This window comes from Zalophus californianus, chromosome 2 (assembly GCF_009762305.2).
Source record: "Zalophus californianus isolate mZalCal1 chromosome 2, mZalCal1.pri.v2, whole genome shotgun sequence".
Classification (NCBI taxonomy): Eukaryota; Metazoa; Chordata; class Mammalia; order Carnivora; family Otariidae; genus Zalophus; species Zalophus californianus.
The window spans coordinates 160,969,975-161,042,063 of NC_045596.1; the positions used below are offsets into that span (position 1 = coordinate 160,969,975).

Sequence of the window (72,089 nt, forward strand, 5' to 3'; positions counted from 1 at the left end):
GCTATCTTTTATTTGTTTGTGTTATTTTCAATTTCTTCCATCAGTGTCTTATAGTTTTTACAGTATAGGTCTTTGACCTCTGTGATTAAGTTTATTCCTGGGGACAATTGTAAGTGGAATTGTTTTCTTAATTTCCTTGTCTGCTACTTCATTATTAGTGTATAGAAATGCAACAGATTTCTGTATCTTAATTCTGTGTCCTTTAAGTATAATGAATTCATTTATTACTTCTAGTAGATTTTTAATAAAAGGATTCTATATTTAATGGATACTGGTATACATATAATATGTAACTAGTGGATTTTAAGTATATGGAACTACTTGTACAAAATAATAGTAAAAAGAACTAAACACAGATATAGACCAATTGCAATAGCATAAAACACTTTTTTACACTGATAAAAATGAGGAGACTTTGTGCAGTGATATAAATAATTGATATTGCAGTGTTTTTAGGGGTTTCATTTTTTTTTCTTTTTAAGTAGACATTAACTATCCAAATTCACATACACTCACAGACAGTGTAACCTGAGGAAAGGGGTGGGATACTGTATTAAGGTTAAGAGGCTCTGGAGCCAGACAGATTTAATTTAAGTCCTGATTTTATTAGTTCGTTGACCTTGAACAAATTTTTATTTGTTTATTTATTCTTTCTAAGTCTCATTTGCAAACTGAGAAACATAATACTACCTTCTTCATAAACTTGTAAGCCTTAAAAGAGATTAATTTGGCAAATATCTAAAGCTAAATATGTTCAGCTAGTGTTATTATTATATACTTTGATTGATTGATCAAACATTTACATATTAATTGCTATGTGTCAGGTTCTTTTCTGTAGTTGTTATAAATGGCATGTCTCCCTAACTAGTTCACAGTAAGCAGACATTATATGTTGTAATTTTCTTGTTTTATATCTATAGTACCTAGCAAGGCAACTTACACATAATATTTAATACATACTATTAGATGAATCAAAATGTGTTGCTCCTTTCCTAAAGATGAGCAGCTCTTCACCAATCTTATACTTACATATGGAGGGTTTTTTGTTTTTTTGGTTTTTGGGGGTTTTTTTTGTTTTTTTTTTTTTTGCCCCAAGGAGTACTCATCCTGTATGCTGGTTATTGTCCTTTTATTATTTGTTGAAATCCTGTCCTTACTTTACCCCCAAGGAATGCAAGACCAGCTGGCGCCAGCAGTAGGGAATGTGATCAGAACATAAGACTCAGAGTCAGCATCTCCAGTCTCATTGTGGACTGTGTCTTAATGCACAGTATGACTTTGCGCTAATTCGCAATTCCTTCTGTCTCTGAGCATCCATATGTCAGGAAGATTTTATGTGATAGTTCTCAAGGATTTAAAAGAAGGCTTCTAGAAATCAACATCTCAGAAAGAAATGAAAAAGCTTATTCTTTTATTACAAATGATTATTGGGGAAGAAAATCAGAGAAGGGAAGTGAAAGAAAAGCTCATGTCAGTGATCTAATTTTCCCCATACACAATGTATCTCTCTTCACTTGCTGGAAAATTTTGATCAAGGAAAGCATTATGAAGACAAACCACAGCAGATTAAATAAACGGAGCTATACATTTCCATGTAACAAGGCAGAAACTAGTATGAAATCATCGATATAAAATTTTTGGCAACAGATGGGAAAGGAAGCTAATCAAGTCCTGCGTATGGGTATGGGTGCATGTGTGTGTGTATGTGTGTGTACTTTCTCTTTGTTGTTGTGTTGGTTATCTTGTATTTCTGATCAACAGATGGAAAGTGAGCTTTATAGGCTGAAAACTGTATTGACCTCCTGAAAACAGATCTTTGGTTTTATTCTATATTATTTTCATTGTCACTAGGGTTACTCATGTGTTGTGGAAAGAGAGGGAAAAATAGAGGGCCCCCTATAATCAAAGCAATGGCTACTGAGGAAATGGTAAAAATGTTAAAACATGTAAGTCCAAGAAAAAAACAATGGTTGGAAGTTCCTTTACCAAATGCTAGCTGTATCATGCCAGTAGAATGAAGTGGGAAAAAGTCTGAAACTCCAGGTGTCCTTTGTCAAAGCCTTTCTTCCCCCTCCAGATCTAAATAGACTTTTCTCATCCTAAATATTCCAAACAAAAGGAAATCAGTTGGATAAATGCTGATGTGTCTATTTGATGGAATATTATTCAAACATTAAGACAGACAGAAAGAAATATCTTTCACAATACAGTATTAAGTTGAAATTCTATATGAAATAGCATACACAGTATAATCTCTATTATCTATATGTGTACACGTACCCTCAGAGAGAATATTAGAAAGGAATACATGTTATCAGTGGTGGTCTCTGAGTTATGGGAGGTTTAGTATTCTATGTCATTTTTTTTTTGCTTGAGCCTCCATTACACTTTTTAATCAGCAATAAAATTGAGAATGTCAAGATGCTTCTGTTTAAAATAGTACAGTTTTCATTTTAATAGGTAGAGGGTTTTACTAGTGGTAAAATAGGTATATAATCAGGTAAATGAAAAGTTCCATATTACAGATACCTACAAGGAATCTGGGTCAAAGAAAGTAGCGACAGATGACACAGAGTCCACATTTGATGAGAACTCATTGTTTTAACTCTAAGACTGGTTTATGATTATTTGACTTGGAATAGACCTTAAGAATCAACTAGACTTAACTTGACAATTTACAGGTGAGGAAACTGAAGCTCAGGGAAATAAAGTGATTTTCTCAAATTCCAGAAGCAAGATAGTAGCAGTGCTAAGAAGACAATCTAACCTTCCTAGACCTTAGACCATGCTTTTTTTTGGTCCACAGCTGCCCAGTTCTTGCTCTGTCACCTATGTATACATTTCTTTAAGTCTGGGAGATTCCCTCTGATGCAGGGTAATTATAGATGGTCTATTCTATCCCTATTTAGAGGTCCTTTGGAAGACTAAATTAATTCTCCAAGAGGTGGGGGATTCTGATTCTCTGAAATGAGAATCTAAGATGCAGGCACTGACCTGGTGTCTGCCTGAAGCTCCTACTTTGGTTGCACAGATGACCTGGGGACAAGCTAGACTTAGAACATCTGGGATTCTCAGGAAAAAATCTAGGGATTTATTCTGATTTGGATCATCTCTATTTTTCCACTAGTTGTCATGGCAACATGCCTGTACAATCTCAATGTCTGAATCTGACCATAGCTAGGGAAGGCCTTATGTCTTGGCTTACTTACAATGTACTCATTAAAGAAGTACAGTTAAAGCTTGAATGACATTTTCTATCAACAAGTACATATTGAATGAGTACTGATAATGAATTCAACATGGTGCTAGGCACTAGAAAGCCTCAGAAGAACTAGAGTACATGTTTCTGCTCCTCAGTTGTAAGCAGATAGGACTACATTGGACTGAGCTTTGTGCTTTCAGGCACACAGTTTCTTTGGGCCTGTGTCACATCTTTAAAGTAAAGGTGACATATCTGTAAAATGTTATTTCTAAGAAGCTAAAGGTTAAATTATTGTAACAAGATTAACACACTTGATTTGACAAAAAGAACATGCAAAACAGCATGAAATGACATGTTGATTGTCTAACTAGTAAGGGAAAAGTCAGCTAAGATTTTCTTAGGTTGGTATCCATGGAAAGGCAGATCTTTTCAGTTAGACGGAATCTGGAGAGAATTTGGATGAGAGGAACATTAATTGGGTATCTGATGGGAGTGGAGCAAGGCATGTAAGTTCTCATGGTAAACAAGAAGTAACAGCTCTGAAGCAGTTCATGGTGGATGCTCCATTTAGAAGAGGAATTTATTTTAAGGAACTTAAATTAAGGAACTTAATTCCACTCCAAAATAGAGTTCAGTTGGAGCAGAGTCAATGTTTTACTGTTTTTCTGATAAATAAGTTCATAGAATCTAATATTATATGTCTACTATGTGCCAGACACTCTTACAGGTACTCATTGTTAATCTACTCATTGTAGTAGATTAATCTACTCCACATGAACTATAGAAGTTAGCAAACTGAGGCACAAAGAAATCAGGTAGTTTATCCAAATTTTCATAGCTAGTGAATAGAGGAACCAGGACCCAAACCCTGCTAATTCAGGGGCTTCTTTTCTGTTTCCTCATGTTTATAGAAATATATTCATAGAAAACATGGCCCTTGTTTTTAAGAGACAATACCAGTGGCCTCTCATAGCCTACTGAAGTCATGGATATTTCTATACATTCTCTGATCCAGTGCAGTGGTTCATGAGATGGTAAATTTTCCATCCCTGGTCTATGAATTAAGGTTAGTAAGGAGCCATGGCTGAGGCTAAGATCCCAAGGGCCAGTGCTGAATTTCAAAACTCTCAACTCTGCTTGTGGAATTCTGCTCACAGAGTCAAAGTGGGTGGGAGTGGGAGCTGAATTCCATATGGAAGGTGGAATTTCCTATTCCCATTCTTAAGCAGTGAGGGTCTGGAAATTACAAATCTCCTTCAAGGCAACTAATACTTCACCAGTCTTATGTGATGCTCAAAAAGGAAAGAAAGTTCATCATCATTGTCATCATCATTACCAACAACAATAACAAAAACAACAACAACTAGTTATCAAGTACTTCTACTGGGCAAGATGCCAGGTACTATGTGGAGTACAAAGCTGAGGAAGATAAAACCCTGCCCTTAAGTAGTGTACAGTCTAGAAGCAGATAACTGCAATTCAAAGAAAAATGCCACAAGTGTAATAAAGTATCATATCTCTGCTTCTGGCTTTTGGCCAGTCTTGTTCTCAACCAACTCCTGCATAGCTCCAAGGTGGGCACGAAAGAAAGGAGATGGAAGCACTGACTGGTAAATGTAGCTGGGGCTGCATTTCCTAAGGATGGCAGGCTTGAATCACACTAGGCACCCTGATTATCAGGGAAAGACAGCAGGCAGAAACTTGATAGCAAGGGAGGATTTTTGAAATGACATACTGAGAAGCAATAAGAAACTAGAAAGAAGGGAGGGCCTTTATCAAGTTAGGTTAAAAGCAGGTAGAAAGTACAAGATAGGCGTGTGGATAAGAATCGTAGGTCTATACTGAGGAAACAAAGGAAATGACTGAGATGGCGGGTAAGAAGCAACAGCTAGAAAAGCCCCCTAATTCTACTGTCATGGGAGAGTTGCAGGCTCCCCCTGGTAGGCCTGGCTAAAGGAAATCCAGACTGAATTTGAAGGGACCTCTCTCTGGTATCTGGTATCACAGGGCCAAATTTTTTATCTTCTTTTGTTTTAAACATTCCTGGGTCTACTATCTCCTTAGGCAGGGCTATATCCTCAAGAGCACTGGGGATCAAGAGATGTTGGTCGGAAATGGCAGAGTGCTGAATTTCCCTAATCTCCAGTCTACTTATTCATTTATTATCCAGTTTGTCTCCAGGGTCTCTACAATACAATTATTCTATGAAATTCCAGCTTATTTTGAGTTTGGTTTTAAACCACCTCATTTCCCTTGATCTGAAATGAGCTCTTTCCTCACTTTACCAGGCATAGCAATTCCATGCTTTTTGGACACAAATTCACCCCTATGGGGTCTACAATGCCATATAAATTGTAGCCATAAAGTAACATCTTCCTGGCCTTCTTTTCAGAAGCCTGTGACAGGAACCAAACCCCTCTACTCTGAGGCTGGAATGCTGACATATACACCTGATATAAGAGGAAGTCTGAACTGATTGTTCAATATTTCAACAGCAAGAAAAACAGGAAACAATGAGAAACAAAAGCACCATCTAGGTCTGAGCTAAGGGACCATCTGCTCTGGCAGGCCATGTCAGTCACAAGCAAAGGTAAGTGTAATTAGGTTATGCATGTTATTTGGTCTGGAGAAAAATCTGTCTGATGATGCTGTATGCCAACCACTTTAACTGGAGTGATAACAGAACCACTATCAAAGAGCCTCAAACTTCCATTTCAGTCCCAAATTGCTCTCAATAAGCTGCTCTGGCTAGAAATCACTAGTTTATATCAAGGACTCAGAGTTCACTAGTCCAAAAACATATAGACTGAGCTATTACTTTTTACTGGTGACTCTTTATTTTTACATTTTCCACTATAATTTAGATAATAAATAATCTTCCATAATTTGGCATTTAGCATAACCACTAATATAATTTAAGTGTATGTATCCTATTTATATGGAGTTTTCATAGGCATATAATTACAATATACATAAAGTCTTAAACATTTTTCAGTTGTAGTCAAATATACATAAAATTTATTATCTTAAAATTTTTTAGGTATACAGTTCAGTAGTATTAAATATATTCACATTGTTGTGCAACAAACCGATCTCCAGTTTTTCATTTTGCGAAACTGAAACTCTGTTAGTTTAGTCTGTTAGTTAAGCAATTCCTCATTTCCTTCTCTCCCCCCAGACCCTGGAAACCACCATTCTACTTTCTGTTTCTATGAATTTCGCTACTCTAGATACCTCCTATAAGTAGAATCACACAGTATTTGTATTTTTGTGACTGGCTTATTTTACTTAGCATAATGTCCTCAAGATTCATCTTCAAGATTAGCATGTGTCAGAATTGCCTTCTTTTTTTTTTTTAAGATTATTTATTTGTGGGGGGCAGGCAGAGGGAGAGGGAGAAAAAGTCTCAAGCAGACTCTGCCCTGGAAAGTCTCAAGCAGACTCATCACGAAGGGCAGAACCTGACATGGGGCTCAATCTCCTCACCAACTGGAGATCTTGATCTGAGATGAAACCAAGACTCAACCAACTGCACCATCCAGGTGCCCCAGAATTGCCTTCCTTTTAAAGGAAGCACTCTATGGATATACCCCACTTTCAATACCCCACTGTATGGATATACCACATTTTCTTTATCCATTCGTACATCAATAAATATTTGGGCGACCTCTACCTTTTGGCAATTGTGCATAATTCTGCCATGAATATACATAAAGTGTTTTGTCCTACCTTTCATTCCCATTATAATAACTATGTGTATGCCTAGATAAATTTTTTCCAGATTGATATGTAGTCTTCATAATAATCTTTTCTTCTCTGTTTTAACAACAACATGATAGTTCTTAAGCCCATGTACTTACACTTTTTTTATAGTTGGATATTTGATGTTTGATATTTTCAATTTTTCCCTAAATGCTATTATAAAAATCTTGTACTTATCATATTCCCCACATATTTTAGCTTATTGTCTTAGAATAGATTCCTAAGAAGTGAAATTACTAGGTCAAAAGGTATGAACATTTTATGACTTAAAAGACAAAAGATAGAAACCCAAATTGCTTTCTAAAAGAATTGTAGGGCACCTGGGTGGCTCAGTCAGTTAAGTGTCTGCCTTCAGCTCAGGTTATGATCGAGGGTCCTGGGATCAAGCCCTGCATCAGGCTCCCTACTCAGTGGGAAGCCTGCTTCTCCCTTTCCCACTCCCCCTTCTGTGTCTCTCTCTGTCACATAAATAAATAAAATCTTTAAAAAAATAAAAAAATTAAAATAAAAGAATTGTATGTTTGCATAGCCACTAATAGTGTATTAATAGTGCAGAAATTTGCTTGCATTCTATACATATCAGCTTCATTTTTTTACATTAAGAAATTAAACAAGAGGATGAAAAAACTGATAAATGAATTCAGTAAAGTTGAGGATACAAAATCAATGTACAGAAATCCATTGCATTTCTATATGCTAATAATGAAGCAGCAGAAAGAGAAATTAAGAAAACAATTCCATTTACAATTGCACCAAAAATAATAATATGTCTAGAAATAAACTTACAAAAATGTGAAAGACCTTTATTTTGAAAACTATAAAACACTGATGAAAGAAATTGAAGACAACACAAAAAAATGGAAAGCCATTCCAGCTCATGGATTCGAAAAACAAATATTGTTGAAATGTCTATACTACACAAAGCAATCTACACATTTAATGCAATCCCTATCAAAATACCAACAGCATTTTTCACAGTAGTAGAACAAACAATCTTAAAATTTGTATGAAACCACAAAAGATCCCAAATAGCCAAAGTAACCTTGAAACAGAAAAGCAAAACTGGAAGTATCACAATTCCAGACTTCAAGTTACTACAAAGCTGTAGTAATCAAAACAATATGGTACTGGCACAAAAGTAGACACATAGATCAAAAGATCAGAGAGCCCAGAAATAAGCCCACAATTATATTGTCAATTAATCTCTGACAAAGGAGGCAAGAATATGTAATGGGAAAAAGACAGTCTCTTCAACAAGTGGTGATGGGAAAACTGGACAGCTACATGTAAAAGAAAGAAACTGGACCACTGTCTTATGCCATACACAAAAATAAACTCAAAATGTGTTAAGGATGTAAATGTGAGACCTGAAACCATCCTAGAAGAGAGCCCAGACAGTAAATTCTCTGACATTGTTCATAGCAACATCTTGCTAGATATGTCTCTTGAGGCAAGGGAAACAAAAGCAAAAATACACTATTGGGATTACATCAAAATAAAAAGCTTCTGCACAGTAAAAGAAAACAACCAACAAGACTAAGAGACAACATACTGAATGAGAGAAGATATTTGCAATTGACATATCCAATAGAGGACTAATATTCAAACTATAGAAAGAACTTACACAAAAACCAAATAATTCAATTAAAAAATGGACAGAAGACATGAACAGACATTTTTCCAAAGAAGACATTAGGTATGGCCAACAGACATATAAAAAGATGCTCAACATCACTGATTATCAGGGAAATGCAAATCAAAACCACAAAGATATCACCTTACACCTGTCAGAATGGCTAAAATCAAAAACTCAAGAAACAAGTATTGGTGTGGATGTAGAGAAAAATGAACTCTTGTGCACTGTTGGAGGGAATGCAAACTGGTGCAGCCTCTGTGGAAAACAGTATGGAGTTTCCTCAAAAAGTTAAAAATAGAACTACCCTACTATTCAGTAATTGCACTACTGGGTATTTACCCAAAGAATATGAAAACACTAATTTAAAAGGATACATACATCCCTATGTTTATTGCAGCATTATTTACAATAGCCAAACCATGGAAGCAGCCCAAGTGTCCACTGACAGATGAACAGATAAAGAAAATGTGGCATATATATACAATAGAATTGAATATTATTCAGTCATGAAAAACAAAATCTTGCCATTTGCAACAATATGGATGGATCTAAAGAGTATAATGCTAAGACAAATATGCCGGTTGGAGAAAGACAAATGCCATATGATTTTACTCATATGTGGAATTTAAAAAGCAAAACAAATGAACAAAGGGAAAGAAAGAGACAAAGAAATAGACTCTTAACTACAGAGAACAAACAGATGGCTACCAAAGGGGAGATGGGTAAGGAAATGGGTGAAATTGATGAAGGGGATTAAGAATATACTTACCTTTTTTTTTTTACACTTATTTATTTGAGAGAGTGAGCAAGTGAGAGAGAGAAAGAGAGAGAATACTAGCAGGGGAAAAGGCAGAGGGAAAGGGAGAAGCAGACTCCCCGCTGAGCAAGGAGCCTGATGCCGGCCTTGATCCCAGGACCCTGGGATCATGACCTGAGCTGAAGGCAGACGCTTAATGGACTGAGCCACCCAGGTGCCCAAGAGTATACTTACCTTGATGAACACTGAGTAATATATGAAACTGTTGAATCACTGTACTGTACACCTGAAACTAATATAACACTGTATGTTATCTACACTGGAATTAAAATTTAAAAAATCAAACAGGAGGAAGATAAAAACTCATTCCTATTTAACAGACAACACTTTGGTTATTAACAGTGATGAGCATTTGTGAGAACACCTCAGGCTTGGCTAGCCTGTGAGTACTAACATGGTCACAGTCAACCTATGTGAGTATAATTATATATATGTATTAGAAACATACCTTACATAGTGGGTGCTCAATAAATGATAGCTATTATTACTGTTGCCATTATTTCTATTAATGCATAAAGTATAATTATTTTTAGCCTGTACCTGCTCTCTCAGGCCCTCAGCTCCCATAAACCATGGCTTTCCAGTTATGTGAGGCATCCCCAGTTTGGTGGTATCTCAGAACAGTTTTTTCTTCACTGTGGAGGTGCTCCACCCAAGCCCTCTGCTGCTGGTGTTCGCTCTTAATCATAGCTTTGCTTTGCTGGTAGCTTTCCTAAGCCCTCAGGGTTCCAGAACTGCACTTAGGATGGATAACGCAGTGGCAGAAGTGTCACCTGGGCTTCACGTAGGACACCATGTTATGCCTAGAGTCTTGTAAATGTCTTTATTAATATGACTCCTCCATCTTTTGGCCACAACCCCCTCTCTTCATAAAGGCTCAGGCCACAGGGACAGTATGCGATGCTCCCTACAATAGGCAGAACAATGGCCCCAGAGATGTCCACATTCAAATCCCAGAACCTGTGAATATGTTACCTTACATGGTAAAGAGCCTTTGCGGATGTGATTAAGTTCAGGATTTTGAGATGGAGGAGATTATTTTGGATCATCCAGATGGGCTTAATGCGATTACATGAATCCTTATAAGTAAAGGGAGTAGATAGGAAGCTAGGAATTAGGGAGATAGAGAGAGAGAGAGTGTGTGTGTTAAATGAATTAGTGCTTTGCTGCCAACTTGAAGGTGGAAGGGAGCTGCATCAAGCCAAGAAACAGAGGCTGCTTCTAGAAGCTAAAAAAGGCAAGGAAACAGATTATTTCCTAGAACCTCTAGAAGAATTGCAGTTCTGCAAACACCTTGATTTTTCGCTCAATACAACCTATTTTGGAGTTCTGACCTCCAAATCTCTAAGATAATAAATTTGTGTTGTTTTAAGCCATTAAATTTGTGGTAATTGTTACAGCAGCAACAGGGAACTCATATGCTCCCTTAGTGTCCTTGCCTCTTCCCCTTATTTCTCTTCCCAGGTTTCCTTTAAAACTCTTTCCTTCTTTTCTGACTTTAAATCGAAAGTCCCCAAGTTATTTAAAACAGTTAGGAGGGACCATAAATTGGAAACCTCTGCTGCTGCTCTTGTTCTTTTATGAATTGTTTATGTTCTTTGCCCCACTGATGACTCTTAATGTCAGAAAAATACGGATTTCTGGTCGTACTCCAAGACCCCACATTGAGCCACACTCTCTCCTGTAGCCATTAATTCAGTCATCCATACAAGAAGTATTTATAGGAGGCCACTATCTGCCAGGCAATCAGCTAGCATTGAGATGCAAAGATGGCAGCACAATCTATGCCTTAGAGAGGAAATAGAGGTTGGATTTTTATGAGTTGAGAACGACATGCATAGATTTTTTTTGCTTTATGTTTTGGTCTGGTGGATGTTCTAAGATTTGTTTCTTTCCAGAAAGCAATTGGGGTACACGGAGTCTCTTTCACTAAGTAACAAGGGACAGGAACTGTACTCTGGCTTCATTCTATCTGCCAATTTATATTCAGATCTAGGCAAGAGTTAATGAATTCGGTGATAGATAAGCCCAGATGAAAAACAGCACAGCCCAGTCTATCTTTGCTTAGGATAATTTCCCCCTCTCTTTATCCTCTCCAGTCCTGCTTTCCTGCCTCTGACGCAGGGAACTAAGGCTCTGAATGAAACCTTTTGGAAGTTCCAATTAAATCTTTGTGGACAAAGGGCACACATGACATCCTCAGATAACAGGTGGCAATAAATCCATCAGAACATCCACTCAGAGAACAGAGTCCCTTCTCAACTGCTAACAGCTGCCGATACCTCACTGAGCACCTCACATAAGATGGGCTCTAAGGTAAGATGTTTCTTTCCCTGGACACAATTTAATTCTTCCTTATAATTTGTCTCTCAACAGAGAGTTTTGACTCTAAGGTAAAGTTTATTACTGACTGGTTGGCAAATTCTTGGTTTGGTTTTGTTTGGTTTGGCTGTGTTTTTTTGATCTGTCTTTACAGTACTTATTCCATTTTACATCTTCAGTTTTCTATCCGCCTCCTTTTTTTTAGTCTCTCCTTTTTTCCTTATGTATCTTAGGTAAATTTGTATTTAGAAACACCTTATTTACATAGAGAAATGAAAGATCTTAAATGATTGCATGCATTTTCTGCTTAAAACTTATCTGGGAATTTGGTTCAGTGGGGACCTCTTGGTCACTTAAAACTGTAGCATGGATGATGTTCTTCTCCCAGCTCTAGTCTTAGAATAGAACAGAGTAGCTCAGTGCTTGGGATACTCCCAACATTTAAAACTCACTATTGAACTCCAGTGATAATCATTTAAAATTATTTACTTCTTGTAAAGTATGTTAATTATGAAAGTAGTTAATTAAAAAATATTTAGAAATTACAGAAAAGTAAAAAAATAATTTAAATCAGTGATTATAATAGCTGACACTGGAGTGTGTATCTTTCTGATCTTTTAAAATATACACATGATTTTTTATATAATTGAGGTCAAGCTGCAAATACAGTTTAATATCCTTTTTAACTTAACATTATATTGGGTATTTCTAAGTTATTGAAATTATTTGAAAAAATGATTTTTAAGAGCTGTTTATATTCCACCATTAAAATGTTTGATTTTTTTCACTAATATAAATAATTCAGCTATTAATAATTTTAAATATAAATCTTTGGCCACACTTCTGATCTTTTCCTTAAGATATGTTCTTAGAAGTAGAGTTACTGAATAAAAGGCTACATAAATTTTAGAGCCTGATGCATTTCATGACAGCAATATGTATTAAAACGTGTATGATTGGTATTGTTGATATCACAACAGAAGCCATACACACACAAAAAAAAATTCTTCCCTGAAATTGCTATTACCTGAAGTTTAACAAAATACTGTGACTTAATGCTGACTAATGACATGAAACCCTAAGTAGAGAACTAATTATGACAGTATTTTATTTATACACAGTAACACACCTTACTGGGCAGGGATTTATAGCTCAAACAACATAGAAGTGCTTCAAGTACCACAGAATATGGGAAGATGGTGGACTATAATCCTGCAAGTTAAAAAGCTTGGCGTTTCATTCCAGTTTGATACTAATTGTGTGAAACAGATCTCCTAGCCTCCTGAGTCTTCATACTTGTCATCTGTGAACTGACAGTGTTGGTCTAGGTCAGTGTTTCTATGTGGGCAGCACAAGTAACACTTGTAGCACATGACATATTGGGGGGTTGTACAGACCATAGGCTATAATTTTGGATTGGTGCATACACATGAACCATAATTTGTTTTGTATGGCACATTTATTTTTTTTAAAAACAATAGTATTTTGGTTTTTAAAAAAAGTGGATTTAGAGGAAAAGATTGAACAAGTAATAATACAAGTAGGCCTCAGATATTGACATAAACCATTGAAGTGATAGGCATTTGAGACACAGAGCTAAGTGAACAGAGCTAGAATCTACTTAATGTGCTAGGTAGAATTCCAGATATAAAAAGCTGGTAAGCAATGCTTTCTTAGAAGGCAATCTGAGAACCAGGTAGAATTATTGAGATGTATAGGAAGTGAGCAGAGACACAGGCAAGGAAATGGTTCAAATACCATACTAGTATTTGCAACTACTTGCACATTTCATTTTAATAGTAAGTTTCACTTGTCTGGGCAGGATTTCTCCCCTCTTCTATAAAGGCTGCAGAAGACCTATAGCTATAACAGGACCTTTCATAAGAAACTGGAGAAGACACTCCCAGCCCAGCAATCACCATGCCCAAGGTGTTTTTGGATACTCCTCAGCAGTTGCTCAAGGAGGGGAGAGAGTCACGGAAGCTGGTACTGGTGGTGGTGTTTGTTGCTCTGCTTCTGGACAACATGCTGCTTACTGTAGTGGGTATGTTTGGGTGTCTTTAGGCTGGGGGTTATTTGCTTTGGGCCCCAGCAGGTAGCATACACCCTGCTAAAGTTCAACAGTGAGTGGACTTGAGAATTTTTCTTTTTATGTTTAGAAAACAAAAAATAAAAAATGAGGTTCAGAAGTGTTATGTAACTTGCCTTAGGTGCCAAGTCGGGGTTCAAGCTGTGTCCAACTGACCCCAGAGCTGGAGCTTCTTGCATTATACTTCCCTGCCCCTACCATTTTTATGCTCTGCCATCCCTATATGAGAGCCGAAACAATAAGACAGAGCCTACATTCTTCAACCTCAGCTGTGAAAATAAGCATCTGGTAACTTGAAATTTTCCCCACTCTCTGCATGCATGTCCAAGAAAAATTGTGAAAACTCCGTGGGCATTGATTTTGTGATTACAACTAAATGTTAGCAAGTAAGTGATTGGCCAATACAGAATTCAGGAGTAATGAGGACCAATTGTATGTGGGTTGGAATTTAGGTACTTAATCTAATAGGATAATTTGGGCAGGTACAGTCTTTTAGTAGGCTTCAAATCATGTCATTTAGACACCTTCCTCAACATGAATATAAAGCTCATAGTAATGCCCCTGAACCAGTTAGTGTTAAAAAGTGTGCTTAGCTCTCATCACTTATCCTTCTTGATTTTCAGTGCCCATTATACCCAACTTTCTATATGCCACAGAGTTCAAAGAAATCAATGCTCCTCTATACCTTGGCCTCACCACAATTTCTCAGCATGTCCTTACTTCTCCTGCCTTTTCCACCATCTTCACCCTCTTTGATAACAACACCATGGCTATCGAAGAAAGTGCACCCAGTGGCACAGCATGGACAGATGACAATGCTGGCACCATCCCCCCTCCAGTCACTGGAGCCATCCCAGCACAACAAAACAACTGCTTGCAAGGCACAGAGTTTCTGGAGGAAGAGAACTTGCGGGTTGGGCTTCTGTTTGCTTCAAAGGCTTTGATGCAACTTCTGGTCAACCCTTTTGTGGGACCTCTCACCAACAGGTATCTCAATGGGTACAGTTCTCTACATAGTACTCACTGGCTCAGGAGTAAGAGGATGATAGGCTGAGGTATCATAAAGGTAGTTAGAAGGAAAAAAGTAGGAAAACTCACTTGTCAGTCTCCAGGCAATCAACTGTTTGGAAAGTTGGTTACCCAAAGGATAATATGATATTGATGAAATGCCATAGGCTTCAAATTTTCTTAGTGATGTAATGACTGCTAAGCACCAAAAAAAGAACCAGTGATCAGAAGTATACTGGGGATGTTATATCAGTGCCTTGGAACATAGCTCCAAGGCAGAACTACTGCAATCTAGAGCACTGGCTTGTTAGCAGTGTTTAGGATTATCCTGATGTTTCAAAGGGATATACACTCTGACTAGGCCATCCTTTCTGGAAAAGAGGATTTTGGCCCTGGTCTACAGGTACATTTGCATGTTTGTTCATTTACTTGTACACATCAATATGTCATATCCTATCTGTACCCTTGCATTCAGAGACATGCTTTTCTATGTACTCAAATAACTGCATTTCTGTTACCAGTTACATGAAAAAATATAGTCCAATTATATAGATGCCTACTGGGACTGTATCTTTTATCTTTGTAATTCTCTTTTAGAATTGGATATCACATCCCCATGTTTGCTGGCTTTGTTATCCTGTTTCTGTCCACAGTTAGTAAGTAATTTGCTTCCTCTTTTATTTTTTTCACTGATTACCTTTGATTTTATCACATGCACTACAATGCAGAGAGTAGGGTCAAGTTAGCTAATTAGGCATCTGACAAAATGGCCTATGACACTGATTGAAATCCTCTGCAGTTTTGGATATGGGCCTTAGAGCAGTAGTGGCAAATCAGTCTAATTGGAATTTGTATATTCTGCTATAGAAGAACAGATGCTTTACTTCCTTCAGCTGGTGAAAATTGTTAACAGTTGTTTTGATAGATATGCTGTTGTGTGTGTGTATCAGTAGTCCCTTGAATGAGGTTAGTCCAAATATCCCATCTTTGGGAAGAGGTTGTATTATTTTGATACACAAAGGTAAAGAGCCACCAGCAAAGAATCTAAATTGAACAATAGTAACTAGATAATACCAAAAAGTCTACTGCCTTCAAGTGATGTCATAGGTCATTAAAGGTTATAGCTTAGAGAAATAAATTTGCTAAAAAAAAACAAGAAAGAGAAAGTCTATCCAGTATCAGATAAATGTTCTAATAAAATAGAGATGGAATAAGAACAGTAAGTAAACACATTATGTCTGGAAATTGATCCTGAGAATTAAAATAAGAAGGAATGATGGCGGGTCGGGTGGGGTGGGAGGTTAATTGAAGGAGAAGGCAGCTTCTGGAGCCTCTGCTGACTCTGCTCCCAATAACATATCTCCTTCCTCCTGTTTTTCTTACCAACTTTTTATTGCTTTTCTGCTTTTTCTATTGCTCCTCCTCAAGTTTTCTTCCCTATCAGCATATAGCTTGACTCTTATCAACCAATGCTTAACAGGAATTTGTTGCAGTCAAGGCTGGAAGGTTGCAAAGAGCAGAAGCTTGATGTGTAAAGTTCTGAGAACTGGAGCTTACTTGTGAAAATTCTAGCTAAATCAAAGAAAATGAGGAAATTCAAGTTAGAAATGTTTATTGAACTTCTAAAACCTCAGCCTATGCCAAATAATAAATTAAAAACTAATAGGATTCTTCGTTTCATCAAATGAGACTCATAATTTTCTCTAAAAAACTTTATGGAGCGCACATATTATGTCTTGATGGCAAAAGTCACTGGGGGAAGATAAAGAATGAAATGACATGGTTCCAGCCTAGGAGTTTATGATACATGCCTGGGAAGATGTAACAAACACCCTGAAAAATAGGATAATGCTAGAGTATCGCAAACTCTTTAGCATAAGGGCCTTGCTTGATTCTCTGCAATTAAATAATAATTATTGTTTCCATGCCATAATCAGTGTTGCTATACTGAATTGACCTAATTCTAGCAAATGTTTGGTCTTTAGGAAATCTTATGGGGCACCTTTTTAGGGTTTTTTAAATACTAAAAAGAGGTTGCTGATGCCCCTTACCACCATTAAGGGCCCCTAGCTGAGACCCATGCTTAATGTAATTAGGAGTGAAATGGTAACCCATGTTAGGGGGTAAAGTGAGAAAGAAATTGTTTTGGTTTTCCTAAATAGGATGACCAACCATCCTTTGTCTGGGATTCAGGGTCCTCCTAGAATGCAAAGTCCTTGGCAAACTGAGACAAGTTGGTCATTCTATTCTCAAAGGATAGGAATAGGGGTGCCTGGGTGGCTCAGTCAGTTAAGCATCTGCCTTCAGCTCAGGTCATGATCCCAGGGTCCTGGGATTGAGTCCTGTGTTGGGTTCCCTGCTCATCCAGGAGCCTGCTTCTCCCTCTGCTTGCCACTTCCCCTGCTTGTGCTCTCTCTCTGTGTCAAATAAATAAATAAATAAATAAAATCTTTTTTAAAAAACTTAAAAAAAAAGGACATAAGAATAGCTAACCTTGAACAGACTAGAAATCAGAAGGCCTAGGAGAAGGCATAGGAAACTCAGCAAAGAGAGACCAAGCACATGCATGTTTGGAAGACAGTGTGATCACATCAGGAAATAATGGACGAAGATTACAAGACATCAAATGACCAAATATATCTGTAATGAAAGGGCAAAGGGATTCAAATTCTGCTGATTCAGATACTTTGGGAGGAATTCTTTCTTTTAAGGGCATTGTCTTGAAATGGAGGTGAGACATGTCTGGAATTACCAAGCTTACCACCAACACCCTGTAATTTGGTTTTTGATAACATATTCCTGTTTGGTACTCAGTTTTGTGTATGCTAGTCTTAAGTAGATGGACCCTCTTAAAGGGCATGAACTGAATGTTCTCTTTATTTCACATTTCTAGTATAGTTGTATGTTTGATATTACCTAATACACATTCACTGATTTGATTTGGCTAAAATATTTTCCAGCATAAGGTAAGAGGAAATAATATCTGATTGGATCACAAGATACTATTTTCTACCCAATACCTATGGTCCTTCAATTACACATAGCTTTTATTCCCTCACTGTAGATGACCCAGTGGAGACCAACAATGGCAAAAGTTAAATCTGGGTGTTGAATATGAAGGATTGAGAAGTAGGGTCTAAGGGCATTGTACTTTTTGGACAGCCATGATTCCAGTGGACAGGATATTGGGCTTTGGGCCAGAAATGTGAAAATCCAGGCTTCCATCCACTGTGTGGTGAATTGGTTTGTGTTTCTGTGGTTTCTCAGCTTCGTGTCAATTAAAATGCAATCCTGATTAAGGTGTGGGAGATTAGAAAGACAATTCCAAAAATAGGGGGCAATGATGATCCTTTATTAAAATATATACATAGTGGCTCATATCTACAATATCATGGGCACATTTTCTGGTGGTGAGGGAACAAAGACAATTTGTTAATTGGAGCATTCTTGCTATTCTCTATACACAGTGTTTGCTTTTTCTGGTACCTATACCCTACTGTTTGTAGCCCGAACCCTTCAAGGCATTGGATCTTCATTTTCATCTGTTGCAGGTAATGCTGACATCTTACACACACACACACACACACACACGTGCATACACACACATACATCTCTTACCATCTCTTACTACCCTCAGACCCTATAAGATTTATATGAATAGATAGGAAAGTATCCTAGTGAGCAGAAATTATTCAAAAACAAGATAACTGTAGAGTTATTGTCAGTGTTATAAATCCCTAAGCCTGACATAACTTCCTCTGATAATATTTAGATACAGCCAGTTCAGGTCAAAGCAAGCCCAAGGTAAAACCATGAAGTAAGCCAGCCTTTTATTTAATGCCCCCTATGGTCTTTTCTCTGCCCCCTTCTAAATGTGTAGTCTCAGTTCCAACCCTTAAATAGAAAAAAACTAAAGAAGTGTTTTGCTTAAGCCATTATACATTATAAAAAGAATTTTGTTTTTGTTTTAAGCTGCATTCAGAGCCACACAGAAATAGGAAACTGGGATGGTGTTGGATTGTGATTTTAGGTACAGCTAAAATCAGTGTATTGCCTTAGTAATACCTCAGCTGTAGGCATTTTGTCAATAGAGATACCAAAACAGACTGAGTTGCGGTTCTGTAAATAAAGTTTTGTTGTAAAAATGAAAAAAAATTTTATAAGAAAAGTAATACTAATACTACCAGTAACACTATCACTTTGCAAAGTATCACTAAGTACAATATTTAATGTAATCCTGTGAAGTAGCTATTTTATGCCATTTTACACATGAGTAAACGATAGGAGAGCCCAGCCCATGCTGTCTTTCACATGTCTTCTGTACTTTCCTCTTCCTTGGGCACCTCCATTGAATAGAATTGTGTCTGTGTTTATAGATTTTCCTTTGACCTACTCCATATCCATCCATTCATTCAGGGAAATGTGTTAGGAAATGATAAAATGCAATGAAATGCTCTATCAGTGGACAGTGGTATTCTGTATTACCCTTCCCAGAGACCTTCACACTTCCAACAATATTGTGAACAGAAGGAGTGAACAATGTGGGGGTTTGGGGGACCAGTGGGGACAGTATTTGTAAAATACTATGGACTAAGTTTCACAAAACCCCTCAAACTGCAACCGTAGGTAAGATGATCCCTGAAGATATAATAAGGATAGAGAACTAAGAACTAATAGACCAAGGATTCAGTGAGAGAGGCAGACAGAGGGCTCCTGTATGCTAACTCCATATGTCACTCTCCTTTCAGGTCTTGGGATGCTGGCAAGTGTCTACACTGATGACTATGAGAGAGGGCGTGCCATGGGAATCGCCTTGGGGGGCCTGGCTTTGGGAGTGCTGGGTAAGTGGCACCTGGTCCCAAATCTAGGTTCAGAGGGTAAGATACTGCATACTCTTCGAAGATGGCTCCAGGAGGCAAGTGTTCCTAAGGGTCATGGAAGAGAGGATTTTCTTTCCTTTTCTGTCCAATCATGTTTTGAGTCTTTCTGAAATTTTTCCCAGGAAAGGCAAAATCTCTTTCCTGTTAAGAAGCTTAATAGCCCATGAGGTCCTGGAAATGGAAGAAACCTAGTCTATTCCAGTGAGCAAATATCCCCATGTTAGCAGCCACCGCCTCACCTCTGCTTCCACACATGGCCAGTGCTTTCAAAATGAGAGGAGCTCTTTGTCAGATTTTGTGTTAAATATATTGCAGACATAATCTCTTTTAATCCTCACACCACTATGAAGGAGGAATGATTGTCTCCATTATAGAGATGAGGACCAAAAAAGTTAAGTAGCCGTCCAAGATTACATAGCTAGAAAATGCCAGAGCCAGGATATAGACTCAGATTTTCTGGACTCAAACCCCAAACTCTAAAAAATAACACTTTCTTTGAGGTTCATCCCTCATATAGATTGATTGACTATTCCAACAAGTCACATATTTTATGGAACACTTACTATATGCCAAGGACAATGCTAGCACACAGGGGATATAGGTAAGAAGCCTCACACATGGTTCCTTCCCTCTAGGAGCTCACAAGCTACTTGAGGAGAAAACACCAAAGGTCTCTTCCTGGTCCATACCCACCCCCCACAACCACAACCCAGGGAGAAGAGGGAACAAAAATCCTGCTCTTTGTTAATATCCATTTTCCCAAACACCCAAGCTAAAACTTTGGTACATCCTGGTCTCCTTTATCACTTCTCACTTCCAAATGGATAAGCCCATTAATATTCTCTACAGCTACTTCCTCAAGGTCGGTTCCTCATCACACCTCAGTTGGAACCAGCCTACTGCCTGATCTCTTGTGCATTCCCTCCTTCCCTCAAGGTGCCACCAGAAGAAGCTTCCTATGCCCAGAGCTGGTGGTATTTCTCTCCTGCTAAAAAACATGTTTCTCCATTGCCCACAAGACCAACTAGATGCTTTATCTGGATATACAGGGCTTTTGACTATTTGGCCTCAACATTCCCTACCTCTACTCTTCCTCTCCCAAATACTCACATTCTAGTGACTGAACACTGAATACTGATTTTCATCTATTTGTTATCCAACCACACTCTTTTCAAATTTTTTTATTTAAAATCAATTTAATTAACATATAGTGTAGTATTAGTTTCAGAGATAGAATTCAGTGATTCATCAGTTGCATACAGCACCCAGTTCTCATTACTTCAAGTGCCCTCCTTAATGCCCATCACCCAGTTACCCCATCCCCCCACCCACCTCCCCTTCAGCAACCCTCAGTTATTTCCCTATAGTTTAGAGTCTCTTACGGTTTGCCTCCCTCTCTGTTTTCCTCTTATTTTATTTTTCCTTCCCTTCACCTATGTTCATCTGTTTTGTTTCTTAAATTCCACATATGAGTGAAATCATATGGTATTTGTCTTTCTCTGGATGACTTATGTCACCTAGCATAATACCCTCTAGTTCCATCCATGTCATTGGAAATGGCAAGATTTCATTTTTTGATGGCTAATATTCCATTGTGTGTGTGTGTATATATATACACCATTTTCTTTATCCATTCATCTGCTGCTGGACATCTAGGCTCTCTCCATATTTTGGCTATTGTAGACATTTCTGCTGTAAACATTGAGGTGCATGTGCCCCTTCGAATCACTATATTTGTATCCTTGGATATATACCTAGTAGTGCAGTTCCTGGATTGTAGGGTAGCTGTATTTTTAACTTTTTGAGGAACCTCCATACTGCAACCACACTCTCTTTTATGGCACATCAATGCTCTTCACTTATGCTTCTTCCCCACCTATATTACCCACTTGACAAAGCCCTTGTGGCCACCTGCTCATTGCACTGTGTTTGCATAGCACCTTGTAGATTGAACCTTTACTGTTGAACTCTACTCTTCACCATGTTCTAATTATATGGGTCCCCTTGCCCCACCCCCACCACGTGCATTTTCTCTACTAGAAAGTGAGCTCCTGAGATCCAGGACTTCTTCATTCCTGAATCCCCAGAACCTTACATGGAGGCTCATTGGGTAAATGTGGACAAATCACACCAACTAGGAATTGGTCCTTTCTTCTGAAATCCATGCCTGCTTTGCCTTTACAGTGGGAGCTCCTTTTGGAAGTGTGATGTATGTATTTGTTGGGCGGTCTTCACCCTTCCTCATATTGGCCTTCCTGGCACTACTGGATGGAGGTAAGTCACCATAAAAGGTCACCAGACAGAAGATAGCTTAAGTCAGGTTGGGAATGCACTATGCTGTGGTGTTAGTCTTGACATGCTTAAAAGATCAAGGACTGCCCCATTTTAGGAAAGAAGGAAGAAACTCAGGGAGTTAGATCTGTACATGATAAGGTGATATCAATGTGGTTCTTATTGGAGCCTCCAACTAATCAGTGGACAAAATAAACTCTTTCTCTCCCACTTTCTTTCTTAGCACTCCAGCTGTGTATCCTACAGCCTTCCAAAGTCTCTCCTGAAGTAAGTAGACACTAAGCTCCATTGCCAAGGGATATATAGAATGGTTATATGCTAAGACCCCTAGATCATCCCTGTCAAACCATAAGAAGAAAGGTGAAGAGGAGTGGAGTCAAGGAAAGTAAGAACTATACTTGGATTCCCAGATGGTATCATATTTAGGGTAGCATTGGGGATGGTGGGGGAGTCTGGACTGATGTTGGACAAAGATGGAGGAAGGGCCTTGTGAAGAATCAAAGAAACATTACAAAAACTATATATATATAAACTCAGAACCAGGAGACAATGACATTGGGACCTGTATGTTCATAGTTACAATACCTCAGAGCTAGAGAAGACCTTAGAGGTTATTTAGATCATCTCTCCCCCCAAGAGATCTTTATAGACTATCATTCTCTCATGGTTAAATATCAGAGTTGGTATTTGTCTGACTCCAAGCCAAAGATGGCTCTGGGAAATCCATACCAAACCACTAAGAATGAAAGATAAGGAAGTATGGAAAATATGGGAAAGTTTGATCTAAAAACTTTGATTTTATAGCCAAGTCAGACAGAAGTGTGGGTAAGCTGAGAACCCACTATTTGCAATTGGGATCTGAAAGGGGGCAGTCTTGTGGGCCTGAGCCCTTTACCTGTGGGGTGTGTGCTAACTCCAAGTAGTCAGTGTCAGAATTGAATTACATTATAAGACACTGAGTTGGTGTCCATAGAGAACTAAAGAATTGTTTGGTGGGAAAGCTCCCACATTTGGTACCAAAAGTGTTGTGAAAGGAGAATTTATTTTCCTTTAATATCTTTCTGAATAGTTTTGACTTAGATGGTAATGTTCTACATTGAATATGTTCTACATATTCAAAAAATTTAATTTTTATTTTTCTACCTTCCAATATTTTGCAGTTATAAAGAGTGCTACAATTAATAACCTTATGTATATGCATTTTTATAACATTGGAGATAATCTATAGAATAAATTCCTAGAAGTGGAATTGTTAGGTTAAAGGGCTTATTGGACTTCTTTATGTGTATTTTGTGATTTAGATCTGTCTCTGTATTTTGAATTATATATTTAGCTTTAGTATCTCTGAATATTTTTATCCACCCCTGTAAGTGTGCAGAAAGGGTTATTATATCAAAACTATTAAATCTATTACCAGATAGAATGTAGTTAGCATCACAGATTAGGGCACAGTGCTCAGGAATTTTGTTAGAGGGACAAGTTTCAGCTACTGAGTCAGGGAATGCAGTGGAAAAGAAGGAGCCATTTAAGACTGACTTTGAAGAATGGGTAGGAGTTGGACCTGTAGAGAGAAGGAAGGTGGTTTAGGCAAAAATAACCAACCATGAACATAGTTTAGGCAAAAATAACCTGCTGGAATGCATGGGAGGAAGGCAGAGTGATTGAGTTTAATTGGAATAAATTTTTTCTGAGGGGAGGGGGAAATCAGAACTGAACACTTAGGCTTGCATTTTAATCTAGATGTTCAAACACCTTCAGCTAGACTTGCCAGTATGGCTCAAAATGGTCATAATAAAGCCTCCAGAATGCTTGAGGAGCTTTCTGAGTTATCACCTCTGTGCTCACCTTTGGGATTCAGCACTCTGCCTGTGGTTCTCCCAAGGCAAACAATTAGTGCCAGCAAGATCTAGTGGTGAGGCCCAAGACTGAGAGTCCAGACACCCATTGTCCATTGCTGGCCTTGCTGACTATCCACACTCATCTAGTTGAGATGATCATATGAAAGCAGGAATCATGTCTGGAATTTGTTGTCCTACTCTTTGTGACTACCACAGTGTTTGCCTTGTACACAGAAGGTGCACCGCCAGATGACTCTGTGACATTGGGCAAGTCACTTTATCTCCTTTGATTTGGTTATTTGGTCTCTTCAGTAAAGGAACTGACATAGATGATCTCTAAGGTTCTGTCTGCATATTTTCAGATTCTATGACAATAGGAGAGATGTACACTGTACAAATGGAAGTTTTTTGTTGTCCATGTTCTCAGAGTGCCAGGGGGACTCCTCTCCTTACACTTCTCAAAGACCCTTATATCCTGGTGGCTGCAGGTAAGCCTGAAAATGCCTTTCTTTGGGCTGGGAGAGTCTGGGCTTCTGGGTAGCCCTTGGAGACTCACAGAACTGTCTCTCCAGGCTCCCTCTGCTTTTCTAACATGGGAGTGGCCATGCTGGAGCCTACACTGCCCATCTGGATGATGCAGACCATGTGCTCACCTGAGTGGCAGTTAGGTAAGTGATCTTGCTCCCCAACTTGGGCTTGGGCAGAGGTGTATGCCATGGGCCCTTTCCCAGGTAATTGAGATGCACTATCAAGCCCAGGTCTTCAGGGTCACAGAGACACAATGGGCTTCCTTTGTAGAATTATCTTCTCTGTCCACACCTGTAAATCAAAACTGAGTGGGCAGGCAACACCTCCAAGAAGCAGCCCAAGAAGGGCAGGGTGGGAGGAGTTGAGAGGGGCAATGGAGTGACAACATACCTAGCAATGTGGTAGAATGATCAATGATTTTTAGTCAAAAGATCAAGGGTTTCATTTCAGTTCCATTGATTGGCTATATAAACTTGTCCAAATCACATCAATTTTCTGAGCACCAACTTTCTCATCTCTGAAATGGGCATTGGAATACTGTCTAGTTCAAAGGATAATTTGAGAAATAAATGGCATAATATGTGGAAATGCTTTGCACCTATATAATATTAATATGCACCATCATTACCACCCACACTTTTCTCTCTTCAACTCCCCTTCCCCTAGATTTCTCTTTATCTATCCTTTTACCTCTAACAAGGTGCTTATGGAGGTACCATGAAGTTTCCTCTGCTTCATGGAGAGATGTCCTTGTGACTCTGAGTTTAGAGAGGAGGTTCTGGTCCTTCCCAGGAAGCCTGAGGAAAGGGAGCAGAGAAGCCTATGTGCCATTCAGTCCCTGTAGGGAGGAGAGGCGTATGGGGCCAGAGGGGAAGTCGATAAGGACCTGATACAGCTCTGCATACAATGAAAAGCACTAAATCTAATTTTTTAAGGGAACAATTCCAAGCAAGGCTCCAAGCTGCACTCCTAGCCTCAAATTGAATTTTTCTGGGCCGCAAATGCCTCTGACCTGACAATTAATTGAGTTAGTTGGTGCTTCGTGCAGAAAAGCATCCTCTGCCCCAAGGCTATGACAGCTCAGGCTCTTGGTGCAAGTGGGCAAACACAGCTCAGAACAGCTCCTCCCCAGCTCTTCTTCACCACACAGGAGAGAATATTAAAAGCAAACCAGCCTTCAGTAACTAGTGAATTGTTGACTTTGGGTTTAATTATAATCGTCATGACAATTTCTATTAGGCAGCACTGTTTCCTCTAGGTACAGAAAGGCATCAGGAGGCTAGTGAGACCCAGAGAAACTCACTGGGCTGATTCTATGCAGTCCTTTCTGCAGGTGAGGCTGCAGTAGAAAGCCCTCAGGAAATAAAGAACATTAAGAAGGCTTTGTCTACCACCATCCTTTACAAGTTTCCTCAATGCTATCTGCATCTCTAAGTCTAGCTTCAAAAGCTCTCACATCACCTGGTGAGCTTTTAAAACTCAGAGTGCTGGGCCCCACCCAGAAATTCAATAGAATCAAATTTGCATTTTCTTAAGTTTCCTGGTGATGCCGATATGGTGTCAGGGATCACTGAAAAATATTGCACCAAATGCAGACAACCTGTCAAAATTATTTGGAGGAGAGGAGACAGCACGTTTGAGAGTCATTTGTAGTCTGTGACTGGGTCCTCTCTAAGTGACCCATTTTGTGCCCAGTACTCTTCCTTAGGGGAGGAAACAGGCCTACCTGGGTTTGAATCCTGACCACTTACTTGTTTGTGACCTTGGATGAGTTATTTAACCTCTTCAAACACCACTTTTTTTTTCAATTGAAGAAATGGGGATGCTTTCAGGGTTGTTGTCAGGATTAAATACATCTATGTATTCTAAAGGGATTAACACAGGGGCACCTGGGTGGCTCAGTTGGTTGAGCATCCAACCCTTGATTTTGGCTCAGGCCATGATGTCAGGGTCTTGAGATCAAGCCTTGTGTTGGGCTCCGTGTTGGGCTCCGTGCTCAGCTTGAAGTCTGTTTGTCCCTCTCCCTCTTCTCCTCCCCTCCACCTCTCTCTCCCTCTCTCTCAAATAAATAAATAAAATCTTTAAAAATAAGTAAATAAAGGGATTAGCACAGTGGATGGAATACAGGATAGATATACTACTTAAATAAAAAATTACTATTTTCATCATTGTTTTTGTTGAAATTATTTTGACAGTCACAGATATGTGTAATTCCCTGCTCCTTGGAAGATATGCTGTGAAAAATACACGTTTGTCTATAGACATATAGTTTGGAACACCTATTTTGCACAAAATGCTACTGAAATGCAAGCTATACCCAGGTTTTAAAGAACAAGTCACATTGGTTGAGGAAAATCTCATTTAGGAAATTCCACATCATTTAAAACAATAGTAAGATGTTATCTAGGAGGATAGTGAGCTTCCTAGAGGGGCTTTTCACCGGGTAAAAACAGTGGAGTAGTTAGGTAAACAGTGGAGTAGTTATAGTTCTAAACTTTGAAAAGCAATTAAACATAAACAAATGGGTACAGTTTGAAACATATTGCAGCCCTATACAAATAGACAAATACACTAAGATATGCTTCACTTCCACTCCATCAAAGAGAATATTAAAATCAAACAAGCTATCAACCAGTAACTGGTGAATTGTTGACTTTAGGTTTAATTGTAATCATCATGACAGTTTCTATTAGGCAGCACTGTTTCCTGTAGGTACAGAAAGGCATAGAGAGGCTAGTGAGACCTGAAGAAACTCTCACTGCTGATTCTGTGCAGTCCCTTATGCCAGAGTCATCTGAAGGAAAAGGCCTGGGTTCAAGTCCTGACCCTGTTACTCACCAGTTAATGAAAATAATGGTTAAGGCTGATGCTCAGAGGGCACTTATTCTGTGTCAAACACTGTGCAAAATGGCTGGCATACATTATCTCATTTAAGGCTCACAACCAGCCTATCTGGTAGGAATTATTATTATCCCCATATTTCAGAAATTTCTTAATCTAACCCAATTTCCTATCTCCCCCTCTAAAAAGTCCTGGGCCTTGTAGAACATCCTGTCATTGACAAGTGTCCCCATGTCCTCAGCCTCATCTCTAAATACTTCCATCATCTTGCCCTGAGATCTGTTTCCTGAGAACAGTTTCCCAGCTGTCCTGAGAAAATCCACGTTCCCCTAGACTTTGCTCACCTTTGCTGCTTCTGAATCATTTCTTCTTCTCCTTCTCCTTCTTCTTCTTCTTCTTCTTCTTCTTTCTTTTTTTTAAGATTTTATTTATTTATTTGAGAGAGAGAGTGAAAACGTGCAGGTGGAGGGGAAGAGGGAGAGGGAGAAGCAGGCTCCCGGCAGGGACCCTGACTCGGGGCTCGATCCAAGGACGCTGGGATCACGACCTAAGCCAAAGGCAGACACTTAACTGACTAAACCACCCAGGCACCCCAGAATCATTTCTTCTTAATTCTCCTTCAAAGACCCAAACTGCCTTGAAGATTATGTCATTACGTTATACCTCCCCTCTACCTCTCTTCATTGCAATCACCTATTGACCCCTTAGTTACCCCTTCTCATTCATTAAAATTATCAACACCTGGGTCATATTCTTTTCTCCATTATTCCTGTCACCACTTTTGGTGGCTTCAATATCCAGGTGGATAACCCTACCAACATCTTGGCCTCTTCCTTAATCTACTTTCTTGCAATAATCTTTTGCAATGATCTTTTTCTCCTTTTTGCCTTAACCTTTATATAATTTTGACCTTGGCATTAATTCTATCATCTCTGAAATTTAATTCTAAGTTTATCATCTCTAAATTTAATTCCCTGCTCAGGTATTCTAATATCCCCATATCAACAAATTTTGGTCACTTGGAGGTTTTCTATTTGCATCACTTCTCATGTCCTCACTTTTTCATTTATTCAGCCTGAAGTCCATCATGATGTTACTCCTTTGAAAGTATTGTTAATTCCTTTGCCTTGCTCTCCCTCTGGGGTTGTCAGCATTGATTCTGGTTAAGCCAATCTGGTTGCCTACTCCATACCTATGCATGAGCAGCGCTTTGGGGCCGTGGGAAAACACACAGCGAGACTATTGGTCTCACCCTACATTTATGGCTACAAATCTAAAGTAGGTTTTCACATTGCCCAACAATCTTTCTCTAAGTCCCCAGTTATGTTCTCCTTCCCACTTTCTGAAATGACTGTTTTATACTTATCCCTTCAAATCTCTTCCACACCCTCATCCTTTTACCTTCATCATTCTCAGTTCCTAGTCATTGAGAAATTAGAAACAATGAGATGGGAACTCATATGTTCCCATCACTAAGTATACTCTTTTTCCTGCATCTGTACCCACATTCACTGCCTTCTTTTTATAGTTAAAGCATCCCAGCCCCTTCAGAGGCCAACAACTACTACCACCACCACCACCGTTACTTCTCCTTCTCCTCCTCTCCCTCTCCCTCTTCACCCTCCTCCTCCACCACTTCTTCCTCTTGGTGTTGCTGTTCTTCTCCTCCTCCTCCTTCCTCTTTTTCATTCCATCCCCTCTCAACTATTTCATTGGCTACTTCTTATCACCTTTGTTATCTCCTCTTCCCTGATAACTTTTAAAGGTAGGAGTCCATGAACGCTCAGACCTTGGATCTCTATTCTTCTCTATCTGATGTTTCAGAGGTGATCCCAGCCCTTCCTATGGCTTTTTTTCTAAATTTCATTTTATTATGTTATGTTAGTCACCATACAGTACATCATTAGTTTTTGGTGTACTGTTCCATGATTCATTGTTTGCATATAACACCCAGGGCTCCATGCAATACATACCATCCTTAATCGCTACCCCCATTCCCCCACCCCCTCCCCTCTACAACCCTGTTTGTTTTTCAGAGTCCATAGTCTTTTATGGTTCATCCCCCCCTCTGATCCCCCCTTCATTTTTCCCCTCCTGCTATCTTCTTCTTCTATTTTTTTTAATATATAATGTATTATTTGTTTCAGAGGTACAGGTCTGTGATTCATCAGTCTTACACAATTCACAGCGTGCACCATAGCACATACCCACCCCAAAGTCCATCATCAAGCCACACCATCCCTCCCACCCCCCACCACTCCAGCAACCCTCAGTTTGTTTGCTGAGATTAATAATTCCTCCTATCAGTGAGATCATATGATACTTGTCTTTCTCTGATTGACTTATGTTGCTTAGTATAATACCCTCTAGTTCTATCTACGTCATTGCAAATAGCAAGATTTCGTTTTGTTTTGGTTTTGGTTTTTTGATGGCTGCATAATATTCCATTGTATATATATACCACTTCTTCTTTATCCATTCCTCTGTCGATGGACATCTTGGCTCTTTCCATAATTTGGCTATTGACATTGCTGCTATAAACATTGGGGTGCACAAACCCCTTCAGATCACTACATTTGTATCTTTGTGGTAAATACCCAGTAGTACAACTGCTGGGTCATACGGTAGCTCTATTTTCAACTTTTTGAGGAACTTCCATAATGTTTTCCAGAGTGGCTGCACCAGCTTGCACTCCCACCAACAGTGTAGGAGGGTTCCACTTTCTCCACATCCTCGCCAACATCTGTCATTTCCTGCCTTGTTAATTGTAGCCATTCTGACTGGTGTGAGGTTGTATCTCATTAAGGTTTTTTTTTTTTAATTTTTTATTGTTATGTGAATCACCATATATTACATCATTAGTTTTTGATGTAGTGTTCCATGATTTCCTCTTTGTGTATAACACCCAGTACTCCATGCAGAACGTGCCCTCTTTAATACCCATCACCAAGCTAACCCATTCTCCCCCCCCATCCCCTCCAGAACCCTCAGTTTGTTTTTCAGAGTCCATCGTTTCTCATGGTTCATCTCCCCCTCCTATTTCCCCCCCTTCGTTCTTCCCCTCCCTCTATCTTCTTTTATTTTTAACTTATATTGTATTATTTGTTTCAAAGGTACAGATCTGTGATTCAACAATCTTGCACAATTCACAGTGCTCACGATAGCACATATGCTCCCCAATGTCTATCACCCAGCCACCCCATCCCTCCGTCCCCCAACACTCCAGCAACCCTCAGTTTGTTTCCTGAGATTAAGAATTCCTCATATCAGTGAGGTCATATGATACATGTCTTTCTCTGATTGACTTATTTCGCTCAGCATAACACCCTCCAGTTCCATCCATGTCGTTGCAAATGGCAAGATCTCATTCCTTTTGATGGCTGCATAATATTCCATTGTATATATATACCACATCTTCTTTATCCATTCATCTGTCGATGGGCATCTTGGCTCTTTCCACAGTTTGGCTACTGTGGACATTGCTGCTATAAACATTGGGGTGCACGTACCCCTTCGGGTCCCTACATTTGTATCTTTGGGGTAAATACCCAGTAGTATAATTGCTGGATCATAGGGTAGCTCTATTTTCAATTTTTTGAAGAACCTCCATACTGTTTTCCAGAGTGGCAGCACCAGCTTGCATTCCCACCAACAGTGTAGGAGGGTTCCCCTTTCTCCGCATCCCCACCAACATCTGTCCTTTCCTGACTTCTAATTTTAGCCATTCTGACTGGTGTGAGGTGATATCTCATTGAGGTTTTGATTTGGATTTCCCTGTTGCCAAGCAATGTTGAGCACTTTTTCATGTGTCTTTTGGCCGTTTGGATGTCTTCTTTGGAAAAATGTCTGTTCATGTCTTCTGCCAATTTTGATTGGATCATTTGTTCTTTGGGTGTTGAGTTTAAGAAGTTCTTTATAGATTTTGGATACTACCCCTTTATCTGATATGTCATTTGCAAATATCTTCTCCCATTCTGTCGGTTGTCTTTTGGTTTTGTTACTGTTTCTTTTGCTGTGCAAAAGCTTTTTATCTTGATGAGGTCCCAATAGTTCATTTTTGCCCTTGCTTCCCTTGCCTTTGGTGATGTTTCTAGGAAGAAGTTGCTGTGGCTGAGGTCGAAGAGGTTGCTGCCTGTGTTTTCCTTTAGGATGTTGTTGGACTCCTGTCTCACATTTAGGTCTTTCAACCATTTTGAGTCTACTTTTGTGTGTGGTGTAAGGAAATGGTCCAGTTTCATTCTTCTGCATGTGGCTGTCCAATTTTCCCAACACCTTGGGAAATTGGTTGAAGAGACTGGTTGAAGAGAATTCGTTGAAGAGACTGTTTTTTTTTCCATTGGATATTCTTTCCTGCTTTGTCAAAGATGAGTTGACCGTAGAGGTGAGGGTCCATTTCTGGGCTCTCTATTCTGTTCCATTGATCTATGTCTCTGTTTTTGTGCCAGTACCATACTGTCTTGATAATGACAGCATTGGAATAGAGCTGGAAGTCTGGAATTGTGATGCCACCAGCTTTGCTTTTCTTTTTCAACATCCTTCTGGCTATTCGAGGTCTTTTCTGGTTCATACAAATTTTAGGATTATTTGTTCCATTTCTTTGAAAAAAGTGGATGGATGCAATGGGGATTGCATTGAATGTGTAGATTGCTCTAGGTAGCATTGACATCTTCACAATATTTCTTCTTCCAGTCCATGACCATGGAATGTTTTTCCATTTCTTTGTGTCTTCCTCAATTTCTTTCATGTGTATTTTATAGTTATCTGAGTACACATTCTTTCCCTCTTTGGTTAGATCTATTCCTAGGTATCTTATGGTTTTGGGTGCAATTATAAATGGGATCGACTCCTTACTTTCTCTTTCTTCTGTCTTGTTATTGATGTATAGGAATGCCACTGATTTCTGTGCATTGATTTTATATCCTGCCACTTTACTGAATTCCTGTATGAGTTCTAGCAGCTTTGGGGTGGAGTCTTTTGGGTTTTCCACATAAAGTATCATATCATCTGCAAACAGTGAGAGTTTGACTTCTTCTTTGCTGATTTGGATGCCTTTGATTTATTTTTGTTGTCTGATTGCTGTGGCTAGGACTTCTAATACTATGTTGAATAGCAGTGGTGATAGTGGACATCCCTGCCATGTTCCTGACTTAGGGGGAAAGCTCTCAGTTTTTCCCCATTAAGAATGATATTCACTGTGGGTTTTTCATAGATGGCTTTTATGATATTGAAGTATGTACCCTCTATCCCTATACTCTGAAGAGTTTTGATCAAGAAAGGTTGTTGTACTTTGTCAAATGCTTTTTCTGCATCTATTGAGAGGATCATACGATTCTTGTTCTTTCTTTTGTTAATGTATTGTACCACGTTGATTGATTTGTGGATGTGAAACCAACCTTGCAACCCAGGGATAAATCCCACTTAGTCATGGTGAATAATCCTTTTAATGTACTGTTGGATCCTATTGGCTAGTATTTTGGTGAGAATTTTTGCATACATGTTCATCAAGGATATTGGTCTATAATTCTCCTTTTGGGTGGGGTCTTTGGTTTGGGGATAAAGGGAATGGTGGCCCCATAAAACGAGTTTGGAAGTTTTCCTTCCATTTCTGTCTTTTGGAACAGTTTCAGAAGAATAGGTATTAATTCTTCTTTAAATGTTGGTAGAATTCCCCTGGGAAGCCATCTGGCCCTGGGCTTTTGTTTGTTGGGAGATTTTTGATGACTGCTTCAATTTCCTTGGTGGTTATAGGTCTGTTCAGGTTTTCTATTTCTTCCTGGCTCAGTTCTGGTAGCTGATGCATCTCTAAGAATGCATCCGTTTCTTCCAGATTATCTGATTTGCTGGCATAGAGTTGCTCATAATATGTTCTTATAATTGTTTGTATTTCTTTGGCATTGGTTGTGATCTCTCCTCTTTCATTCATGATTTTATTTATTTGGGTCATTTCTCTTTTCTTTTTGATCAGTCTGGCCAGGGGTTTATCAATCTTGTTAATTCTTTCAAAGAACCAGCTCCTAGTTTCTTTGATCTGTCCTACTGTTCTTTTGGTTTCTATTTCATTGATTTCCTCTCTGATCTTTATTATTTCTCTTCTCTTGCTGGGTTTAGGCTTTATTTGCTGTTCTTTCTCCAGCTCCTTTAGGTCTAAGGTTAGGTTGTGTATTTGAGACCTTTCTTGTTTCTTGAGAAAGGCTTGTATTGCTATATACTTTCCTCTTAGGACTGCTTTTGCTGCATCCCAAAGATTTTGAACAGTTGTGTTTTCATTTTCATTTGTTTCCATGAATTCGTGTTTCCATGAATATTTTTAATTCTTCTTTAATTTCCTGGTTGACCCATTCATTCTTTAGTAAGATGCTCTTTAACCTCCACGTATTTGACTTCTTTCTGACTTTCTGATTGAGTTCTAGTTTCAAAGCATTGTGGTCTGAAAATATGCAGGGAATGATCCCAATCTTTTGGTAGCAAATGAGACCTGATTTGTGACCTAGGATGTGATCTATTCTGGAGAATGTTCCATGGGCACTAGAGAAGAATGAGTATTCTGTTCCTTTGGGATGGAATGTTCTGAATAGATCTGTGAAGTCCTTTTGGTCAGTGTGTCATTTAAAGTCTTTATTTCCTTGTTGATCTTTTGCTTAAATGATCTGTCCTTTTCAGTGAGGGGGGTGTTAAAGTCCTGCACTATTGTATTGTTGTTGATGTGTTTGTTTGCTTTTGTTATTAATTGCCTTATATAATTGGCTGCTCCCATGTTAGGGGCATAGATATTTACAATTGTTAGATCTTCTTGTTGGATAGACCCTTTAAGTAGGATATAGTGTCCTTCCTCATCTCTTATTACAGTCTTTGGTTTAAAATCTAATTTGTCTGATATAAGGAATGCCACCCCAGCTTTCTTTTGGTGTCCATTAGCATGGTAAATGGTTTTCCAACCCCTCACTTTCAATCTGGGGGTGTCTTTGCATCTAAATTAGTCTCTTGCAGGCAACATAATGGGTCTTTTTTTTAATCCAACCTGATAGCCTGTGTCTTTTGATTGGGGCATTTAGCCCATTTATATTCAGGGTAACTATTGAAAGATATGAATTTGGTGTCATTTTATTGCCTGCAAGGTGACTATTACTGTATATTGCCTCTATTCCTTTCTGGTCTATGTTACTTTTAGGCTCTCTCTTTGCTTAGAGGACCCCCTTCAATATTTCTTTTAGGGCTGGTTTGGTGTCTGCAAATTCTTTTAGGTTTTGTTTGTCCTGGAAGTTTTTATCTCTCCTATTTTCAATGACAGCCTAGCTGGAAATAGTATTCTTGGCTGCATATTTTTCTCATTTAGTGCTCTGAATATATCACGCCAGTCCTTTCTGGCCTGCCAGGTCTCTGTGGATAGGTCTGTCGACAATCTAATGTTTCTACCATTGTAGGTTACAGATTTCTTGTCTCGAGCTGCTTTCAGAATTTTCTCTTTGTCTCTGAGACTTGTAAGTTTTACTATTAGATGTTGGGGTGTTGACCTACTTTTATTGATTTTGAGGGGGGTTCTCTCTGCCTCCTGGATTTTGATGCCTGTTTCCTTCCCCAAATTAGGGAAGTTCTCTGCTATAATTTGCTCCAATATACCTTCTGCCCCTCTCTTTCTTTCTTCTTCTTCTGGGATCCCAAATATTCTAATATTGTTTTATCTTATGGTATCACTTATCTCTCGAATTCTGCCCTTGTGATCCAGTAGTTGTTTATCTGTCTTTTTCTCAGCTTCTTTATTTTCCATCATTTGGTCTTCTATATCACTAATTCTCTCTTCTGCCTCATTTATCCTAGCAGTTAGAGCCTCCCATATTGATTTCACCTCATTAATAGCCTTCTTGATTTTGACTTGGTTAGATTTTAGTTCTTTTATTTCTCCAGAAAGGGTTTCTCTAATAACTTCCATGCTTTTTTCAAGCTCAGCTGTATTTTTATAATTGTCATTGTGAACTCTAAATCTGACATCTTACTAATGTCCATATTGATTAGGTCCCTGGCAGTCAGTACTGCCTCTTGTTCTTTTTTCTGAGGTGATTTTTTCCGTCTTGTTATTTTGTCCAGAGGAGAATAGATGAATGAGAGATCAAAATGCTAATGTGGTAAAAACAAACCCAGAATAATATACACTAAACAAATGAGAAAAGACCTGAAACTGGGGGGTAAAAGTAAGGGAAAGAAAGAAAAAAAATAGAATATGATCAAATATGATCAGGCTGGTGAATAGATCAGTGCCACACACTAGATTTTGGGCATATATTGGTCCATTAGAAGAAAGTGCCTCCCAAAATTTTAAATAAAGAAAAACTTATATATGTATAAAAATAAGGGTAAATACGATGAAGGGATGGAATATGACTGTAAAGATGAAAATTATAAAAGATTTTATAAAAGGAATTGATAAGATAAGAAGTTGGTTGAAAAAAGGAAAAGCAATTAAAAAAAAACAAAAGGGAGAGAATGTGATCAGGCAGGAGACTAGAACAAAGCCTTACACTAGAGATTTAGGGTATATTTTGGTCTGTTAGAAGAAACTGTATCCCCAAATTTTAAAAAGATAACATATATATACAAAAACTAAGGTTAACTACAATGAAGGGATAGAATATGACTCTAAAAATGAAAAATAAGGGGCGCCTGGGTGGCTCAGTTGTTGAGCTTCTGCCTTCAGCTCAGGTCATGATCCCAGGGTCCTGGAATCAAGCTCCACATCAGGCTTCCTGCTCAGTGGGAAGCCTGCTTCTTCCTCTCCCACTCCTGCTGCTTGTGTTCCCTCTCTCGCTGTGTCTCTCACTGTCAAATAAATAAATAAAATCTTAAAAAAAATAAAAATGAAAAATAAAAATATTTTTTAAAAAAGGATTGTTAAGATGTTGGTTCAAAAAGGGAAAAAGAAAAATTAAAAAAATAGAAAAAGAAAAAATAAAGAAAATTAAAAAAATTAATTTTGAAAGACTAAAGAATCAGGAGGAAAAAAGCCATGAATTCTCTGTGCTGTATTCCCCTAGCGCTGGGGTTTTTCCATTCTCATTGATTGGTAAACTTGGTCTTGGCTGGCTGTTTTTGCTGATCTTCTGGGGGAGGGGCCTGTTGCCATGATTCTCAAATGTCTTTGCCTGAGGCAGAATTGCCCCACCCTCATAGGGGCTGGGCTAAGTAATCTGCTCAGATTTGCTCTGGTAGCTTTTATTTCCTGCAAGTTTTCCATACAGCTTTGGAGGACTAGAATGAAAATGGCAGCCTCCCAATCACTGATCCTGGAGGAGTCAAGAGCTCGAGGCCCCGCTCCTCCGTGTGCCCCCAGAGAAAAGCTGTCAATCGCTCTCTTCTTCCCAGTCTCCAGCCGCACTCCGTGCTCACCTGGCCTGTGACTGAGCATTTCTATCTCTGGCACAGCACCCCATTTGGAGTCTCCAAACCCAGCAGATTCCTGCAGTACACTCCTGTGCCACTCCTCCCTGGGGGAGGAAGGGGAGTCTCCCCGGATCTGCCACTTGTTAGGTCCCTGCTGGAAGAGCAGTGGCCCGACTGTGCCATGGATCACAGTTTATGGCAATGCCGAGCTGACAGCCCACTCCTCAGCTCCATCTTTGCAGCTGGCTTCCCTGCTCCGATACCTAGGAGCTCTGCCACACTCAGGCACCCCCGGTCTTTCTGTGACTCCGAGGATCCTGAGACCACACTGTCCCAGCGAGGGTTCCACCCCCTGCTTAGCCACTGGAGCAACATCCCTCAGCGGTGCAGACTTCTAAAAGTTCCGATTTTGTGCTCTGCTGCTCTATCACTTGCTGGTAGCTGGTTCCCTCCCCTCTCGGTCTGTCTTCCCAAATACTGCCTTGGATTCACTTCTCTGCACGTCCTACCTTCCAGAAAGCGGTCGCTTTTCTGTTCAGAGAGTTGCTGCTATTCTTTTCTTTAATCTCCTGTTGAGTTTGTAGGTGTTTAGAATGGTTTGATACCTCTCTAGCTGAATTCTTGGGACCATATGAAATTTAGGTCTCCTACTCCTCCTCCATCTTGCTCACGTCCCTTCCTATGGCTTAAAGAACCATGTATAAACCAATCAGTTAAACATGTATATCTGTGCTTAGGATCTGTCCTGGGAAGTCTAGACCTGTACACCAACTGCCTGACATCTCCAGTTGGATTTCTAATATGCATTTTAAACCTTTCATGTTTCCCTAAGTTCTGCCTCCATCTCTAGTTACCCAACTGAGTAAGACAACATGAGCGATCCTTGATTTCTTTTTCTCTCACTCCCACTATGCCCATACCCAATCCAACAGAAAATTCCACTGACTCTACCACCATAATAATACCTCTTGTTTTATTCACTTCTTTCCATCATGACATCTAAGCTGAGGCATTATCTCTTTCTTCCTGGGTTCTTCAAATAGTCTTGTCCTGTGAACGCATTCTTCTAACCACTACCAGAGGGCTTGAAAAAAATGTAAATTAAAATATGTCATTCCCCTTCAAAGTTTCCCATTGCACTTGGAATAAATTCCAAATTCTAGGCCTACATTTTCTATTACTCTTCACTTTGCTCATTGTGCTTCAGCCACACAGACCTCCTTTCTATTCTTATAACAGACAAATAGTTTCTTCTTTAATTTCTTTGTATTTGCATTAGATGTTTTTATTTGTTTATTTGTTTGTTTCTGCTTGGAATGTTCTGTTTTGGTTATTCAGATCTCAGTTTAAATGTCATCTCCTCAAAAAAGCCTTACCAGACACCAAATTGAAGTTAGCTCTATTCCTGATCACACTTCCATGCCACAACATTAAATGTTTTTACACAACTTAATATTTTTCTAAATTATCTTTTTCCTTCATTTGTTCACTTGTTTATTGTCTGGCTCCCTCCCTTGGAATGTAAACTCCCCAAAAGCTAAGATTTTGTCTAGCTTATTTACCGCTCTAATCTTAGAACACCTGACACAGAGTAAGAGCTCATTAAAAGTACTGAATGAATGAATGAGACTGAGGGAGGGTAAGGTGCCCAAAGTCACAGAGCTAAAATGTAGCCAAACCACAGTTTCAACCCAGAACTGTGTGGATTCAAAGCTCATGCTCTAGAGCACTTGACTCTACTGTCAGAGAAAGCAATGTGACCAGTGCTTCAGTTTACAAAATACTTTTAAATATGCTATCTAATTTGCTCCTCAGTGTAAATTGGTATGATAGAATCATAGCTTTGTTTTTGCTAGATGTGGATGTTAAAGCTCAGAAAGGTTTAGTAACTTATCCAAGATCACTACCAGAGCAATGGAAAGAAAGGTGAATAGCAAGGCAGGAATTTCATTTCCCAGGAAATATGTATTTCTTTCTGTAAGGCTGATGATGCTCTTATGCTGATAATCAGAAGGATTTTATACATGAGAATGGCTCATTAGGGCCATTCTTTAGGAAATCTAAGTGGGGAGCTGGGAGTACATTGTATTAAAGCTAAACAAAGCCCAGCTCCTGAGGAAGATGGAAGTATAGAGCCTCATGTTAACTGTTCTGAGTTTGCACAAGGATCTCCAACACACAAAACAATGTGGTTTGGAATCCTTGAAGGTAACAGAGAGACTTCACTATCTTACAGCAAATAAAGTATTTTATAGTAAACTGGGCATGTCCTAATCTTAGAACTGTGTCTTTCTACAGGTCTAGCTTTCTTGCCTGCCAGTGTGTCCTACCTCATTGGCACCAATCTCTTTGGTGTGTTGGCCAACAAGTTGGGTCGGTATGTAGTCTGGGAATCTGTGGAAAGTAACAGGAATGTAAGATGGGAGAGCCTTTTTGAGGTTGTCCCTGCACCTAGGATAATGAACAGCTTCTCTGAGGTTGAAAGTTTAGGACAAGTACACATGGATACAAGTTGCCTACAGGGAGGATAGGAGTGGTAGGTGGTGAGGGGGCTATGGATAAAGTAAGGCCCTGAGTTGGTTGTGAATATATGAGGGATAACCTTTACTTTCCAGATGTTTGTTGTCTAGTTGAAGAGCTAAAATAACACCACAGAGAACAACTATGAAAAAGCTCAGTACTTTGGGGGCAGTGGTTGTAAAACTATGTTCCCTGGAGCGCTAGAGAGTTCTAAAGAGGTACCTCAGAGGCCACCAAGTGGAAAGGGTTTGAGGGCTAAAAAGTATGAGTCTGGATCTTGTTCTACTACAGTGAGAACAGCTTCAATTTTCAATTATATCTTTGAAGCTCAGCATATAGATTTTTAAGATAAGCTTAAAAACCCCTACTATAGGAAATCAGAAAAGGAAAGAAGTTTGGTATTTTTTGTGGGTTTTGAGATGGACCTTGAAGACCAGATAAACTATGAATAGGTGAGAGGTAGTCTGAATTGGGAAACAGCATGAATTAAGTTTGAAGGTTACTTCCAAGGGGCAGGAACCTTCTGAGTAAGCTGATTCCTCTGCTAGGGGAAGAAAGAATATGTCCCATTGCACCTCCTCTGCTTCTACTATGGAAAGAGATATGGAGCCAGGCAAGGAGGAGGGCAGGGAAAGGGCTCACCTCGTTATAAACAGATCATGTAGAGATGTCATCATCTTCTCACATCCTAAGGGGTTCCTGGAATTCGGGGTGTAGGACTGACTAGTGTTGTGGAGATAAAGTGGCAGGTAGAAGGGATTTCTCCCTTTAGCACAGTTTGCTGATGGCTCTTTTCTTCCAGGTGGCTGTGCTCCCTGATTGGGATGATTGTAGTAGGCACCAGCTTGCTTTGTGTAAGTATAATAAGGTCTAGGAGAGAAGGAGAGAAAGGGAGAGAGAGAGAGACCCAGACATTTAAATACCATTTTCCTTTAAAATGAACAGGAGCTTAACTTGGCAATGACTGTTGGAAACTCTTTCTGCATGGGTAAGAATTTAGCTCTGGGAGAGATGCCACCAAGCATCCCATTAAAGGAGGTGGGGAAGGAGAGAAGAAGGGAGCAGCTGTAGCCAGAGGTCTGAGGCACTATGTACGGCCACATGAAACAATTCATGTTGTCATCTATTTATGGGGCCATCAAAGTGGTTCATTTTATGACTTAATTTACTTATCTCACCCTAACAGGACCTCATAAGCCACCAGGGGAACCATCGTATGAGTTGCAGTCTCTGGTGCCAGAATGTTTGGTAGAAAAAGAAAAAAAGAAGAGCTTTCCTATTTTCAAGAGCCCCCTTCAAGCTCTCTAAGCCTTTATTTTCTCCTCCCCATATTGGGGATCATAAGCACACTTGCCTCCTAGGCTTAAAGGAGATGAGACTAGAACTGTAAAGCACTGAGTACAGTGTTCAAGAAAGGCTGGAAGTCTTGATCAGGAGCATGAATTCCACATTCATTCCCAGCTTTGCCACTTGCTGCTTGTAGGATCTTGAGCTAGATATGTCACCTCTTTTTGTTTAGTATCCTCATCGGTATAGAGAGGGTTCTGATAGCCTCTCATAGGACTGTCCATATAAACTACAGCACACAGTGGGCCCACAGTAAACCTTAACCCAAACTATTGATAAACTATAAATATCTTTTGAGGAATAATCCCTAAATTTTTTTTAGCCACAAACATCTAGATGGTATGTTAAACCTCTGAGGGGTAAATGTGTTGGGGTAGCAGATTTAGGTAACAGGTGTTCAGGGAGGGACCTAAGGAAGTGGTGAAAGAGGAAAGAAGTCTTTCATTGGAGGTTTGGGAATGAGTTTCACAAGCTTGCTGAAGCAGCACCCCAAACCATGCCACCTGCCCCTCTAGATATTTTTCTTTAATCTGTTATTGGTAATTGGTTGTTGGTGTCTTTTCTTTGTCTTCTTGCTCCAGTAGCTACCAAATTAGGATTTAATTAAAACCTTTGAATGTTGTTGAGAGGAAACTCCATTCAGTGAAGAGTGAGGACAGAAGTATGTCTGGGAGGGGGGTTAAAGGGAGTGGAAGAAGAATTCATGCAATAGAAGAGGTCCATTATTATGTATAATGGAGTCAAATCTGAGATTTAGACTTAATCTTGCCACTTACTAGCTTTTTAACTTTGGATAGGGCATTTAACCCAAATGGCACCAATCTAGCTTTCATATTTTAAAATAAAGGTAAAGATTCTTCTTCATAAGGATAAGTGATAATCCAGATAGATAATATATGTGGTACATAGCACATGGTTAATAAATGTTTATCATGTCAAAACCCTCTGTTTTTGTGGTAACTAATTGGACTTCTGATAAACTCTTCCTTCTTCCCTGCTGCAGGTTCCTCTGGCTCACAATATTTTTGGTCTCATTGGCCCCAATGCAGGGCTTGGCTTTTCCATAGGTAAGAGTACTTTTAAAGGAGACAAAAAGCCCCTGAATTTTGGCTTTGGGTCAGATCAGAGGAGGTATATGGAAAGGCAGAAGAAGCAGGAGGGTGGATGGCAAAGGTGTGGGCTCCTAACTCCTACCAGGAATAGGTGTTAGTGCTGAGTGGGAGGATAGCAGGCAAAGGGAATAGACTAAAGGGAGGAGAAGAAGGAAGGGTGCCACAGAAAAGAGAAGGGACTGTGGGTAGAGCTGACAGTGTCCTGTTTCTTTCGCCACAGGCATGGTTGATTCCTCTATGATGCCCATAATGGGACACTTGGTGGACCTGCGTCACACATCAGTGTATGGGAGTGTCTATGCCATAGCTGATGTGGCTTTTTGTATGGGCTTTGCTATAGGTATGTTGGCAGGGGAGAGGGGAGCACCCAGGACTTGGTGTCCTATTTTCTCTTATCTACTGTTTACCAGCAGAAAGTAAAGCCAGGAGGCTGATTCTCCCAGGGTTCTGGAGATATTTGACTTTGGGACATCCTCTGGGCCACCCATTGCCCCTTGCATAGTGTTTTCTTTGTGATCAAGGGTCAATAAACACTTGTGAATTTGGTTTATTCCTCACAGGCCCATCCACTGGGGGTGCCATTGTGCATGCCATTGGCTTCCCTTGGCTTATGGTCATCATTGGGGTCATCAACATCATCTATGCTCCTCTCTGCTACTACCTGAGAAGCCCCCCAGCCAAGGAGGAAAATCTTGTAAGGGGCTCTGACTGTTGCTAAAAGAATAATAATCTTCTGTTTATTTGTTTGTTTTTCATCTCTCTCATTGCTTTTCATTGTATGCTATTTCCTCCCTCTTTGGAAGTCATTTTTGCTTTGCCATATTTTCTGATCCCATTTTCATCTTTATTTTTCCTTTGTACTCTTCCTTATTTTCCCTTCTTTACTAACCACTTCTCCTCTTATACTGGGTGGTTAAGAAGGGCCCTAAGTAAAGAACAAAAATGAGAAGCTTATAAAGAGTTGGGGGCAGGGGCCATCAAAGGCATCCTATACTTTAGTTACCAGCAAAATGTGAGTTAATACATTATCTCCTCAAGGTGGGCAAAATTCCACTGGGCTCATTCATTCATTCATTCATGTCTGCCATTACCCTTAGCAGGTCATCCTTTAAAGTACAAAACCCCAGAGAAGAGAACCATAACTTGTGATTTTAGTTAATAAGATACTTTATTGCAGCATGAGGACCCTAGGGGTCTGGGTGGCTTAATGATGGATGTAGGGGCTGATCACAGGGACGAAAAAAGACAGAGAGGTCTGATAGGGGATAGTACCAGTTTCAGCTGGCTCCCTGCTATAGCTTACACTACCACTGTTATGATTCAATTAAAAACATACCAGATATTTGTCTTGACCAGGATTGCTACACCTAGGTGCCTTGGGAGGTCTGTGCCTGCAAATGAAGCAGAAAAAGAATCCTATGCTTGTTTCTTGAATCTTTCTTGAGCAACACTAGACTTGGATGAACTAGTGAGGGAAGGGAACAGGGAGACTGGTAAAAGATATGCAGTAATTTCTCTTCCTGTGTCATGCTTCAGGCAATTTTGAGCCAGGACTGTGCCATGGAGACTCGGATGTGTGCAACTCAGAAGCCCACAAGGGAATTTCCTCTGGGGGAGGACAGCGATGAGGAGGCTGTCAGTGAAGAGTAGTAGGAGAAGGTGGTCTCCGAACCTTGTCACATGTGGATTCATCAGCTTTGGACTGATCACCAGATCACCATGGGCTGCTCAATAGGCTTCACTTCCCTTTCCCCTGGGTATCTCCTTTCCTCCCCTCCCACGAGTGCCATTCCTTGGTTCCCTCCTTACCTGTGTAACCCGTAGTTCTTCCTCTAAGCTTTGTTGCCTCAGGTGCCCATCTTTTATGAGAGGACGTAGTGATGCTTTCTCCTAGGCTGTTGTGAGGCTGATTAAACTTGAGCTGGTGGGTGCTGCAAGGAGTGACTTATTCCACAGGAATAGCAGTGAGCACAGTGTGCCCCTGAAACCAGTGGGGTGACTGACAAACCTCATTTCATTTGCTATCTGATTTTCTTTGACACATTCCCAACAGACCATAAAACTTTTGTCCTCTGTTCCTCCATGTGGTCCTTCCTGAGTTTTCTCAGCTGAGTTGAGAAAGTGTCCTCAATGTTATACTGCTGCCAGATTGCCAATTTGGGAAATTGTTTGCCTGTTTTTTAGAAGCTGAGTGGTTTTTCTGTGGCTAAACCTATAGCTGTTAAAGTGATTTTGCCCTCAGCGAATGGAAGGCTGGGTTTACACCTTTCCTAGGAAAGGACAGAAAAAAATTATTGACTACAAGATTTTATTGGAGGAAGTGAAAAGCCACCACCCTGAAATCCCTTCCCACAATGGATTTCCTAATACAATGATTATAATGGGGAATTGTTCTCACTTGTCAATGAATAAGTTATTACCTAATTCAGACATGGTAGACTAAATGCTCTTATAGCAAAAGAGAATGTGTGGGCAAATACATAGATACTATAAATATTTTGACATTTTTTACCTTTTTGAAACATTTATTAAATGTGGGGTTTCAAAGAGATGGGAGACATGCTACCCCCTTTTAAGTAGCTTCCCATCTATTTGAGCAAACAGGATATACACAGTATAGAATTGATCAATACTGCAAGTTAGTATACACTCTGTGTTCAAGAACAAAGAGGTAGGGATGCTCATAGTCTGGGTGGGGAATAATGGTGGAAATGGAGGCAGAGGTAGGAATGGAAAGACCCACAAGTGCAGGCTGTAGGGATACCTGGATATCAGATTGAGATGTTCAAACTTTACTCTGGAATGATATCTGGCTCTGATCATTGCACTCCTTTGCAGGAGTTTGGTGGGCTCAGGGCAAGCCTCAAATCACCAGAACACATTCAAGCTGAACCTCAATGAATCCTTATCACTTGGACAATGGATATCTGATTTATGGATATGTTTTTAGAAGGTTAGCATTAACTAGACTTACCTGATTTTCAAAACCAGTTGTGCTTATGTTGTCATTTAGTCAAGATATTATTTGTCTCAGAATTTGAAGAATCCCAAGGTAAAATTAGAAAATCCTTTGTCAAAATATGTAAGCTGTAACTACATGTAGACTGAGTGAATGGCCACTGGACCCCTGTACAAAGAGGGAGTGAGGTAAGTTAGGATGCAGAGGAGTCAGGGGCACTGACAATGGTACACTCCTTACTCCTACCTGGGGAGGAGGATTTATAATAAAGACTGGGCTTGTTACAAAAACTGTTAACACATTTATAAAGTAGGAAGAATTTTTAAAAGAGGAACTCATCCCTGACCTGCCAGTTAACATTGTTTAAGCAATATAAAACATATTTTGGGGAAAACAATGGGTATAAATTATAATTATAATTTATTGTAGAAAAGTCAACATCATGTACTACAAAGTAAGTCAAGGAACTTTTTTTTTATTTTAGATCACAAATAGATCATAAACACAGTCTATGTATGGAAGAGTATAAAAAGGAGAATCCCATAAAAATAGACAATGGGATTGGTCTTTTTTTTTTAAGATTTTATTTTTTATTTATTTGACAGAGAGATAGAGAGCACAAGTAGGCAGAGAGGCAGGCAGAGGGAGAGGGAGAAGTAGACTCGCCACTGAGCAGGGAGACTGACGTGGGGCTCAATCCCAGGACCCTGGGATCATGACCTGAGATGAAGGCAGCTGCTTAACCAATTGAGCCACCCAGGCACCCCGGGATTGGTCTTCATCAGTGGCTTAATAAATGATATGAAGAAAATAATACATTATAAAGTTCCACATTCACAGGTGACACTAAGTTCTTCTAAACATGAAAATAATCAGTCCAGCAAAAATGAGTCACAATTAAGTTTTTTTTTTTTAAGTAGCATAAAATGTCAGATGACCTCTCCTGTGGAAAGGATAAAGAAATGTATTTTCCCCTTTGGAAAGAGAGGAGTTGAAGAGACCATAAACATGTTTATAGGATGATAGTCTCTGAATTATCAATTATGATGCAGCAGAGAAGATAGTGGGACCAATGAGACATTGTGTTCAATAGGCCAGAGAAATTTTGGGCATTCTCAGAGGGAGTATTGGAAACAAACCAGAAGACATTTTGTTTCCAAAGTACAAAACCTGGGTGGAAGCCACAGCACCACAAATTAAGGCAGTGACTATGGAGTTGGAGAAAATGTAGAGGGGGCACAGGAGGTGATGAGTCAGTGGCAGGGAGAGTGATGTAGAGAGAGACAGGAAAATTCTTATAGGGAGAGACCCAAATAGGGGATATGATTAAAGTAGCTAAAATATTTAAGAAAGTCCCAGTCTTGGTGACCAGAGTCTTAGAACACTTCCACAAAGGGCCACTCCAAAAGTGCTAAAGAGCTAAGATGAGAGTAAATATTAGGAAATACTATCTCCCACTGTATTGTATTACTTAGGGAATTCATTATTCCCAGATATAGCCCAAATCAACTTAACTCTCTTCCTGGAGGCAGCTCAAAAATGCTTGTGTAAGTCTGTCCTCTGAGGCTGACATGAAGAAAGGGCAATGCAGTCCTTCCCCCTAGCATTCCTAGATGTCCCTGGATGGGGTGTGGCAAAGCACTTCTGTTGTCTCTAACAGCTGTTTGTTCTCCCCCACATAGGCTGAGCTTCATGGGCAGCACACCAGAGCCACTGTTACACAGCTCATCCTTACAGTCTTGTCTGTGGGAGAAGAACTATTTCTGGAACAAGGGAGGACTGGAATGAAGTAGCTTTGGAACACAGCACTCTCCACAGTCTTAAGGGTTTTAGGACAGGAATGATCATAAATCATAAGATGATAGAAAGAGGATCAAGTCAGGAGTAGACAGACCTAATCCTAATATTTTCACCTAGCTCTCCCATGTTCTAGCTGTGTGGCCTGGTATAGATCATTTCATATCTCTGGGCTTTTGTATCACCATTTTCAGATCTGTTTCCTTCCCACCACTGGCTCATTTCAGGGCATCTTCAGTGAGGGCTAGGGGCAGGGCCTTGGGAGGAGCCTGAGTCAAAGCTGAGAGGTCAGTCCAATGTTCCACATCACCTCAGATATACAAATGTTACTTGAAGTTTTAATTTCTGCTTTCAGGAAATTACTGGAAATAAAATGTGCTGCTTCTTCTTCCTCTTTCTCCTTCCCCTTTTTGTCTTTGTTTTTCCTCCGGAGAGTGAAGAGCACAGTGTTAGCAGAGGTAGGAGGAGTGATCAAGGACTATTTGCATTTATCCTCCAAAGTGAGTCATCATGCAGTCTCCTGAAATCACAAGGGAGAAGAGTGAAGTTGAATCGAATCTTGCTGGTTTTGGTTACTCAGACTCTTTTGCCCAGTTCAGTAACTGGCAACTATTCCTAAAGGAAGAGTGTGCTGTGGGTCAGCAGACAGAGCAGATGACCCAACAGGTGGCTTAGCAAATCTTCACAAGAAAAAAAGGAAAGTAAGGTATAGCTCATGAAAATGTGCAGGTGGTATGGTGCTCAACCTAGATCTACCATAAAATCATGACATGGGATGTCAGGGACCTGGGGAGAGGAAAGCAGTCTTACAAAGCAAAGCAGTGGTAGGACCCCATACATAAAAGTGATGTTGCAATAGAAAACTTCCTTATTTGTAAGGTGAGAATAATACGAATGCCTTTATAACAGAGTTATAATGAAGATTAAATAAGATAATAAATGAATAAGAATGCACTTTCTAAACCATAAAGTCCTATTTAAGTGCTACTTTCTATTATCAGTTATTCCAACTCTCATCTCACAGAAGAGGAAACTGAGGTCCAATAAGGGAAGATAAGCTCCCTAAGATCACCCAACTAGAATGAGGCATATTCAAATTCCTTACAGATATATGATTGTCAAATATTTTCTACCATTCTGTGGGCTGTCTTTTCATTCTCTTTTTTTTTTTTTTAAAGATTTTATTTATTTGAGAGAGAGAGAATGAGAGATAGAAAGCATGAGAGGGAAGAGGGTCAGAGGGAGAAGCAGACTCCCCGCTGAGCAGGGAGCCCGATGCGGGACTCGATCCCGGGACTCCAGGATCATGACCTGAGCCGAAGGCAGTCGCTTAACCAACTGAGCCACCCAGGCGCCCTTCATTCTCTTGATAGTGTCCTTTGGAGCACAAATGGTTGTAATTTTGGTGAATTTCATGTATCAATTTTATCCTTGTTGCTTGTGTTTTGGCACCAAAGCTAGCAAGTCATTGCCTATTTTATGGTCATGACGACTTATATCTGTAGGGCACATGATGTGATGAGCACTGGGTGTTATACACAACTGATAAATTATTGAACATTACATCTGAAACTAATGATGTACTATATGTTGGCTAATCGAGTTTAAAAAACAACCAAAAAACCCAAAAAACAAAAGAAAAGACTTATATCTGCACTTTCTTCTAACAGTTTTTAGGTTTAGCGCTTACATTTAGATACAATCCATTTTGCATTCGTTTTGTATATGGTCTGATGGAGGGGGTCTCACTTCATTCTTTTATATGTGGATATCCAGTTGTCCTAGCAGGATCTGTTGAAAATACTATTTCTTACCATTGAATTTTCTCGGAACCCTTTTTTGAAAGTCAGTTGACTTCATATGTCAGGATTTATTTCTGAGATCTCAATTCTATTCCATTAATCTATTTTTACTCCATAAGCCAGTATCTCCCTGTCTTGATTAAAATAACTTGAACAATGTAATGTAAACTTTATGCCAGCATCTCTCTGTCTTGATTAATGTATCCTGTCTTGATAAATCATAGTTAAAATGAAAAAATAAATAATTCCTCAACTGTATAATAATAATAATAACAACAAATGTCTTTTGCTTCCTGCTTCCTCACCCCTAAATCCTATACTCCAGTTTCAAATTTTAGGTAATTTATTTATTTAGTTAGTTTTTTTGTCTTTTTTTTTTACATCTAAGAAACTTACCCAAATCTTTCTTGATTTAATATCTTTGTAAAATTATTTTTAACTAAGTTTTTAAAAATTTAATTCCAGTATAGTTACCATACAATGTTACATTAGTTTTGTGTGTACAATATAGTGGTAAAATTCTATACATTACTCAGTGCTCTTGAGTATACACTTTAATCCCTATCACCTACTTCACCCATGTTCCACCCACCTCCCCTCTGGTAACCATCAGTTTGTTCTCTATAGTTAAGAGTCTGTTCCTTGGTTTTTCTCTTTTTTTCTCTTTTTTTTTTCCTTTGCTCATTTGTTTTGTTTCTTAAATTCCAAATTGGAGTGAAATCATATGGTATTTGTCTTTCTCTGAGTTATTTTGCTTACCATTATACTCTTTAGCTCCATCCCTGTTGTTGCAAATGGCGTGATTTCATTCCTTTTTATGGCTGAATAATATTCTACTGTGTGTGTGTGTGTGTGTGTGTGTGTGTACCACATCTTTTTTATTTAAAATCAATTAATTAACATATAGTGTATTATTAGTTTCAGAGGTAGAATTCAGTGAGTCATCAATTGCGTATACACCCAGTGCTCATTACATCAAGTGCCCTCCTTAATGCCCAATGGCCAATTACCCTATCCCCCCACCCACCTTATCTCCAGCAACCCTCAGTTTGTTTCCTAGAGTTAAAAGTCTCTTCTGGTTTGTTTCCCTCTCTGATTTTGTCTTATTTTATTTTTCTTTCCCTTCCCCTATGTTCATTTGTTTTGTGTCTTTTCTTTTTTTTTTTTTAAGATTTTATTTATTTGACAGAGAGAGAACAAGCAGAGGGAGAGAGAGGGAGAAGCAGGCTCCCTGCCGAGCAAGGAAAGGAGCCCACTGCAGGACTCGATCCCAGGACCCTGGGATCATGACCCAGACTGAAGGTAGCCACTTAACCGACTGAGCCACCCAGGCGTCCCCATTTGTTTTGTTTCTTAAATTCCACATATGAGTGAAATCATATGATATTCGTCTTTCTCTGATTGGCTTATTTCACTTAGCATAATACCCTCTTATTCCATCCACATCATTGCAAATGGTAAGATTTCATTTTTTTTTAAAGATTTTATTTTTTTATTTATTTGACAGAGAGAGAGATAGCAAGATCAGGAGCTCAAGCAGGGGGAGTGGGAAGGGGAGAAGCCGGCTTCCTGCCAAGCAGGGAGCCTATGTGGGGCTAGATCCCAGGACCCTGAGATCATGACCTGAGTGGAAGACAGATGCTTAACCAACTGAGCCACCCAAGTGCCCCAAGATTTCATTCTTTTTGATGTCTGAGTAATATTCCAATATATGTATCACTTCTTTATCCATTCATTTGTCGATAGGCATCTGGGCTCTTTCCATATTTTGGCTATTGTGGACATGACTGCTATAAACATTGGGGTGCATGTGCCCCTTCAAATCACTATGTTTGTATCCTTTGGATAAATACCTAGAAGTGCAGTTGTTGGATCATAAGGTAGCTCTCTTTTTACCTTTTTAAGGAACCTCCATACTGTTTTCCAGGAGCAGCTGCACCAGTGTGCATTCTCACCAACAGTGTAAGAGGGTTTCTCCACATTCTCACCAACATCTGTTGTTTCTTGAGTGGTTAATTTTAGCCACCCTGACCAGTGTGAGGTAGGATTTAACTGTGGTTTTGATTTGGATTTCTCTGATGCCAAGTGATGGTGAGCATTTTTTCATGTGTGTTGGCCATTTGTATATCTTCTTTGGAGACATGTCTGTTCATGTCTTCTGCCCATTCCTTGACTGGACTTTTTGTTTTTTGGGTGTTGAGTTTGATAATTTCTTTATAAATCTTGTTTACTTACCCTTTATCTGATATGTCATTTGCAAATATTTTCTCCCATTCCATAGGTTGCCTTTTAGTTTTGTTGACTGTTTCTTTTTCTATGCAAAAGCTTTTTATCTTGATGAAGTCCCAATAGTTCATTTTTGCCCTTGCTTTCCTTACCTTTTGTGATGTTTCTAGGAAGAAGTTGCTGCGGCTGAGGTCAAAGAGGTTGCTGCCTGTGTTCTTCTCTAGGATTTTGATGGATTCCTGTCTCACCTTGAGGTCATTCATCCATTTTGAGTTTATTTTTGTGTGTGGTGTAAGAAAGTGGTCCAGTTTCATTGTTTTGCATGTGGTTGTCCAATTTTCCCAACACCATTTGTTGAAGAGACTGTCTGTTCCATTGGCTATTCTTTCCTGCTTTGTCAAAGATTAGACGACCATAGAGTTAAGGTCCATTTCTGGGCTCTCTATTCTGTTTCATTGATCTATGTGTCTGTTTTTGCGCCAGTACCACATGCCTTGATGCTTGCATCTTTGCAATACAGCTTGAAGTCCGGAATTGTGATGCTTCGAGCTTTGGTTTTCTTTTTCAACATTCCTTTGGCTATTCAAGGTTTTTCTGGTTACATTCAAATTTTAGGATTGTTTGTTCCAGCTCTATGAAATGCTGATGGTATTTTGATAGGGATTGCTATGAATGTGTAGATTGCTTTGGGTAGCATAGACATTTTAACAATATTTGTTCTTCTAATCCATGAGTATGGAATGTTTTTCCAGTTCTTTGTGTCTTCCTCAATTTCTTTGATAAGTGTTCTCTAGTTTTATCTCTTTGGTTAGGCTTATTCCTAGGTATCTTATGGTTTTTGGTGCAACTATAAATGGGATCAATTCCTTGATTTCTCTTTCTTCTGCTTCATTGTTAGTGTAAAGAAATGCAACTAACTTCTGTGCATTGATTTTATATCCTGCCACTTTGCTGAATTCCTGTATCAGTTCTAACAATGTTTTGCTGGAGTCTTTTGGGTTTTCTACATAGAGTATCATGTCATTTGTGAAGAATGAGAATTTGACTTCTTTGCCAATTTGAATGCCTTTTATTTCTTTTTGTTGTCTGACTTCAGTCTAGGACTTCTAATACCATGTTGAACAACAGTGGTGAGTGGACATCCCTATTGAGTTCCTGACCTTAGGGGAAAAGTTCTGTTTTTCCCTGTTTAGGATGATATCCACCGTGGGTTTTTCATATATGGCTTTTATGATATTGAGGTATGTTCCTTCTATCCCAACACTGCAGAATTTTTTCAAGAAAGGATACTGTGTTTTGTCAAATTATTTTTCCTCATCTCTTAAGAGGATCATATAGTTCTTTTCTTTCATTAATGTGGTGTATCATACTGATTGATTTGTGGATGTTGAATCACCCTTGCAGCCCAGAAAAATCCCACTTGGTCATGGTGAATAATCCTTTTGTACTGTTGGATCCTTTTGGCTAGTATCTTGGTGAGAATTTTTGCATCCATGTTCATCAGGGATATTTGGTCTGTAATTCTCCTTTTTGGTGGGGTCATTGTCTCATTTTGGGATCAAGGTAATGCTGACCTCATAGAATAAGTTTAGAAGTTTGCCCTCCATTTCTATTTTTTGAAACAGTTTCAGAAGAATAGGTATTAATTCTTCTTAAATGTTTGGTAGAATATTGCTGGGAGGCCATCTGGCCCTGGATTCTTCTCTATTGGGAGCTTTTTATTAATGATTCCATTTCTGTGCTGGTTATGGGTCTGTTCAGGTTTTCTCTTTCTTCCTGTTTCAGTTTTGGTAGTTTATATGTTTCTAGGAATGCATCCATTTCTTCCAGATTGCCTAATTGTTGGTGTGTAATTTCTCATAATAGTCTCTTAAAATTATTTGTATTTCTGTGGTGTTGGTTGTTATCTCTCCTCTCTTGTTCATGATTTTATTAATTTGGGTCCTTTCTTTTATTTTTGATAAGTCTGGCCAGGGGTTTATCAATCTTATTAATTCTTTCAAAGAACCAGTTCCTAGTTTTGTTGATCTGTTCTGTTTGTTTGTTTATTTAATTTCTATATCATTGATTTCTGCTCTAATCTTTATTATTTCTCTTTTCCTGCTGGATTTACAGTAAGGGATTCTCTAGTGTCTTTTATGCTTTTGCAAGCCCAGCTAGTTTCTGTGAATCATTGTTTTAAATTCTATTTCAGACATCTTACTTATATCCATATTGATTCTGGCACTGAGGACTACCTACTGTTCTTTCTTTTGGGGTGAATTTCTCTGTTTTGTCATTGTTTCTGGAAAACAAAGAAAAAGAAAAAAAACCACACAACAAAAACAACAATAACCACCACCACAACAAAAACTTCAGGAGGTATTTCTGGTGTATGCTGTGTGTACACTCTGCTGTTATGTTTTGGCTACTCTTTCCCACTGGTCTTTCCTCTACAAAGTTCCTCCTTGGTTGTTGTGGGGAATAGAAAACATTTTCCCTTAAGTGAATTGACAGCAATATGACAAAATATACCTTTGTGAACAAATTGCAACGTTTATTTTTTTCCTCCCTACATGAATTCTCCAGAATTCAGAAACTCTCAGCAGATATTCTTATATTTTAATGGCAATATATTTATTTGCATAAGCTCATTTAGAATCTGTTCTCTTTCTGACAAGACACAATTGGAAATATTGGTTATATTACCAAGGCTTTGTCCAGAATGTCATGTTTGAGAAAGACCTGCATAGACTCAGATATGATCACACAGTTTTAAGGCTCCAAGGTTGACTTTATGGATCCAATAAAGCCCCCTTGGAAATATTAGCCTGATACCTTGCTTACAGAGTTCCCAACATACTTACCAGGTGAGTAAAGAAGGTCACTTCTTGGCAGGTGTAGGAACTTCAGGATATTTCGGGGACCTTGAGAAGAGAGTAATTCACCCAAATCTATAGGTATTACAGGCAAACTCTGATGGCAAGTATTTGGCTTGGCTTCTGGCCTCCAGATGCTAATTCATTCTATTTTTATTTTTTTTTAAAGATTTTTTTATTTATTTATTAGAGAGAGAGAATGAGAGATAGAGAGCACAAGAGGGAAGAGGGTCAGAGGGAGAAGCAGACTCCCTGCCAAGCAGGGAGCCCGATGCGGGACTCGATCCCGGGACTCCAGGATCATGACCTGAGCCGAAGGCAGTCGCCTAACCAACTGAGCCACCCAGGCACCCTTTTATTTTTTTTTATTTTTATTTTTTTTTAAAGATTTTTTTATTTATTTATTAGAGAGAGAGAATGAGAGATAGAGAGCACAAGAGGGAAGAGGGGACGCTAATTCATTCTAGAGATTCTTTATGAAAAGTTCCAGCAAACAAGTTTTATTTATTTATTTATTTTTATTTCCAAGTTTTTATTCAATTCCAGTTACTTAACATACAGTGTAACATTAGTTTCAGGTGTAGAATTTAATGATTCATCACTTACATACAACACCCAGTGCTCATCACAAGTGCACTCCTTAATGCCCACCACCTATTTAACTCCTCCCCTTGCCCACCTCCCTCCAGCAAGCCTCAGTTTGTTCTCTGTAGTTGAGAGTCTGTTTCTTGGTTTTACTGTCGTTTTTTCTCCACTATATTCTTTTGTGTTTTTTCTTAAATTCTAAACGTAAGTGAAATCATTATACTGTCTAGATCAATCCATGTTGTTGCAAGTGGCAAGATTTCATTTTTTATTGCCAAATAATATTCTTGTGTGTGTGTGTGTGTGTGTGTGTGTGTGTGTGTGTACCACTTCTTTTTTATCCATTCATCAGTCAATGGACACACTTGGACTCTTTCTATAATTTGTCCATTGTTGATAATGGGGTTCTATAAACATTGGGGCTCATGTATCCCTGTGAATTCATATTTTTGTATCCTTTGGGTAAATACCTAGTAGTGTGATTGCAGGGTCATAGGATATTTCTCTTTTTAACTTTTTGAGGAACCTCAATACTGTTTTCCAGAGTGGCTGCACAAGTTTGCATTCCCACCAACAGTGTAAGAGGGTTCCCCTTTCTCCACATCCTTGCCAACATCTGTTGTTTCCTGAGTTGTTAATTTTAACCATTCTAATCAGTGTGAGGTAGTATCTCATTGTGGTTTTGATTTGTATTTCCCTGTTGATGAGTACATGTTGAGCATATTTTCCTGTGTCTGTTAGCCATCTGGATGTCTTCTTTGGAAAAATGTTTATTCATGTCTTCTGCCCATTTTTTAACTGGATCATTTGTTCTTTGGGTGTTGCATTTGATAAACTCTTCATGGATTTTGGATATTAACCCTTTATAAGATATGTCATTTATAAAATCTTCTCCCATTTCCAAGGTTGCTTTTTATTTTGTTGGTTGTTCCCTTCACTGTGTAGAAGTTTTTATCTTTTTCTTTTAATTTAAATTCAATGAACCAACACATAGTACACCATTAGTTTTTGATATAATGCTCAATGATTCATTAGTTGTGTATAACACCCAGTGCTCATCACATCACATGCCCTTCTTAATGCCCATCACCCAGTTACCCCATCCCCCCACCCACCTCCTTTTCCACAGCCTTCAGTTTGTTTTCCAGAAGCTTTTTATTTTGATTAAGTCCCAATAGTTTATTTTTGCTTTTGTTTCCCTAAGCAAACAAGTTTTAAAGATGTATATGGTCAATCACTATTCTTACTGCACTTATGTAAATAAACAAACCAAGTTTTTTTGAGACTAGGCTTATTTTTGCAAACACATTAGTGTCAATTTGACTATCTTTGGTAAAAATGAGAGTGATTATAGAGAGAAAATATGTTTCAATAACACATCTTTGTAGGTATTAGATTTTAATATAATTCATTGTAAACTTGACTAGATCTTGATTTCTTCTAGTGTCTTCCAGTGCCTACCTAACATTTTGATATTTCTTCCAACTTTCTGACTTGGAATCATTTGGAAACTAAAACTGCCCTTTTTTTCTGAAAACTTGCACACTAAATATTAATAACTTGATATAAAGAAATCACCATAACTCATTCATAGACAATCTTTGTGCTTATTGCTGTATGACAAAATCACCAGAGACATTTGAACTACAAACCAGGAGCATCTGTCAGATTGCCTCTACCTCCCCTCACTCTATGTGAAGATGCTTAAAGTCTGACATCTAGAAATCTTCTCAGCTGGCTACCCTTAGAACTCAGACACTGGCTTAACGTTTGATCCAATTATTAACTATTGTTTTTCCTTTATTTCCATAGAAATGTCTTTTATTTAATACCTGATTACTTGAACCATCAGCCTAGCTTTGAGAATACACGTGCATCACTGTTTTCTGAAATGAGTTTAACTAAACTGACCTATTATCAGAACAAAGCAACTGGATAATTGAGATGAAACAACCTACCAGCTCAATTTTTAATATGTGATACTCCCATGGAAGTTTCAGATGGGGGTACTTAAGGGTATCAGGACAGATACCCCTCCCCAACCATGAATGTGCCACTTTGGCATGTGGATTATTTTGAGCTGAAGTCACTTGAGACCCTGTGAGCTCAAAAGAAACTTCTGTCCCTTCTTTAACCACACAGAAGAAAAGAATCTAAATCTCATGGTCTTTCCAAACCATGAGAGACTCTTAACTATGGGAAACAAACTAAGGGTTGCTGAAGGGGAGGTGGGTAAGGGGATATGGTAACTGGGTGATGGGCATTAAGGAGGACACCTGATCTGATGAGCACTGGATGTTATATGCAACTGATGAATTGTTGAACACTACATTTGAAACCAATGATGTGTTGGCTAATTGAATTTAAATAAAAAAATAAATAAATTGGGGTCTTCCCTGGAATAAGTATTATTCACAGAGATAAATTTTATCTGAATGGCCATCTGTATTTTAGGGCAAACACTTAATTACCAAATATCTGCACTTCTTTTCATCCTGTCAAGTGAATTCTTTTCCTCTGAAATTCCAGGTCCCACCCCCTTCTCTTTAGTTCAGAATGACATATATACCTTATTTTGCCTGATTGTCTTTGGTATTTCCATGTCTATGTGGATTTCCCCAAACATATACTTATTAAATTTGATTTTTTCCTGTTAATCTGTTTCATGTCAACTTGATTCTTAGTGCAGCTAGAAGGACCTTTGAGAAGACAAGTATTCCTCCTTCCCAAAAACCTGTAGAGTCTCAGTTGCCTTCAGCTCAAAATAATTTTCCTGTAAAGTGACCCATCTTTGGGCCCTTGGCCACTATAGAACTATAAGATAATATATTTATATTGCTTTAAGTCACTACATTTGAGATAATTTGTTATAGTAGCAATAAAAAACTAATATACATACAATAGTTGATGAAGACTGAGAATGCTGAATAAATGGGTAAGGATGAGATTAGGAAAGATTCAGTTTATAGAGATCCACCAGGAGGAGCCCTGACCACACTGGAAACCTAACTCCTTTCCTTGGAAGCTTCCAGCTTTTTCAATTTCAGGGAGGTTTTTTTCAGGCATAGAAAACTGCTACTCCACAAAAAGGCTCAAGGGAAAACTTGTGAAGTGTTTGTTTTGATCATTTTTCTATCTTCTTTCAATCAGGATGCACAGGCCTCCAGAGGCTGGGTATAACCAGTCCCACTTTTAGGACATGGCCTGGGGTTCCTGAGGCAGCTCCCCAGTACTAAATTGCCAACTGGCTTTCGGTGAAATAAAACTTAACTAGCCCTATCATTTAAATACAGCTGGTGATCTGATAAGCTAAGTTATTCTACCCTGTTCATTGCTTCTGCTTCCCCTTTTGTCTATCTCCATCTCTCTTTTTCCCTTCTTCTTGAAAACCCATAAAAGAAAATTTTAATGTACTAGTTCATTCATTCAGTAATGTATTTTCATGATCATGATTATCATTTATTTGGCTCCTATGATGTACAGTTACTGTACTAGAAAAACAAAGTTAGACAAAACCTGGCTTTTACCTGTCCAGCAACTCTTTAAAGAAAGCCTTGGGCCTGGGGCTCTATTCACAGAAGGATGAAAGTGCTGCAGATGCACAAAGGGTGCTTCAGTTCAACCATTTTTGGGGGAAGAAATTGGAAGAGAGAAGAGGGAGTTGGCTAGAGGAGATGATATTTGGGTTGAACCTTGAGGGATGGATAAGAGTGTGCTTCTCACAAAGGGGAGGTAAGCAACACAGATGGGGAGGCATAGGTTTCAGGAGTGACAGGTCCTTCTGAGGGCCTGGAGAGCTATATGAATGGTGGGAGTGGTTGCAGGCCATCCAGTAAAGGACTCTGTAAAGAGGCTTAAAGGCCATTCCACAGAATTCAGACATTAAATTATAGTGAATCAGGGTTATTTAAGGCTTTCATTCATGTCCTGATATGGCCATGTTTGTACTGTCAAAGGATCTCTTTGACAGCCATGTAGAGGTTCCACTGAGGTGGGGATATATTATGAGCAGGAATATCCATTGGGAGTCTCTTTATTACAAGTGAGAAAAGAGAAAAACTCAAAAGGGGCAGTAGCTGAGATAACAGAGGACACAGGATAAGTAAAAGAAAATAGAATTTAAAGGATGTGGAGACTGAGGAATAGAAGGAGTTGTCAAAACATATGGCTTCCTGACTCCAGTTTGTGGCATGATTTCTATGGCCAAGAGCTGGAATAAAGATGAAGAAGCAGCAAGGGGATAGACTTTAAATTAAACCCAGTGAGACACACAGGAAAAAAAACCAGGAGAGATAGAGCAACATCAACAAATCTAGAAAAAATAAGTTTGCCTAAAGCTGAGAAAGAAGACAGTGTAACAAGGTTGTGATCAGTACCACTGAATGCCAAGGAAAGCCAGGAAGGAAGGAGGCTGCAAAGATACCCTTATAGATGACAACTAAGAGTTCCTTAGGAGGGCTTGGGTTAGTGGACATAAGAACTGGACATAGGAGGATAAAGAGATACAGCAGCACTGTGATACTACTTTTCCAGAGGTGGAACACCAAAGAGGAGGCTATAAATAGGAGGATAGGCAGAGGTGCAGAAAGTTGTATGTGTTTTTTGTTTTGTTTTGTTTTTTGTTTTTAGAATGGAGAGAGTTGAATGCTTCGTGGGGGCTGAGGGGAAGAAGCCAACAAATAAGAAGAGAGTGAATGCAGTTAGTACAACATAAACAACCAAAGAAACAATTATGATATGATTACCAGCAGCCACCGCTGGCAAGCTGTTGAAGGAAAGTTTTCAATCATGGCATCCCTGAAATCCTATCAAGTGGGCCATGGTCTCCTCCTTGCCTGAATGGGCAGCCCCGGCTCTTGCATGTCCCAGGGGAAGGGATTGTATGAAGATTTTGATTTCTGGGAAAGATTTGAGAGAGAGGTGGAGCCAGACAGTCTTGGGTCAACGTCCCTGTCTACAGTCACACTAGGCAAGCCAGGTCACCTCTGTGCCTCAGTTTTTTCCTGTGGGAAAATGAGATTAACACCTGTTTTTCAGGTACTGTGGTAAGGCTTAGTAGCATTGCACCTGAAATGTTGCCCTCAGATTGGCAAGCAAATTCTAAGTTTCTTATTTTCATACTTATTCTTTTTAAAAATTTTTATTATTATGTTAATCACCATACATTACATCATTAGTTTTTGATGTAGTGTTCCATGATTCATTGTTTGTGCATAACACCCAGTGCTCCACGCAGAATGTGCCCTCTTTAATACCCATCACCAGTCTAACCCATCCCTCCACCCCCCACCCCTCTAGAACCCTCAGTTTGTTATTCAGAGTCCATCATCTCATGGTTCGTCTCCCCCTCCGGTTTCCCCCCTTCATTCTTCCCCTGCTGCTATCTGCTTCTTTTTTTTTTTTTTTTAACATATATTGCATTATTTGTTTCAGAAGTACAGGTCTGTGATTCAACAGTCTTGCACAATTCACAGTGCTCACCATAGCACATACCCTCCCCAATATCTATCACCCAGCCACCCCATCCCTCCCACCCCACTCCCACTCCAGCAACCCTCAGTTTGTTTCCTGAGATTAAGAATTCCTCATATCAGTGAGGTCATATGATACATGCCTTTCTCTGGTTGACTTATTTCACTCAGCATAACACCCTCCAGTTCCATCCACATCATTGCAAATGGCAAGATCTCATTCCTTTTGATGGTTGCATAATATTCCATTGTATATATATACCACATCTTCTTTATCCATTCATCTGTCGATGGACATCTTGACTCTTTCCACAGTTTGGCTATTGTGGACATTGCTGCTCTAAACATCGGGGTGCACGTACCCCTTCGGATCCCTACATTTTTCATACTTATTCTTAATAAGCAGTTCCTGACAATAAGATTTCTTCCTTCTCGGGTGTTGTCTGCAGTCCTGGTGGTGTTTTGCCCATTTCTGTGTTTATATGTACTTGCAGATCTTCTCTACATACATCAATGTCAGGGCTCTTCCTAGCCAGGAAATGGAACTTCTAGTTGTAGCAGTGTGCTTGATATTTAGTAGAGAGCTAGGCAGGTTGAGCACTCAAAAGCCCAGCTAATGAACTGTCTCATCTGGTAGGCTTAGGGAGGGAGTTGAGTGAACCAGCCACAAGAAAAACAGCATGTTTACCATTAGAAAAATATTGGTCCTGCCATCTTTCTTAGAAAGCCCTCCCTGGTGAGTCAGTATATTAGCCCGTATTGAAATCCCACAGGAGCTGAGCAGCAGATTATCTTGGCACAGGCCCTGCAGACAATTTCTCTACTTGTACACAGTTCCTGTTGCCTAGTAGTATTTAGCTAACCCAAACTTCTATTTTCCAAATTGAAAAACCTGTCTGCTGGTTTTAGGAATCTTGTTTTTCCCTTTCCTGTAAGGATAAGTCTCCAAAACTTTTCCTATTGAAGACTTAAACTTAATCCAGGGAATTATGGATAGAGGTAAGGGTAATAGGAGATTCTAACCTGGCAGTTCAGACCCTGGCAGGGTGCTGGCTGTGTGTGGGGGGGGCGGTGACAGGGAGAAGAGAGTGGTGGCGGGCTCTCAGGGGCTCTCGAAGTCATCTCTGAGCCCCTCACAGCACTGGACCAGTGCTTTGGATACCGAAGTTACTCAAAATGTGTTGGTGAGGGAGTGAATCCATGAGGGTATGAATGAATGAATTTGAATTTGACTCATTTACTCAAGAGACAAAGACCAACATGGAATAGCAATGAAAATGGGCTTGGAAAGAGATACACTGATAGATCATAGTACTGAGGACAGACCAGGGAGAATATGTGGGCTAACATGTATATTTCAGTGTGTTCCTAAAGCCCATCAGCCTTGGAATTTGGTGTGCTCCATCTCACAGAGTTCCAAATGCCTGTATCACTTGCATTTCACATCCACTGATATGATGTAGGAAAAGTGGAATTTAGAATACTGAGAAAATATTTCTTAAAGAGACTTCTCAGGGCTTATCTCTGGCTTGGAGAGGCCATGTAGGGAACTATTCTAGCAAAACCACCCACCACACTTTCTCAGTTGGGACATGTAAATGCAGCTTGTCAAACTTGGGATTGAGAACAAGAGCATCCTGGTGATGTTCTCTGGGAATCTGTGGATTGGCTGATGCAAAGGTTGACTAGAGCAAGTACAGTGTTAACCTAAGTTAAAGGCTAATGTAATTCATTTATGGCATTGTGGTTGTTTCTTTTGAGGAATGTCCAGGCTTAACTCAGTGAGTTGGTCTGAATGCTTTGGCTATATCAGCAGTGGCCACCAGGAAGCTATGTCACACAGCCAGGAGAGTCTGTGGGAGGTGTCCACAGCAGGCAGCAGCAAACTGTAACAGAGTTTAAAAGGTGCCTCAATGCTTCTTGGGCCTAGAAGCATCAGGTCGGTCAAAGCCCTTGATTTGGGGAAATTTATCCTCAGTTTTATTCCTTTGTGACCCTAATTGAAACTTTTCAGAAGTAGTCTATAAAACCTTGTACCCTGACACAAATAAAAGGGCCCACTTTTCCTTCCTTCTTCCCCGGAGTCTAGGAATATTTCATCTTTAGGGTAGTAGAGAAGTCGCTGAAACCACTTTACTTAGTTATTCAGGTGTTAATTTATTCTCTTGGTTTAAAATTTTGTTTCCACTATTATGAGTTGCTTTAAGTCTTACACATAGCTTCTTAATTTAAGCATGCAAAAGCATGCCATTAAATGTATGGAGAAATGTCTTCAAATTCCCTAGGGAATTACCAGCAGGCCCAAAGGCTTTCAAATCAGGGACAGTTGCACCTTGGGCCTCACTAGGAAAGATCAGGAGCTCCTTTCTTTGCCAGTAATCTGGGGAAACAGTGGCCTATCCCATGTGAGAGATATAACCTGGAAAGAGAGATATCAGTGGGGTATATCAGGAACAAACACAAATATGAGAAACACTGGAAGCATTGAGCCTCAGGTCTAGTTCTTTAGCAAAGAGAATAAAGAATGTGGGCAGCCTGCATTGTGGGGAATCCCTCATTGATCTAATGGGGAGAAATGGGAAGAGGCTCATTGGAAAGAGACACTAACAGAGAAGAGCAGAAGGCCATTGTGAGGCATTTCTGTGCCATACATTTATACTCCAGCCCAAATATAATGGGACTACTTTTTAACTAGTATCCTCAGAACTTTGGGAACCAAATTCCCCTCAGTTGCAATAAGAGAATTTATACTGTCATATTTTACAACAAATAACATCTGAGTGGGATATCAGGTCAGAGGATTCGAATTTGTTATTTAATCAAACCAAAACTTATTGAATAGTTAGTTACACATGCAGAGTGCTATGTTAAACACAGCAAGGAATACAGAGATGAAAAAGGTGTGAAGCTACTTCTCCAAGAGCCCTCAGCTGGTAAGTGAGCAAGACCCACATGACAATAACCTGGAAAAGAGCATAGTTAGGACCAAGATACAGGCCCAAGCAGCATGCTGTGGAATTACGATGATGGAGTGATCGATTCTAATAAATGTGATCTGCTAAGGCTTCTTAGAGGAAATAGTATCTAAACTGGGCTGTGAGAACCCTGTTTTGCCAGATTCAGGGCAGCGATTTGGGTAAGGCAAGTAAGACACTTTGACTAGGGTACAAAATGTAAAAGAGTGCTACTAAAAAACTCAGTTATCAGATGAAAGAATAAGGAAAATGTATGTATATATGTATATAATGAAACATTATGCATCCATAAAAAAGGATGAGATTGTGCCATTTGAGACAACATGGATGACCTAGAAGGTATTATACCAAGTGAAATAAAGTCAGAAAGAAAGACAAATATCATATGATTCCATTTACTAGTGGAATTTAAAAATAAAAACAAAAACAAATGAATAGGCAAACAAAAAGGAGAATCAGACCTATAAATACAGAGAACAAACTCATGGTTGCCAGAGGGGAGGAAGGTGGGTGGTTGGGCAAAATCAGTGAAGGTAAGAGGGAGATATAGGCTTCCAGTTATGGAATGAGTAAATTATGGGAATAAAAGGCACAGTGTAAAGAATATAGTCAATGATAATGTAATAGCATTATATAGTGACAGATTGTAGCTACACTTGTGGTGAACATAGCATAATGTATAAACTTGTCAAATCACTTAGTTGCACATCTGAAACCAATGTAACATTGTGGGTCAACTATACTCCAAAAAAAAAAGAGAAAGAAATGAAAAAAAGGAGAAAAAACTCAGTTATCAAGATAACTAGTATTTTAATGAGATATTTTTTAAAAATTGAACACAAAAAAGCCCATGATGAACAGAGAATCAAAATTTCAATAAGTGATGTTTGTTTGTTTTGTAACACTGCATTCTTTTTTTTTTTAAGATTTTATTTACTTATTTGAGAAAGAGAGCATGAGAGAGAAATAAATCATGAGCAGGGGGCAGAGGGAGAGGGAAAAGCAGGCTCCCCACTGAGCAGAGAGCCTGTTGTGGGACTCGATCCCAAGACCCTGGGATCATGACCTGAGCTGAAGGCAGACACTTAACTGCGTGAGCCACCCAGGCACCCAATAATACTGTATTCTTATATAATGGGAAGAGTCAGTTTCAATCAGTTCCTGGGTTCCTAGTTCCTTACCATATAAATAATGGGGATTGACAATGCCCTGCAAACAGAGTGGGAAACACAGAGCTTTATAGATAGTCATGTTTTTTTGATTATAGAGCTTTTATTAACTTTTGCATTTGATTCCAAATATGAAAACATACCTTGATAAGTGTCCATGAGGGTGTGTATTTTTCCTTTTGTCTTGACTCCAGTGTAGCTTGGCACAACACTGGCCAGGCTGGTAAAGAGGGAAAAGACACATGGAAGGAGAACAGCTTGAACAAAGGTAGGAAGGACTAGACCTATTGGGGTTATGGATAACATGTATGAGATGTAATAAGAGAGAGGCTTGAACAGGTTAATTGAGAGACATTGTGGAGGGCTTTCAGAAGTGTTCTGAAGATGTTTGGAATTAATGCTGTAGACTCTTAAAGGCCATAGAATGTTTCTGAATAAGGATGCTGAGCACAGTCACTTTGGGCCAGTAAGTGCCATGGCAGTAGAGAACAGTGGTCAGAGAGGCAGGAAACAGAATCCCCAGAGAACATCCACTGCAGTAGAGAAGAAGTGGGAGGGCACTCTAAATCAGGCCTAAGTCCTCAGGATTAATAGACCGAGCTGTTAATCATATGTTTTCTATGGATAACATCTGACAAACTAACATTCACTTGAGGACAGAAAATGCACTGTGGGCTTTTTTCCCCATGAGGGAATAGCAGCCCCACTGAATTAGGCCTCTTGTCTAATACACACTTATTTTCATCAGCTGCTGATATCTCTGGGCACCTGGCCTTCCTCAGTTTCTAGGTGGAAGTGCAATGAGTTCCCAGAAGCTAGTCCCTTCCTTCCTGCTATTCTTGGACACATTTCAGGACACATTTCAAAGAGTCAGAACCTGACCTTAGAAGTCGGGGAAGAGTGGAAAACAAACCCTCAGCCATTTTGGAGGGTTTTTTTTTTCCCCCACATAATAGTGGGCATGTTAGGAAAAAATAAAGCTTTTGCAAAATGTGGACTGATTAAGAAAGAAAACTCAGTTTGTAAAATGCTTATATTGTTAAACCTCCCAATTCTGACTCAGCTTCCTAAAAAGTCACAGTGGTTCAGGATGGAGGTAAATGGACATTAACCTTTGTGATTATGAAGAAAGGGCTTTTGTGAAGAACTCATGTAAACAAGATGGAAAGTTGGAATTCCAAACTGTGTCGGAAGGGTGAAAAAGTAATTTAAATTTTCTCAAGAATAAGGACTACACATGATTATCCAATTACTAAGGGAATTGGCAAATAATTTCTATTTATACATTAAAGACTCAAAAAGAGTTTTCTTGAACAATCATTTTAGGAAACATTATTCTACTTAGGATATGATCTTGAGGATATAGAGCCAGATCTCTTGAATTATTTTCAAAAAACATACTTCCATAAAAATAGACATATCTTTCTTCAATTGGCCTAAAAGACTAAGTTGAATTCAAATGAGACCAATTAATTCTTGAATATCAAGCCCTGTGGGGGGATGCTAAGGTGTTTAAGGCCAGGAGAGTTAGTTATCCTGTTGGGAAGGTAGGAAGTAAAACAAGAGAAAACGTTACCCAGCAAAAGACTTAAAATATTTGTCTGAGTCGGCTCAGGCTGCCATAACAAAATACCATAAACTAGCTAGCTTAAACAACAGAAATTTGTTTTCTTCCAGTTTTGGAGGCTGGAATTCCTCCTAGAGATTAGGAGCCAGCATGGTTAGGTTCTGGTAATGGCCCTCTCTCTGGCTTACTGATGGCCACCATCTTGCCTTGTTCTCACAAGCCCTTTCCTAAGTGTCTGCCTGCAGGGAGGAAAGGGAGGCATGAAGGGAGGGGAGGAGAGAGAGAGGATAGAGAGAACTCATATCTTATAATCTTATGAGCACACTAATCTCATCAGACCCTCATGACCTCTTCTAACCCTAATTATTACCCCAAGGCCCCCTCTCTAAATACCAACACATTGATGGGCAGGGCTTCAACAAATGAATTTTAGAGGAAAGCAGACATTCAGTCCATAGCATTATTGAAGAGTACAATTGTAGGTAGTTGATTGGTTGACTGAAGTGAAAAATACAGAAAATTTCTGAGACAGTTCAAAGGAAGGAGAGATCATTTCATGTGAAGGAAGGTCCTATTGAAGCTATAAGATTTGAACTGCACTCTCAAGAAGCAGATTTTACATTATGCAAAATAAGTCAGTTAGAGAAAGACAAATACAATATGATTTCATTCATGCGGAATTTAAGAAACAAAATGGATGAAAATAAGGGAAGGGGAAAAAAGAGAAGGAAGGAAACCATAAGAGACTCTTAACTCTTAATGATAGAGAACAAACTGAGGGTTGATGGAGGGAGGTGGATGGGGGATGGACTAAATGGGTGATGTGTGGACACTTGTTATGATAAGCATTAGATGTTCTATGTAAGTGATGAATCACTAAGTTCTACTCCTGAAACCAATATTACTCTCTATATAACTAACTAGAATTTAAATAAAAACTTGACACCTCAGGAATGCAGCAGGGATGTCCACTATCACCACTGCTATTCAACATAGTATTAGAAGTCCTAGCCACAAAAATCAGACAACAAAAAGAAATCAAAGGCATCCAAATCGGCAAGGAGGAAGTCAAACTCTCACTCTTTGCAGATAATATGATACTGTATGTGGAAAACCCAAAAGACTCCACCCCAAAACTGCTAGAACTCATATAGGAATTCAGTCAAGTAGCAGGATATAAAATCAATGCACAGAAATCAGTGGCATTCCTATACACCAACAACAAGACAGAAGAGAGACAAATCAAGGAGTTGATCCCATTCACAATTGCACCCAAAAGCATAAGATACCTAGGAATAAATTTAACCAAAGAGGCAAAGGATCTGTACTCAGGAAACTATAAAATACTCATGAAACAAATTGAAGAAGACACAAAGAAATGGAAAAACGTTCCATGCTCATGGATTGGAAGAACAAACATTGTGAAGATGTCAATGCTACCTAGAGCAATCTACACATTCAATGCAATCCCCATCAAAATACCATCCACTTTCTTCAAAGAAATGGAACAAATAATCCTAAAATTTGTATGGAACCAGAAGAGATCCCAAATAGCCAGAGGAATCTTGAAAAAGAAAAGCAAAGCTGGCGGCATCACAATTCCGGACTTCCAGCTCTATTACAAAGCTGTCATCATCAAGACAGTATGGTACTGGCACAAAAACAGACACATAGATCAATGCAACAGAATAGAGAGCCCAGAAATGGACCCTCAACTCTATGGTCAACTCATCTTTGACAAAGCAAGGAAGAATGTCCAATGGAAAAAAGACAGTCTCTTCAACAAATGGTGTTGGGAAAATTGGACATCCACATGCAGAAGAATGAAACTGGACCATTTCCTTACACCACACACAAAAATAGACTCAAAATGGTTGAAAGACCTCAACGTGAGACAGGAGTCCAGCAAAATCCTAAAGGAGAACACAGGTAGCAACCTCTTCGACCTCAGCCGCAGAAACTTCTTCCTAGAAACATCGCCAAAGGCAAGGGAAGCAAGGGCAAAAATGAACAATTGGGATTTCATCAAGATAAAAAGCTTTTGCACAACAAAAGAAACAGTCCACAAAACCAAAAGACAACTGACAGAATGGGAGAAAATATTTGCAAATGACATATCAGATAAAGGGCTAGTCTCCAAAATCTATAAAGAACTTATCAAACTCAACACCCAAAGAACAAATAATCCAATCAAGAAATGGGCAGAAGACATGAACAGACATTTTTCCAAAGAAGACATCCAAATGGCCAACAGACACATGAAAAAGTGCTCAACATCGTTCAGCATCAGGGAAATCCAAATCAAAACCTCAATGAGATACCACCTCACACCAGTCAGAATGGCTAAAATTAACAAGTCAGGAAACGACAGATGTTGGCGGGGATGTGGAGAAAGGGGAACCCTCCTACACTGTTGGTGGGAATGCAAGCTGGTGCAGCCACTCTGGAAAACAGTATGGAGATTCCTCAAACAGTTGAAAATAGAGCTACCATATGATCCAGCAATTGCACTACTGGGTATTTACCACAAAGATACAAATGTAGGGATCCAAAGGGGTGCGTGCACCCCAATGTTTATAACAGCAATGTCCACAATAGCCAAACTGTGGAAAGAGCCAAGATGCCCATCGACAGATGAATGGATAAAGAAGAAGTGGTATATATACACAATGGAATATTATGCAGCCATCAAAAGGAATGAGATCTTGCCATTTGCAATGATGTGGATGGAACTGGAGGGTGTTATGCTGAGTGAAATAAGTCAATCAGATAAAGACATGTATCATATGATCTCACTGATATGAGGAATTCTTAATCTCAGGAAACAAACTGAGAGTTGCTGGAGTGGTGGGGGGTGGGAGGGATGGGGTGGCTGGGTGATAGACATTGGGGAGGGTATGTGCTATCGTGAGCACTGTGAATTGTGCAAGACTGTTGAATCACAGATCTGTACTTCTGAAACAAATAATGCAACATATGTTAAGAAAAAAGAAAAAGAAGAAGATAGCAGGAGGGGAAGAATGAAGGGGAGTAAGTCGGATGGGGAGACGAACTATGAGAGACGATGGACTCTGAAAAACAAACTGAGGGTTCTAGAGGGGAGGGGGGTAGGGGGATGGATTAGCCTGGTGATGGGTATTAAAGAGGGCACATTCTGCGTGGAGCACTGGGTGTTATGCACAAACAATGAATCATGGAACACTACATCAAAAACTAATGATGTAATATATGGTGATTAACATAACAATAAAAAATTAAAAAAAAATTAAAACTTGACACCAAAAAAGAAAAAAGAAGCTGATTTTTCAGCTGGGCAAAAAAAGCTTGGAAATATACCTTAGGAAAGCAAACAGATACTTTGAGCAAAACAGCAGTGACAGTGGGAAGAGGGAGGCAATGGGATAGGAAATAAGTCTCATGTTGAGCAAAATGGGAGCCAAAGAAGGAGAGGTGTGCTGATTCTGGGTCATAAGAAACCTCAAAATCCAGGTTGGGGAAAGTTCGCCTTTATCTTACTGATGGTAGGAAAGGAGAACCATGACAAGCATGGTCCAGGAAGATGATGTTGGCAGGACTGTGAAAGACAGAAAGGGGGCAATAGGAGACAGGCTGACTGGGGAGGAGGCTGCAGCGGTGCTCCCTCCTGGGAGAAGCAGAGCCTGAAACAGGGCTTTAGGTCTTGCATTGCAGTTGCCATATTATAGCTGTTAATTCCTGACTTTGTGTTCTCTCAGAATTGAGGAGATGGCACAATCTGGTGTAGGGTGCAGAAATCCAAGGGGCTCTTTCAAAGTCTTTATATTGTTTGGACCAAGGAAATGAGAGAACAGCACGTGGAGAGCCAAGAACCATCTGGCAGCCCAGAGAGACCATTAAGCAGGTATCTCAAGATGCTAGAGACATACACTTTTGAGGAGATACACTGCATTTGAGGGATCACTATGGGATTAAAGTGCTCACTGGTGGAAATGTTTTCTCTGTCTAGTTGGAAGCATAAAGACACTGACAGAAGACAACTTCTATGTTGTCTCTCCTACATACAGGGAAAGGGAATGGAGAAAGCAGAGGGAATTGGCCTGATTTTGTAAGATTCACTTTTCCACTAAAAAACAAAACAAAACAACAAGAAAAACCACATTCTTTTTCTATCCAAACAGGATATCACTGGATAGTTCTCTCAAAATCATTTCATAATTCACAGTGCTGAGCCAAATGCTCCTAAGATATATGACCATTTTCCCCCTGAGAGCTGTGGTAAAGACATTTCATTATGTTTGGCAAGGAAAGCTAGAGACACATCCTTTTAGGTGAAAGAGGACCTGATCAAATTCTCCACACAGTTCTGTAAGCCCAAATCAAGAAAAAAATCCAAACCAATGGCAAGCAGTATCTGCCTTGATTTTTCAGTGCCCTAGAAGTGGTAAAGATGTAGTCATTTCTGACACTAAAGCCAATGGTTTCTGGAGTGTGGTCCATGGTCAAATCACCCTTGTACTGCAGAGCCCCAGGACAGGAAGCTGGTTGAAAAACTGTTTGCCCTGAAACTGGGTCTGTTGAAGCAATAACATTGTATCATGTCTTACCATATGTCAGGTTGTGTTCAGATCAAGACAGAGGGTTCTGTTTCTGGCAGTCTCTGCTGAAGGGTATTGAGCCATGCAGCACATTCAGTTCTGAGGAGGGGAACTTCTGGCAACCTCCTATCTCCTTGGGGGTCTGGGACAAACAAAACCACAGACGAGGTCTCCTTTCATCTTGGGAGAGATGGAAATTTAGTATAGGATATGCAGATGAAAGCCCCCCATGGCAAATAATAATAACACCATCTTAAATTTTTGTGGCATTTTACAACTTATAGAAACCCTCTCCCTTGATCCAGATTGAACAGGGCAGGGATTATTTGCTTCACTATGTAAATGGAGACACAGGCATTCCATGAGTTTCAGTGTCATGCTCAGGTCATTTAACTAGTAGATGGCAGAGTCAGAATGCAAATCCAGATCTCCCTACTTCAGTCTACAGTACTTTTTTTTAGATGTTATTTATTCATTTTCATTATTCATATTCATACAGTACTTTCTGAACACTAAAAGGAAGATTCTATAAAATGTGAACCTATTTCCTTCTCTGAGTAAATGATCTGTAAAAATGGTGGCTACAATAGTCATTTATAATACATGTTTGACCTGATTTTTAGCCAGCTGATAATCATCATTTATGATTAAAATAACAAAACACCTGATTTTCTGTTCCTTCCAATCCTGGCAGGAGAAGAAGGAAAGGAGAGAAGTTCTAAGCTAAATTTACTGTTCTACTTTCTAACAAAAATTATCCTTCCACTCCTACCTCTCTCACAAACATTCAAAAACATAGCTTGAACCATTTCTAGATCATTTACATAAATGAAAGTTGATTCACATGTCAACCCCTCAACCCCCCCTAGATCCAAGAGTTTGGAGAAAGAAGGGGCGGGTAGGCAGAAATATATAGCCATATATTTCATTTCTCTTACTGAGGTCACAGAATTTGTTTCTCTTACCCAGTCCTATGAAGAGAGGTTCTGCTCAATTTCTAACCTGGAAACGGAGTTCTAGCAACACATTCTTTAGAATGAATTTTTACCAAAACAAATCGTAAACATTCCGGGTTGTCACAATAACATATGATTTGGGTAGTATCTATTTCTTTTTAGAATGTGCAACTGGAAGATCCCTGTAAAATCTTCAAATTATTCTCCTTCCTCTGGGCTAGACTATCTTAAATCATGTAACCTTCCTTTTTGAGTTATGTTAGCATTATTATATACAAATGTGCATACATGCATAAATAACATTTTAAAAAAGCAAACCTAACAAATATTTCTGAGAGTTTGGTGTCAAAATATGCAAATGAATTCCTAGGTGGCGCTAAGTAAAGTGGAATTAGAATCAGTGATCAGAAGTGCTGGATAAGAGCTTGCAGACCATTTAGCCCAGTGTTGTGCAGTGTTTTCTGTCCAGATCTCCTTTGACAAATATAAGGATCTCATAGCCTGTTTCTAGGTTAGTCAAAATTTAAAAAGTGTTGCCATTAATTACCCTGATGGGAATGCCAACTTGTACAGTCACTTTGGAAAACAGTATAGAGATTCCTCAAGAAGCTAAAAATAGAGCTACCCTTTAAAATCAAACAAAAAATAAATAAAAACAAAGCAGAATTTTGACTTATTGCATTTATTTATTTATTTATTATTTATTTATTTTTGTTTTTAATGGCAACACTTTTTTATTTAAATTCAATTAGCCAACATATAGATCATTAGTTTCCCATGTAGAGTTCAGTAATTTATCAGTTTCATATAACACTCAGTGCTCATCACATCATGTGTCCTCCTTAATACTTGTCACCCAGTTACCCCATCCCCTCACCCACTCCCCTCCAGCAACCCTCAGTTTCTTTCCCATACTTAAGAGTCTCTCATGGTTGGTCTCCCTCTCCGACTTCTTCCATTCTGTTTTCCCCCCCTTCCCCTATGATCCTCTGTGCTGTTTCTTATATTCCTCATATGAGTGAAACCATATGATAATTTTCTTTCTCTGATTGACTTATCTGGCTCAGCAAAATAACCTCTAGTTCCATCCATGTTGATGTAAATGGTAAGATTTCATCCTTTTTGATGGCTGAGTAATCTTCCATTATATATATATATATATATATATATATATATATATATATACATATATATATACCACATCTTCTTTATTCATTCATCTGTTGATGCACATCTGGGGTCTTTCAATAGTTTGACTATTGTGGACATTGCTGCTAGAAGCATTGGGGTGCACATGACCCTTCAAGTCACTATGTTTATATTCTTTTGATAAATACCTAGTAGTGCAATTGCTGGGTCATAGGGTACTCTATTTTTAACTTTTTGAGAAATCTCCATACTGTTTTCCAGAGTGGCTGCACCAGTTTATATTCCCACCAACATACACCACACCTTCTTCATTCAGTCATCAGTTGATGAAAACAGGCTGTTTCTATAATTTGGCTGTTGTTGACAATGCTGCTATAAACACTGGGGTGCATGCATCCCTTTGAATTAGTATTTTTGTACTCTTTCAGTAAATAC

At 39.2% G+C, this 72,089-nt stretch overlaps 1 protein-coding gene across 2 annotated transcripts; it reads left to right on the top strand.

The window, feature by feature from the left end:
* Positions 1–13,659: 13,659 nt before the first annotated feature.
* SLC18A1 (solute carrier family 18 member A1) lies at positions 13,660–43,216 on the top strand. Of its 2 annotated transcripts, XM_027599790.1 has the most exons (15): positions 13,660–13,783; positions 14,452–14,815; positions 15,434–15,492; positions 18,304–18,387; positions 19,585–19,677; positions 21,901–21,990; positions 22,232–22,275; positions 24,274–24,334; positions 24,419–24,514; positions 38,886–38,964; positions 39,910–39,961; positions 41,458–41,521; positions 41,787–41,906; positions 42,127–42,260; positions 43,103–43,216. In XM_027599790.1, the coding sequence occupies exons 1-15, from the start codon at positions 13,660–13,662 to the stop codon at positions 43,214–43,216; spliced, it is 1,578 nt and encodes a 525-aa protein (XP_027455591.1). The 2 variants fall into 2 exon arrangements, with proteins under 2 accessions (XP_027455591.1, XP_027455592.1); XM_027599791.1 differs by lacking the exon at positions 24,419–24,514.
* Positions 43,217–72,089: the final 28,873 nt, after the last annotated feature.

Excerpts from the sequence above, each read along its gene's own strand:
- SLC18A1 (XM_027599790.1), top strand. The coding sequence starts at position 13,660 with ATGCCCAAGGTGTTTTTGGATACTCCTCAGCAGTTGCTCAAGGAGGGG. Across the intron at positions 13,784-14,451 it reads CATGCTGCTTACTGTAGTGG|TGCCCATTATACCCAACTTT; the intron begins GTATGTTTGGGT and ends CTTGATTTTCAG. Across the intron at positions 39,962-41,457 it reads TAGGCACCAGCTTGCTTTGT|GTTCCTCTGGCTCACAATAT; the intron begins GTAAGTATAATA and ends TCCCTGCTGCAG.